At 40.5% G+C, this 72,089-nt stretch overlaps 1 protein-coding gene across 1 annotated transcript; it reads right to left on the reverse strand.

Annotated features, from left to right (window-relative positions):
* Positions 1-18,007: 18,007 nt before the first annotated feature.
* On the reverse strand, positions 18,008-29,280 carry LOC127193799 (zinc finger protein 728-like). Its single transcript, XM_051151033.1, has 4 exons — positions 29,172-29,280; positions 22,805-22,931; positions 20,958-21,053; positions 18,008-20,194 (listed from the first exon to the last, which is right to left on the reverse strand). The coding sequence occupies exons 1-4, from the start codon at positions 29,175-29,177 to the stop codon at positions 18,165-18,167; spliced, it is 2,259 nt and encodes a 752-aa protein (XP_051006990.1). The 5' UTR covers positions 29,178-29,280; the 3' UTR covers positions 18,008-18,164.
* Positions 29,281-72,089: the final 42,809 nt, after the last annotated feature.

A 72,089-nucleotide genomic window follows, 5' to 3' on the forward strand; every position in this document is an offset into this window, starting at 1 on the left:
AATGGCTCCTGTGCTAACTTACAGTCTCTCTTAACTTTTTATTGATTCACTGTGACTTTTGCATCTAGTATCTCCCAGTCCCACTCATCTCCCAGTCCCCTCATATCCACCCTTTGTCCTGGCAACCATGCCCACCAAATAAAACACACACACAAACAAACAGCAACAAGAGAAACAAAAGCATACAAAACATCTCATTGTGGAAACTGTAGAATGTCACGGTGTGTCCCACAGTATATCCTTCTGTCCAGACACGTTCACTTGCAAATGTCCATTGCGATGAGTCATTGGTCTGGTTTGGGGTCTCTGCCTTCTGTCACACCATCAATACTGGATCCTCACTGGGACTCCTTCCAGTTATCCTCTTGTTGCCCTGTGTCATGGAGATCCTGCAGCTTTGGATCTGCGGGACTGGCCCTTTCACACATCCCAATATTTCACAAATTATATAGATTTCGGAGGGTAGCCTGATTCAGAGCTCTGGATCTGGGCCTGGGTTCCATCTGAGCTAGCCAGCCTGCCAGCTCTCCCTTAACTGCACCACAGGCATTGGCAGGAGGCAGGGCCAGTTCTGCTACTCTCATGACCTTAGGACCAGCCCATCCACTCCCATGCCTCTAGAGCTAGTTCACTGTGCTGCCTAGTCAAGGTGTGGGGCTGGGTCACCCATGGTTTTGCCATCGGCGCCAGCTTCACTGTCTTGCACAGGCAACATACAGGGCCCACTCTCCTCTGCTACAGCCAGTAAGGGGGCACGGTTATCTCTCCTACTTTCCTGGCCCTCAGAGCCAGCTCTCCAGCTACTCCTGGTGGTGGTGGTGGTAGTGCTATCACCCCCTGCACTCATGCTACCTCACACCAGATGAGTGGCAAGGACAGCTCTCTTATCCAGGTTATGATGTGGCTAGTGGGGCCCCTGGGTGACATTCTCCAGCCATGACACACAATGTGGCAACAAACTGGTGTCTATGGCCCACCTGGGCCTTGCACTGAAGGGCAGTTCTGTGGGTGACATGGCAGTCCACAGGTCTCGGTCTGTCTTCCTTCTCTTGCACTGCATTGCCTGGATTAAACTAAATTTGATTTTTTTAAAATCAGTTTTAGGCATATGATAGCTTTAGCCAACAAGCCAGCCACCAAGATAGGATAGACAAAGAATTGCCCTCTGCTCTGCTTCTGACTAAGAACACCACCACCAACAAGGTGTCTCTTTGCCCATTGCCATGGGTGATGGGTTTTTATTCTTGAGTGAATCTTCTACCAACCATTTTATGTTTCTATTTTACTTAGTAATAATCAAAGCCCGCTAGTTTTCTCTGTGTAGTAGGGTGGCCCAAACCTTCACTCTTCAAGAGTTCTATTTGAATGCCTGTATTTCTCTATTTACCTGTTAATATTAGATGTGGGAGTCCCAAATATCAGCACTGAGAGATGCTCAGACATTAGACATAGTCTGTCTTGCCCTTTGTTGTGTAGAAGCAATGAGAGTTTTCCTCGGTCATTAGGGTCATTCCCTCCAGGCAGCCCAGTTGCTTCATCCTCTGTCTTGGTTCAGAGACATAAGGAAAAAAACATCCCAATGAAATCTCATTTTAAAGTTTGACAAATCATTCCTGTATGTCTGTAACACCATTGGTTCTTGGGAAAGAGGGTCCCTGATCTGAGAGTTCAATTCTCCAGGCCTGAAAGCAAAGTATCTGTCAGTTAGCTGGCAGGAAAAACCTGAGGATGAGATATGTGTACTACACACACACACACACACACACACACACACACACACATACACACACACACACACACACACACATACACACACATACACACACACACACACACACACGGTTTCTAGATTCATTCTGGTTGTAAGGGAGAAGGCATGATGTAGTAGTCTCTGAAAACCACTCACATATATGCACACATGAGCGTGTATACATACACACATGTACACATGCACAAATATGATATCCCTCTACTGCATCCTCTTAAACACCATGTTCTTTGGGAACTGTGTTTCATTGCTGCTGTAAATGGGACTGTCCCTCCTCTGGCTGGGCTTTGGCTTCCACGTGGTAGGATACGATGATGCTGAGTAGCCATGCGAGACCCAATGCTTTGCTGGTGGCTGTGAAGGGTGGTCCTGAACCAATGCGTTGTTGTGCAGAATACAGGACCGCAGATAGAGACTCTGAGTCCATGAGTGGAGATGGCATGGCAAGTTGACATCCAGAGAATGTCTATTCTGACAATGGTGATTGCATCACTAGGTGTATGTACCTGCTTTTATAAATACAGAGCTGAGTATCTTATTTTTAATCTTTTAGTAGTATGTATGTGTGGTGAATGTGAAAGGCTCTTAGCTATTCTTCATTTTTTACTGGCTCTGTAGTTTATAACCTGGCAATGAACAGTTTTCTAAAGTCATGATAGCACTTAGATGAGAAATATAAAGAATATTCTGCAGTCTAAAAAAATAACAGACAATATCAAGGTCAATTTATAAAAATGAGTTAATGTAGCCTATACAAAACCAGCCTTTTTCATTGAAACTAATTATCTAAATAAACCCAGTAATGAGGTAGAAAAATATTAGAGTTATTTCATTAATCTATGTCCATGTAAAATTGGAACATTACATATATTGAGTAGAGGGTTCATTAAGTTTGAAGCCTATTAACTGCTAATCTAGGGATGAAAGGAAACACATACCTCACCAGTGAAATGGGTTCTTTCTTGATGCTTCCAGTGAGCTCTGAGAGCACAGTGAGCTGGGGACGTGGGAAGGAGGGCTGAGTTTACACCAGAGGGCAAGGATAAACCAAAGAACCACTTGAAAATCAATCAAAAGTGCGCGTTTGTCTTAGTTCATGGATTCTTGAGGCAGAACATACTTTGGACCACAAGTTAGAAAATACTGGACTAACAACAATTTTGGAAGGAAGCAATGTGACTCTAGTTGAAACTGCAGTAGAAGGGGAAAGAAGACAGTGGGAGTAGAGACAAAATGAAAAACAAAAGATACTCTCAGCATGGAGACCTATTTTTTGGAATTTTAAATTAAAACATAATTACATTATTTTTTCTTTTTATTCCTTCCTCCAACCCCTCCCATGTACCCCCTTGCCCTCCACAAATTTCTTCTCTCTCTCTCTCTCTCTCTCTCTCTCTCTCTCTCTCTCTCTCTCTCTCTCTCTCTCTCGCATACACACACACACACACACACACACACACACACACACACACCACTTGTGTGCATGCATGCATAAACACACACATGTATATATATATGTATGTATCATGACTTATTTTTATAGGATTAAAGTGACTTGACCAAGTCATTCTATAATGCAAGGCTATCCAGCGGTGGCAGATTTTTGGTATCCCTTGGAGTCTGTGGAGAAACTCCAGATTTGTATATAAGGAATTCCCAACACTGAGAAGCATTATCTTCTTCTGGAAGTGAAACTTGGCTACCTTTCCAAGGAATAGGCCTTGTGACATTTGATTTCTTTGCCCTCCTTGTGGTTGGCCTGTAAACTACATCTCTAAGAGTCATGCCACTCTTTCGCTTGGCAGGTCAGGATGCACATGACCCCTTGACACAGGCATATGCACGTGTGGACATACAGGGCATGGAAGTGTGAGGGGCGGGACACTAGGAAAAGGCAATGAGTTTCAGAAGGGAGACAAGAGAGGCTAAGAATGTGAGTACGACCACAATACATCAAATACATTATTAAAACACAAAAAATAAAGAGTAATCATGATTAGAAGCCGAAGAAAGGAAGTGCATCTCCACACTGCACACTGGCTGGGTGCTTGGAACTGTAGGTAGCCTCAGACGACTTTAACACTGACGAACCCTTGAATCTGTGGCACACTGTCTAAATTTTCCTTCAGTCTTGGTCAGAAAACACATGGCTTCTCTGAGGTAATAATTTAACTGACCATCACTGTTTTGCTTTTTTTAAAAAACCTGATGTTTAATGTGGTATTCATGGTGTTTTTCTTCATCTTGGGGTAAGAAGGTATCGAAAGCACTGAAGTTCAGAAAATTGTACTTCAGGCGGCTGCTATCAATGCTGTTGTTTTGTTCCTGGCTGAACTACCACATTTTACAAGCAATTAGCTTGACTCAGACCCTCAAATTCAAACCCTGTGCCTGTGCTCTTAACATGTCACTCATCTCCTTCCCTGGCTGAAGGTAATTTGTGTACTAAAGTTTCAATCAAGGCCCATTAATTCGAAGTTCACGGTACGCAGGCACGCTGTGCCAAACACCTCCCTTCTACAGCCTCTGTAAGACAACGAGGCTTTTGGAAAGCACTGCTGCACGTAAGGAGAAAGTCGTCCAAGTTAAAATAACATCATGATTGCTTTCACTTCAATAGTGTGTCTAACCCCACCATGAAAGGGAAGCAGAAATAAGATGGCAAGTGCACAAGAGGGATAAAAGTGGGCATCTGTGAAGAAAATATATTTTAAGAACTATATCAGGCCCTGAGAATATGCCTGTCAACATCCTCCCTGGGTGCCATAAGAACACCTCATAGTCAGGACAGATAGCACACACCACAAACAGCAATATATTATCACAACCTGGCATTGGCAGTCCAGTGCTAAGGTGCTTATATGGTATGTTCCTGGTGAGGGCTCTTTTTCTGTTCTTACAGACTCAGTGTGCTGACTGTATTTTTCCACATAATAGGAAGAGTGGTTTCTGGTGTCTCTCTCTCTCTCTTTTTTTTTTTTTTTTTTTGCCTAAGGGTAACTAACAATCTTATTAAGATTTAATCTTTGTAACCTTTTATAATCTGAATTATTTCCCAATGGCTTTGCTCCAAACACCATCACTCTGCAGACTAGGGCATCAATATATGGATTTTGGAAGGACACAGTTCAGTCTGTGGTATCTGAGCTTTCTTATTAGAAGAATCACACACTGCTCTGCAAGATTGGCCTGAAGTGTGCCAAGCACACAACACTCTGGATGTGAAGTCTGAGGCTGAACACCTGGTGACGTGTTCAGGAAATAGGAAAGTACAGCAGGTCACAAAATGGGGTCAGTGGTTTTTAAGGGAGACATCATGATGAGATTCTAGAAAAGTATCAAGAAATATGTGAAAAGATGATGTTGAGTGTGCTGTGTAGAACGGTCCTACACTCGCTGACAGGAAGGGGAAAAATGCGATTTATGAAAGACTTTCGCCCGGATCATTTTTGCAGGGTTAAGATAACACACAAACTCATACACCAGTTATCGGGCCACAGTCTGCAAAGGAAGCTGGGAATTAGAAAACAGAAATTCTATTTTTCAATTCTCCACCTCAGGACTCTAATTTTGGTATCTACGAAATAAACTTAAGTGCCACTAGGAGAGTCTAGGCTGAGGCAGATATGTTAGAATACAACGCCAAGCGGAAACTGTACAGGAAAACCTTGCAGAGAAAAAGATGCTATGCACAAATTTCCGGATCCTAATAGTTTAAAAACAAATAATAGGGTGAAATGTCTAGCTTGGGTCACAGTTCATGTACCAGCTCAGACAGATAAGTTGAGTTTTCACCCCTCACCAAAGAAACTTCTTTCTGAAGAAGATAGACAGACTCTACTATAGATTTCTACAAGTGGTCAAAATGCAGAGACTAGCTCCCAACAGTGCCTCTATAGCATAACCCTTACAGATAAGGCTCAGGGAGCATCTCTAAAGAGAGCCGGAACGTCTGCTCTGAGGTGGCATCTTCTAGACAGGACAAGGAAGTGATGGCATTCTACACCCACGAAATCCAAACGAGACTGAATGCCATTTGATGGTCCCTTTGCCTTGATCAGGCCATTGTTCTTATGGCTGTAAACATCACTGAAATGAGCCCTTATGATTTGTGCAAAGTTTCTATATCACATTCAGTAAAGGGGCTACGTCATGAAAAATACATTAAATACTTCACTCACAGACTTAATCAGAAGTTAATGATAATGATTCCTAGTTAATAAGCATTGACATTCACTGCATCTTCTCCACAGTCACATGCAGGCACACACGTGCGTGCACACACACACACACACACACACACACACACGAACATTTTGCTTTTCCCTCTTCCTTTTATTTAATGTGAGGATACTTTTATTCCAAAGGTATAAACTTTGTAAAAGTTGAAGCTGACTTTTGGATAACCAAAGTTAACTATTTTGGCTATTTTGATTTTCTGACTGGACTTCTAAATGCAGTGTACTGCTTTAGTAATCTTACGCGTCATCTCCAAATTGGAATCAGGTATCTATAGCGCAGAGAGCTCTTAAGCCCTCAAAGATCCCTGCATACTTTCCCTGTTTCCAAAAGTACTATTCTGATGCCTACATTTTTGTATATGCAATTACATAGTCGACTTTGATCCAACTGGATAGAGAATACTTACATTTGTGCACCTTTCAGACCTGATCTTAAAAGCCCAGAAAGACGCTCTACTGTGTTCCCTCTTGGGAGATCTTCAGAATGAAGTGACTTCAAGAGCGAGGATTTTTCTTGACCATGAGTCCTTAGTGCAATGGGCCAACACAACAATACCTTCCTGCTGCTTTGTCACAAGATCCCAGGTTCTGCTTTCCCATGGCCACTATGCTCACCCTCCTTGTTTACAATCTTGATTCTTTCCTTGTTGAAGAGCTTCACAGTACATACAGACAGGATACCATGTACCAACTAAGCAATCTGTTTTCAAAGTAGTCATTACATGTTACAAGAACACTAGGATCTGCCCGTTATCTTGCTGTAGAGAACAAAGAAACTGATCTGCACAGAGCCAGGTATGGGTTCAGGTTTCAGACTCCCTTAATTTGCTGGTGTTTTGCACCATGCCTTTGAATGTAGCATCGCCCAAAGGTGAGAGATAGATAGACAGCAGTTTCCAGAAAGGGAACCAGCCTTCAAGTGGTTCCATGATCCATAGTGGGCCTGTCAATTAGAAATGTGTCAGAACACACAGCCTCTTTATGGGAAGCCTGTGCTACGTGATGCCTTCTGCCATGAGATGGTGTGTAGCTGACACAAAGGAAGAAGGACACAGCATGCTCCAGGGCATGCTGCTAGAAAGTTCAGTAGGAGGTCACTCTGCCTTTCAAACTCCAGAGTTCTGGGCCTGAGGCTGGGGATTTTCACTGATGGGAAATACCTTTATTCCTTTCTCATTAAACTGGCTTCTGCATGACCCCTCAACTTTTTCTGTAGTTAAACAAAGTTGGCTTGCTACTTACCTCTATTGGTTTAACATCTATTTAAAGAAGTATTTTAAAGAAGAAACAATATAGTATTTTCAAAGCCAATAGTGCCTTTGCTCTCTGTCAGTGTGCTTAACAAAATAACTCCTCCCATACTTTGTCTCCTTGTCTTTTACTGAAGGAAGCTCGCAGAGGGAGCCCACTACTATTTTATGTTGAAAAGTTTTTCTTAAGCTGTGTTGTTTTCTAAAAGAGTTGGACTTACAAATTACCCTGTTCTCACTGCATTTCCTGGCCATGCAGTGCAAGACTTTCAGATACCGCATTATGACATAAAGGTGGTCCAGTAGTTGTGTGAGATATAGGATTCACATGGGTAATAAAATCATTCGAGTATGGGTTAGCTGTAAGGGTGGAATAAGAAATGTGATTGCTCAATTTTTCCATATCCATTCCTTCCCTTGAAAAATTAATTGAACGATCCTGTGCTTCATGAACTGATTGCCACACCTTATGGGCATTGGGATTACTCCTTCCTTGAATGTAGTGATTTCACCTGAGCTCCATATGGAAGGCAGCAATTATCAAAACAAATATAAAGAGGACATCCACAGGATGACAGTGTACCATGTTGAGGATGTGCTTGTCTCTAATGTGATGCTTTTCCGAGGAAACACTGCGGAATCAAAGGCAGTTTGATCTGTTCCTTTACCTATGCATGAAAGCTTTAACCTCCGTGTGATGATGATGATACAAGGTGGGGGTGGGCTCACAATGCCAGCACTGGACATTAGGCTAAAGATGACTTGCAGGCCATACTCACTTAAGAAAGGTCAAATATGAAGTGTGTTTCCTTTTTTTCCTATACATCCAAATTCATAGACCCTGAAAACTCAGGGTTTTCTCATTGTTCTTTCATCTGTGTATGTAAGAAGATGCCTTTAGTGCCAGACACCGACAAATGACTCACAGGGAGGTGTCAGTTCTGCCAACTCAGGGACATGGTGAAAAGTAGTCTACATCATTGTATAAGTCAGTTTTCTGTTGTTCTGATTAGATACCACCACAAAACACAACGTTAGGAAGGAAGCGTTCATTTTGGTATACTATTGCAGATGTAGAATCCATCACGTCAGGGAAAGCGTGGTGTTGTGGCAGGAGCAATGAGTTAACAGAGCACATTGCCATCCATATACATGGAGCAGGGAGAGAATGGAGTACGAAGGCCAGGCTGTAAATCCTCAAGCCCACCCCCAGTGACATACTTTTACCACCAAGCTTCTGCCTCCCAAATGTTCTGTAGCTTCCTCAAACTAACAGGGAACAAGTGTTCAAATACCTGAGTCTATGGGGGACATTTTTTGGGTGGTGACATTTTTTTATTCAAGCCACTACAGTTATGGAACACAACAACGGAAAAGGTAATTAGAGGAATGAGCCAGGAAAGTATATAGCCCCAGAAATTTATCTATGTGTGCTACTTCCTCTAAGGATCCCACTTCCTATTTGGGCCAATTTCCAGTAGCTTCATGATTACTATGAGTACATGATAGGATTTATTCATTCATTAAGTCACAGGCCCTCCTGATGTATTTAACTATTACACACACACCCAGAGGTATATTGTTCTTATCTCAAGGCAATCAAGTTGACGCCATAGACGAGCCTTCACACTGCCTTTGTATGAGTATGCCATACATTAAAAAAAAAATGAGGGAACACCTGTTTTACCAACTTAATATCTCAATAACTTGTATTTTCCCTATACCAATAAAGCCAATGGCTCATTTTAAGCTGAATATAATGTTTTTATGCTTGCAAGGAAGTTATTTTGATAATGTTAGTGATTGAAGTCATGGTCTTGTGCACACTAAGCAAGCACTCTACCACTCAACTACATCCCCAAACATTGAGAATTTTTTTAAAAAAGTTAATTAGGATTTTAAAAAGATCCCTGCTTGAGTCTAGTTGGTGGCCTTAGACTCATTGCCACAGAACTGTATGCAACAACCTGGCCAGCAGAGTCTCTCTAGACTGAAAAGAAGAAAATGCACCAGAGCCAGGCAGTCCTCAATGATGGACAAATCTGGTCCAGTGCTGCCAGAGATCGTGAGCACAGGGAACTAGCATGGTCTGTGAAGGAATGCCAGGGGAATGGCCAGCAGTCATGAGTCAACCTGGGATGAAACTCCTATGATAAGCCCAGAATCTGTTACCCAACTGTACACTCATATGGAGAGGAGACACTGTCTCTAATTTGAAGGTTTCCAGAGGCAAAACACTAACTAGGTGCTTCAAGTTCCTAGAGGCCAAGAAAAGAATGCAAAGAGTGGAAGTTGGACCCAGCAAGCACACACTCAGACCTTTCCCTTTCACTCTTGGTCTATAGTTATTGTTCATCTCTTTTTTTATCTTTTGATTTCCTGGTCATCTTTTACTTAATATGCAATGTAAATTTGACATGCCAGCTCTACAATGCTCTGTCCCAAATTCTCTGTCTTTTATTTTGTTTCACCCTTTGTTGTGTCTTTTTTTTTCTTTCTTTCTTCCTTTCTCACTTTCCTTTTGGTTGATTTCTCCCACAGAATGCAGGCTGGCCTGCTTTGGGGCTTTTCCATGTCCCATCCTGCTGAGAGCTGGGTTCATTTGTAGGTTACCTGGCTGTATTTCTTTCATGCTGCTGTTAACCAGGGTCTCCTTTTCTCCTTCCTTATTCCTATTCTCCCCTGTTTTAGGTACTCCCCCCCCCCTTTTTTTCACTTGCATCCAAATACTGACCACCCCTAGATCTACTCTCTTCCTTTCCACTCACCCGACAGGGACTAAGAATATCTTAGTTCACAGTGTACTGAGTGCTCCATTTCTTCCTGAAATGGTGAGAGTTTGAGAGGTGACTTTATTTGACTGTTAACTGTATTTTCACATATTTTAGTAAAGATTCTTTCAGTAAACAGCATTTTACTCTCAGGATAGTAGGGAGGGGTTGAGTTTTGTGCTGTGAGTAGGTAGGCCAAGAATCTAATGGCTTAGATGCCCAGTCTAGTAGAGAAAATGAGACCTCAGCCCCACCACGGCACAATCTCTCTTGATTCCCTACAGTGTCAAAGAGAGCTCTTCTCTGAGTATGTGTATTTGTGGTCATAAATGCCACTTACGTTTGAGTGACTGCTTCTTTCTCTAGGTTTGGAGAATTTTCTGCGGTAGTTTTACTGAACACAAACACACACACACACACACACACACACAACTCACATGCATGCATACATTCACACACCCATGCACAATACACACATGCACACACACATAAAACCACACACACACACACACATACACACAAATCCACAAGATTCTACTAAATGAAGACATTGCTGAAAAAAAAAGCACAGAAATATCCTATAGTGTCTATCTTACTCAACTACTTTTCTTTCAGATGCTGGAGCTAGATTTAGACTTCCAGGTGTGAGTTTCCCCTAGTACCTTATATCACTCCCCATATTGTGCTCCTTGGCCTCTCTCCAGTGACTGGGGATGGTTATATAAAGTCAAAGTGAGACAACTGACAGTAAGCCCACAAGTTTTGAAGAAAACAAAGGACATCTGACAGAAACATCAGAGAGGACAGGAAACATCTGACAGAAAGCCACAAAGGAGAAGTCTGTAGGGGGTTATCTTCAAAGGAAGCATCAGCTCTTTGAGTTTGGTTGGATGCCCAGACTCAGGAGACTCCAAAACAGCCATGTTTGAAAGTGATTTTTAATTGAAGGGCAAAGTGACAAATCAGAGAAAGATTTAACAGAATGAATCAGAGATAGGATACACCCAACTCACAGGAGAAAGGACAGAAAAGAGAGGCTTCTTAAAAACAGCACAGAGTGAGTCAGTGGTGGAGTGTAGTTCCATTTGGTGCAGCCAGTTGAGTCCAGTGTGGTGGCATTGAGTCAGTTTGGTGCAATTCAGAGTGGAGTACAGCTGAGTTCTGTTCAGTCAGTGCAGTGGAGCTGAGTTCATTTGTGAGTTTGTACATTTTGGTGCAGGTCAATGTCAGAGGGTGGGCTGATGTATTTGATGCTAATTACTGCTTGCTGTCTTTGCCCCACCTGTACTTTGCCTAAAAGCCTAACCTATTTGAGCAATAAAAGGCCACCACACCTGGGCAGGGCAAATGGGATAGGTGTGGCTAAGGTTCCAGGACTGGGGGAGACAGAGGGAATCTTGGGAGGAAGAGAGACTGGAGGGGAGGAGAGAAGCAGGTGGCTGTGCCATGGGTTAGGCGAAGGAGAAGCACATGGCCGGTGTGGATGGAGGATTTGGCACAGAGGAAGAACCTTAGCAAGTATTTGGGATTATGGATGGGAAGTAGCTTGATAGAAATTACTAGAACCAGATGGCATGGACCTGCCCCACTATGGGAAGTAGTTTAAGGGATTGATATCAGCCCTGCCCCAAGTTAACTAAGGGCTATTTTAAAATATAACAAGTGTCTGTGTCTTGATGACTAGTGGGTTAGAAAATACTGCCTTAATAATAATTATAGGCCTAATAATAAACAGTATTAGGCCATTTTGATACATTAACTGCAACAGGTTAGAGGAGACAATTTTACTGGGACAGTTTTGCAGAGATAGGTTGCAGTCGAAGACAGAACAAGGAACAGAAGAAGGATCCAGGAAATTAGAACAGATTGCCAGAGTTAGTTTAAAGCCAAGAGGGCTGGAGAGATGGCTCAACCATTAAAAGCTAGGCTCACAATCAAAAATATAAGTTTGAGCCCAAGAAAAGCAATTCACTCAGAAGCTAAGAGAAGCCAGTTTTACAGGTACAGAGCTAAACAGAAAATATGCACAAAAAATAAGTGCCAAATGGCAGAGAAACACAGAACTGTTTAATTTCCTAAGCCATCATGAAAATGCAATCAAAACTACTTTGAGATTTCCACCTAACATCTATCACAGTGGTTAAGATGAATAACACAAGTTATGCTGGCAAGGCATGTGGGATAAGTGGACACTCCTCCATTGCTGGTGGGAGTGTCAACTTGTATAGCCACTATAGAAATCAACATGGAGGTTCTTCAGGAAATTGGGAATTTATCTACATCAAGACTCAGCAATACCACTCTTGGGCATATATCCAAAAGACATTCCATTCTACCACAAGTACACTTTCTTAACTATGTTCAGAGCCCCTTTATTCATAATATCCAGAAACTGTATAAAAACTAGATGTCCCTCAACTGAAGAATAGTTAAAGGTGTGGTGCATGCATACATGGAACTAGAAAAAAAATCCTGTGTAATGTAACTCAGACCCAGAAAGACAAACATAGTATGTACTCTCCTAAGTGGATATTAGCTGAGGGTGGGGTCTTGGTCTTATTTTATCTTGTTGTGCAGTATTAGGTTGATATCCCTGAAGGGGTACGTGGGGAGGGATGGGTCTCAGTGAGAGGGGAGGTGGGGGAAAGTGGGAGGAGTAGCTGTGGCTGGGAAGTATTATTTGAGAGAAGGAGAAATAAAAACTCTAAAAGCCAAAATACAATAAGCCACTGCAGAAATATTTCCTTAAAGGACATTAAAAAAATTTAAAGATCTCAACTAAATTCCCACTTAGACCATATAACCAATCTGTTCTCATCACCATGACAAAAGGTTGGCTCAACTTGTGCAAACCTTGAGTATAATATACCATCTTGATAGAAAAAAAAAAAAATTCACATAGTTGTCTCAATAGCTGCAGACAAGGCAATTGTGAAATGTCAAAATACTTGTATAATAAATCCCTAGGAAAACGGAAATGGATGGACAACTTTCCAACATCATGATGGCTTTGTGTGACAAGCCCATAGACCATCCTCAAAGGAGGAAACACTGAAAACATGTCTCTAAAATTTCACATGAGATAAGGGTTTCCCTATATATTTGTAACATAAGAATAGGCTCAAATACTTCATTAAAGAAATAAGAATAGAGAATAGCAAAAGAGTAAAAATGGAAAGGGAGGAAGTTAAACTATCCATTTGAAGATAATATTAATCCTGTAATTAAAAAATTCCACACTCCATAGCAAAAACTTATTTCAGTAATACAGCAGTTCAAAACAATTTATAAAAATCAGTAGCCTTCATACTACACCAGCAACTGATGGGCTAAGAAAGTCATCAAAGGGAAAAAGATGAGCATTTACAATAGCTCCATAAAGAGCAAAAATTATGGAAACAACCTGAACAAAAGAGGTGAAAGACTTTATGTCTAAACATTAAAAATAAAAAAATAAATTATCCAAAGAAGACATTACAGAAGAGAAGGATATTACATCTTCCTGGATTTGCAAACCTCAAGTTGTAAAAATGGCCACATTAATATTCACATAAAAATAAGAATGTAGGCCAATGTACTTTAAGGCTAACAACCAAAGATAAAGCATTAAGGCAATGGATGTGGGATTTTTAACCAAGACATCAAAACCACAATCTGAAATAGACAGCCTTTTCAACAAATGGTACTGGCAAAACTAGATATCCAATTGTGGAAAAATAAAATGTCGCTTACCTTGCAGAAAAATCAATTTGAAATAGAGTCATTTATTTAACATTGATGATACAAAAAAGTGATATATTAACAAACATAAATGCACACAGAAATCACATAAATGGAATCCAGTTTTCAAAAAAGAAACATTCACAATAGAAAAGGCTCTATTGATATATCTTTTTTTTTCCATCTAGCTGCATATGTGAGGGTATACGTGAAGAGAAGGAGGAACACTTTTTGCAAAGAAGGGGGCAAAAGGGAGGACAATGAAGGGAAAATGGAGGAAATACATGACTCATATATATTAAAGGTCACACTGAAACTTTCATTTGGCATGAAGATTTGGTAACCATTTCTATTGCAGTGATAAAATAAGGACACAAAAGCAACTTTAAAAGGGTTTTAATTTGGACCAACGTTCAAGGTCACTGCATACCTTGGTGTCTTACTCAGTGTTCCATTACTGTGAAGAGACACCATGACCAGAACAACACTATAGAAGAAAGCATTTAATCGGAAGTTTGTTTACGGTTTCAGAAGTTGTGTTCATTATCATGATTGTGGGGAGCACAGTGATGCCGAGACATGGTGCTGGAGTAGCTGAGAATTCTACACAAGATCCATCATCAGCATGAACAAGACACTGGGTCTGAGCTTTGGAGACCATGACGCCCATCCCCAGTGACACTCCAATGATGCAACAGTCTCAATCCTTTCCACTAGTGCCCCTATCTGATGACTACCCATTCAACTCTTTGAGCCCTTGGGAGCAAATCTTATTCTCCCATCACACATGGTGAGAAAGTGAAGACTACAGGAGGTTAAAGCAGCTGCTCATGTTCCATCCACTGTCAGAAAGCAGGAGGAGATGAATGGTCATTCTCGGGGTATTTTCTTCTTATTTCATCCAGCACCACAGTCACACAGATGCTTCCAACCACAGTCAACAGGTCTCCTAACTTCAATTAAACTAATCAAAATAAGCCCTGCAAATGAAAACCCAGAGACTTGCCTCTCACTTGATTCTAAATTTCATTGTGTTAACAACTGAGATTTAAATATTACTTCTTGGACTTTGTTTACATAAAACACAAACACAATTTAAAAACATAACTTAAGTTTATTTTGGCAGTGTATGGGTGTGTGTGTGTGTGTGTGTGTGTGTGTGTGTCCATGCATGGAGGTCAGAGCACAACCTTCAGAGGTAATTCCTTTTTTCTATGTTGTCAATATTTGGAATACTAATAAAATTAACTGTAGGTGGCAATCAAGTCTGTCCTCAAAGCCATCATGCTAGCTCCAGCTACAAAGCTTTAAGCTATAACATTCTTTCTCTTTTCTCCAATATTATACCCATCTTATAAGTAAAATATGACCCAACTTGAGAAGTCCACAAAGTACTGAACAGTTTCAAGAGTATGAAAGATTCCCAGGCCACATCTCATGTGAGACTCAAGGCAATCTCTTAACTGTGAGTGCCTACAACATAAAAACAAGTGAGTACTTCTAGCTTACATTGGTACAGGACATTCTGACCCTAAAGCAGAAGAAACACAAGACAGCAAGGAAGGATCAGCCTCAAATCCAGGACAAATGCACAATCTGACAGCTCCACTTTTGATATCTGGGACTTTGGCTGTCCTGGGATTGACTCCAAAGTATTTATGTGGCTCCACCCTGCCAGTTTCACCTGAAAGACACAGCCTCTCTCCTAAGCATGCTCCACTCACTGCTTACGGCTTGTCTTAGTAGATTCTCTACTTCCCTCTTTCATACAACTGGCATCTCTACTATCTTGGGACCATGTAATAATTTGGTATTGTAACAAATTGATACCTTCAGTCTTGAGTGATCTACTTAATTCTAGAATCTATGACTTGTTTCTCTGCAGCACATCAAACAATGTCACATTAATTCCAAGCATTACCTCAATTTCCAACACCTCACATTCATAAGATTTATCTACATTAATTCCCTTCTAGTCCTCACTATTATAGGAAGGATGAAAGATGTATTATATTCCTCACCTATACACAATGCTTTCTACTATAATAACTTGCTCTTATGATATGTACATGTTAGACAAAATTACTGCCAGAGTCATACCTTCTACATAATATGAATTCATTCAAGGTTAATCAGAATGGAGTTTAAATAAAAAATTTTCCACATTATTTGTATCTGTAGAGTTTTTCAATAAAACGAATTTCTTGATATGAAGTTGTGTCAAATAACATATCATTGGAGTTTGTAGTAGATTCTCTTAAATATTACTTTCTCACATTCCATGTGTTTAGATTTGAGTTTTCTTTGTTTTTATGGGATTCCTCTCCACTTTGACCTTTGTGGTGTTGAAATACTGATAAAAAAAAAAAACCCAATAATATCTTAATGTTACTCTTTGTAACCACAGGGCTCTTTTACAGTGTGAATGTTCTAGTGAGGACTTAAAGCTTATGGGTGGCAAGATTTCAAAGCCTTGTGACACTGTCTCAACTACAGAGGTTCTGATGACAACTAAGGTATAAAGAATAGAAAGATTTCCCACATTGTTTACTTAGTTTGACTTCTGTTGATGTGATTAAGACCATGATGAAAAATACTTAGGGGAGAAAATGGTTTACTTCAGTTCACTGAGTGCATGTCAACATCCATGGAAGCCAAAGTATAACACAGCTGAAATCTAGAGGCAATAGGTGAAGTAAAAACCATGGAAGCACAATGCTTTCTGTCTTCACTCTGGCTTGGGTTTATGCAGCATTCTTACACACGCAGGACCCCCTGGCCAAGTGTGGCACATGCAAGGCACACTTCCATCATCCCGTGGTCTAGATTCTCCTACATGAATTGAATGAAAATGACTCCCAGACATGACCAATGGCCAATCAGATTCAGTCATCTACCCAACTGAGACTCTCACATATTGCTTCTCTGTGTGAAGTTGAGAGAAGAAGCAACAGAGGCCTCATCAGGATTTGCAGGACATCTCATTAGTTAAGATTCTTTGGTGTTGATGAAGACTAAAAATATTTTAAAAGGCTTGTCCACATCATTTGGGTGTGTATACTTCTGTGATGATGATTAATGATACACTGAAGGCTTTTGCACATTATTTGGGTGTGTAGAGATTCTACTAGTATAAAATCTCAGAGGATATGAAAGCCATGTAAAGGCTTTGCCATAATCATAGCATTTGTAGTGCACTTTACCAGTATGAACTCTATGATGTGGATACAGACATGAACAAACCACTAAATGTCTAGCCATACTCTACATCTATAGAAACTTGTGTGAGAATTCCTTGATGTAAAATAGGGGATGAATGATAACAAAACAAAACTAAACTAAACAAAAACCAAAAAAACTCAACACTTTTGTATTTGTATGATTGTTGCTAAGTATGAGCATTTTCCTTTTGTTTAAGGGATAAAGAGCTCTGAAGGGCATTGTTACATCTTTCGGAGTTGTAGTGTTTCTGTGTAGGATAAATTCTATGGATGTCAGAAATGTTGAGTGAATGGTAAATAACTTAATACATTCTTCACATGGGTATGGCTGCCCTCCACTAATGATTGTCTTGTGCTGTATAAGGTCTTTACCACATTCCCTACCCTTATAGGTTTTCTATTCTGAATGAATATATATATACACACACACACACACACACACACACACACACACACACACACACACACATATATATATATATGTCTGAGGAAACATTTTATGAACATTTTGACACACTATTTCACTTCAATTTGAACCACTTTGTGTTGACAAATACAAGAAAGCTTATAAAACAGTTTGCAACATTTTTCTCACTTGTGTCATTTCAGTCTAGTATGAATTATGAGGTGTTTCAAAAGTTCTTAGTAAATTTAAAAGACCTTGGCACATTCTTCACATTTGTGTGGTTTTTCTCACAAATGAAATCTTTGATGTTGCTTAAGATCAGAAGACTAATAATAGATTTTTGCCACAATCTTCAACTCATAACATTTCTCTCCGGTCAGAATTATATGATATTTAGAACACACTGTGGAACTTCTCAAGTCTTTGGCATACTCTTTACATTTTTAGGGTTCCTCTTCAGAATCAATTATTTGATGATCCCTAAAGTTTTTTGTATTGTTGAGCACTTTGCCACATTCTTTACATTTTAAAGGGTTCTCCACATTGTGAGTTAATATGTGCTGACATAGGTATGATTTTGTAGAGATGCCTTTTTCACATCCCTCACAGAACGTAAGGCCTTTTCTTTCTCTCCAGAATAGGTTATCAAGGGAGTAGAAAAAATTTGGAAAGTTCTAAAGGCCTTGCCACATACTTCACGATTGTAGGGTTTCTCAACTATATCAATTTCCTTGTATTCAGAAATTAATGATGGGCAATGGAAGGCCAGGTCACATATTTTACAATTTTAACCTTTCTCTCCTGTATGAATACTTTTGTGTTTAGAAAGTAAGGATGGAATACAGAAGGCCTTGTCACATATTTCACACTTGTATGGTTTCTCTCCTGTATGAATTTTCTTATGTTTAGAAAGTCTTGATAGATAATGGAAGGCCTTGCCACACACTTCACACTCATGTGATATCTCTTCTGTATGAATTTTCTTATGTTTAGAAAGTCGTGATGGATATTGGAAAACCTTGCCACAAACTTCACATTTGTGGGGTTTCTCTCCTGTATGAAGTCTCTTGTGTAAAGAAAGTAGTGATGGATAATAGGAGGCCTTGCCACACACTTCACATTTGTAGGGTTTTTCTCCAGTATGAATTCTCTTATGTTTAGAAAGTAATGAAGGAACATGGAAGGCCTTGCCACACACTTCACACTTATAGGGTTTCTCTGAAGTATGGATTCTCTTGTGTACAGAAAGTACTGATGGAGCTTGGAAGTTCTTACCACACACTCCACACTTGTAGGGTTTCTCTCCTGTATGAATTTTCTGATGTGTAGAAAGTCTTGAAGGATAATGGAACGCCTTGCCACACACTTCACACTTGTAGGGTTTTTCTCCTGTATGAATTTTCTTATGCGCAGAAAGTCTTGAAGGATAATGGAAGGCCTTGCCACACACTTCACACTTGTAAGGCTTCTCTCCTGTATGAAGTTTCTTGTGAAAAGAAAGTAATGACGGATAATGGAAGGCCTTGCCACATACGTCACATTTGTACGGTTTCTCTCCTGTATGAAATCTCTTGTGCAAAGAAAGTAGTGATGGAGAATGGAAGGCTTTGCTACATATTTCACATGTATATGGTTTCTCTCCTGTATGAAGTCTCTTGTGTAAAGAAAGTAATGATGGGACACGGGAGGCCTTGCCACACACTTCACACTTGTAGGGCTTCTCTGAAGTATGATTTTTCTTGTGTTTAGAAAGTACTGATGGAGCATGGAAGAGCTTGCCACATATTTCACATTTGTGTAGTTTCTCTGCTGTATGAATTTTCTGATGTGTAGAAAGTCTTGAAGGATAATGGAAGGCCTTGCCACACACTTCACATATATAAGATTTCTCTTTGGTATGAAGTCTCTTGTGTAAAGAAAGTAGTGCTGGAGCATGGAAGGCCTTGCCACAAATTTCACATTTGTGGGGTTTCTCTCCTGTATGAAGTCTCTTGTGTTCAGAAAGTAATGATGGATAATGGAAGGCCTTGTCACACACTTCACACTTGCAGGGTTTCTCTCCAGTATGAATTCTCTTGTGTTTAGAGAGCACTGATGGACAATTAAAGGCCTTGCCACACACTTCACACTTGTAGGGTTTCTCTCCTGTATGGATTTTCATATGTGTAGAAAGTCTTGATGGATAATGGAAGGCCTTGCCACACACTTCGCACTTGTAGGGTTTTTCTCCTGTATGAAATATCATGTGTTTAGAAAGTACTGATGGAGTATGGAAGTCCTTGCCACACACTCCACACTTGTATGGTTTCTCTCCTGTATGAATTTTCTGATGTGTAGAAAGTCTTGATGGATAATGGAAGGCCTTACCACACACTTCACACTTGTAGGGTTTTTCTCCTGTATGAATTTTCTTATGTGTAGAAAGTCTTGAAGGATAATGGAAGGCCTTGCCACACACTTCACATACATAGGGTTTCTCTCCTGTATGAAGTCTCTTGTGTAAAGAAAGTAGTGCTGGAGTATGGAAGGCCTTGCCACAATCTTCACATTTGTGGAGCTTTTCTTCTGTATGAATTTTCTTGTGTACACAAAGTAATGACGAAGCATGGAAGGCCTTGTTACATACTTCACACTTGTATGGTTTCTCTCCTGTATGAATTCTTTTGTGTTCAGAAAGTAATGATGGAACATGGAAGACCTTGTCACACTCTTCACACTTGTAGGGCTTCACTCTTAAATGAATTCTCTGGTGGTTACTAAATTTTGATTTCCAATGAAAGGCTTTGCCACATTCTTTGCATGTATAGTATTTGTCTCCTGGTGAGTAAAGGTTGAGAAGTGAATGAAACCAGAGCAATATATCTACAATGCTTATTCTTTTAAAAAAATGAACATTTACTCATATTTGAATTTGTCTATATAAGTGATAAGCTATATTTTCTGTATTCCATGAAGCCTAACTTAAAATACATAATAGGTGAGAATTGTGTAACCTTCCACTGAAGTAAGAAGACCATGACATAGAATACGGAAACCAAGGAACATTAATCAACATCAAACATATAAGGAACAATCAAGAAAACCCCTAGTAGCATTATGCAAATAGTTATTTCCTTAAGTAGATACAGAAATATTATCACTAGATAAAAACAAAGTATAAATATAGTCTAACTTAGAAAATACCTATATACACAATTTATATATATCCTAGGTACAGAGTTTTAGTTTTTGAAGTTATGAAAGTTAGGCTGCAGAAGAAGATTGTCCGTAATAATATTCAAGACAATACGTTTTAGGCACATCTTATGAGGAAAATAAATACCCAAGTTAAAGTTCACTTAGAAACAACAGAGCTTTGGCTGTCACCGTAAATACAAGTTAACCTCATGGTAGAAAGAATCAAACTTCTTAGACTCAAAACATTCTAAATGTCAGATAGATGTCTTCCAATGACAGCAGCAAAAGACAGAAAATGAGATCTTTAAAAGATGATTTCCACCAGAGCATTGTGTCTCGATGGCTTTCTGTTGGATCTTTGAACTCTCCCACTCTGTCCTCTGACCCATTCATTCTGATATACCTGGGTACATGGTGATGGCTGCTTGTCTCTTCTCTTCTGCAGACTCTTGTATTTGCTCCAGAAATGTAACCAGATATGGCTTAGAGGAAGCAAGACCTGTTTGTGGGAAAAGAGAACAACATTGTTATATGTTTTCCTGAGAAATAACATGTCCTTTCTGGGATTTTGTGTATAAGGGCGATGAGGATACAATATAAGAGTGCACAGGATTAGCTCTTTTTGTGTTTTCTGATGGGTACATCAGAATGCTTAGGAGGAATTTAGGATTTTCAGGTACTGAGCCTCATGTCCCTCAGTAACTAGGAAAACTTGTAAAACTGAAGGGTGTGGCAGTCTCTTTAAGGTATACCACTCCTTCTCATACTTAGTTTATAACATAAAGCATACATTTACATGGGGGATGCATCATGAACACAAGAGATAGTTCTAAGGTATATTGTCACAGACATGAGGACAAGTTGTAGAGGCTTTGCTTGACAAAGTTCTAGAGACTTCTGATTGTCCAGCATGATCTCTAGACATCCAGAACAGCTGTTGAGGCTTTGCTCAACAAAGTTACAAAGATCTCTGGCGGATCACCACTGCCCTTTAATATTATGTATGGTCCAGGTGTAATTTTGTCAAAAAAAAATTTACCTTTTCTCCTAAAACTATCTTTTTCTCTTTATTTCTGAGCCCTAAGGAAATTCATAGAGGGAACATTTTTTTCCCTCAGAAAATGTAGAAAGAAAGCATCTGGCCAAAGGCTTGAGACAATGTAAGAGTTTTTTTCCTCTGATGGTGAGCACCCAAGCAGAAACTGCATGAAAGAAAGTTAGGACCTTGACATAACAGTACCTAGCTAGATACTGTTAGCTATAGAAAAGTTTCTTTAGAATCTGCTTTGAGAGCAATAGAAGATGTACTTGGAATTTCATGCTTTACAGATATTTTACAATAAAAGAACCCTTGGCAGTTAGCCTAGGCTTGGATAGCACACCTGTTGGTTTGGGACTGGGAGTAAAGTAAGTCAAGTTTTTTCTTTATTGGAGAATATTTAGCTCAAGCTATGTTGCTATAACAACAGGTAAACACAGTGGCTTCAGCTGGAGGAATTTATGATTAAACTTTCCTAAGTATTGTTTAAGAAATAATAATCAGGTTATGCTGACGATTGCTTGGAAATTGACTGATTTTTTTTTTCTGTATGCTTTATTGTAGACTATACAGAACTGTTTGTGTTTCCTTATTAGACTGTTATCTTGTTGTTGTTTAATGTTCTATTGATTGTAAAAGATGAGAAAAATCATGATGTAATCTAAAATGAAAAAAAAATTTAACTTCACTTTAAATAAAATACTAGGGCTAGTCCAAGGAGAATAGCAAGCAGGTGACAGACACAGAAAAGAGTAACAGCAAGAAGGAACAGACAGGAAGCAAGTCAGAGGCAGAGACAGATAGCTAGTAAGGATGTGAGACAGAAAATAAAGTTCTCCTGGGCTATAAAACCTTCAGTTTGTACCACATATACCTTGGTTTCCTGAATTTCTTTTTCCTCCATTCCTCAACCTCTCCTCAACAACTAGTTCCTCAAGCTAGTTGTTCAACCAATGCCTGGTTTCCTTTAACCAGCTGCTCACCACCTGCTCAATTCTCCCCACCATGGATTCACCAAGACTTTCTCTTCTCTCCTCTTCACTGTTCTTGGAGCTGGTCTGAGGGAGCAGCAGTATATGACTAATTGTAATTTTCCTTAAGGTTTCCCTATGAACCTCATTGGTGGAAGCACAAGCTCCCATGAGATACTGCACAGAGGGAGCAAAGCTTCATGCTGACAGTTGAGGATTCATCACGGACGTGATCCTCACCCAGGAACACAAGGTTGCTGTAGTTCTCCAACATCATATCTCGGTACAGTTTCCACTGCGCAGGGCCCAGGCATTCACACTCCTCCGCAGAAAAATAAATGGCCACATCCGAGAATGACAGAATATCCTGAAATAAAGGAAAAAGAGTGACTGCCACATATTATGCTAATTATAACCATCAACAATCACATAAACACCAATAGGCATTATTTACTTCTCCAAACCAATCTAAAGGTCACCCAGAGTGAGAGGAGACCTGGAAGTTCTTCTGACATAGGTAAGTAATTTCCCTAAAATACCTGTGATGTGGTTCTGGGATGTTACAGAGGACTGATCTTTAAGGAAAGTAAATAGCAGAGGATCCTAGAAACTCCTATGGACATTGTACTTTTAAAAACCATTAAGTTGGAGAATGAATGCATCTCAAAACAGTATACTGGGGCTGGAGAGATGGCTGGGCACTTAGGAGCACTTGCTGCTCTTCCCAAAGACCTAGAGCTGATTTCTAGAAGACACGTGGCTGCTCACAACTAAGTGTCTAGCAGCAGTTAGAGAGGATCAGACAACCATCTAAACATGCATGCATGAACAGAGTGATGCAAATGACAGTGCACCAAGGGACATGGATTTGAGAAGCCAATGGGGTAGATCAATAAATGGAATCAAAGTGAATTAACAAAGGTATAATTGAGACATTTAGCAATAAGTTAAGTTGCTGTGGAGACCTTTACTGACTCAAGACTTTCTCAGAGGCTCCCATGAAAGGACAAAGGAAACTTTAGTTCTCCGTCCCTGTCTAGTAGTGGACTTGGCCAGGCAAGTCTGACACAGGATCCAGTGTCATGAACGAGTCAATTTTGCAGCTACTGGGAGATCTAACTCTTCTCCTGAGACTGAGGTTATCAGCCCTAAGGCAGCTGCATCTGAGGGATCCTGTTCTCATTGCCAACATGGTGTGACTTAGGTTTCTGGTGACCATGGCCACTTTCCATCTGCTAATACCACATAGCATGCTGTATTTCTTAATACATGTGTCTGCCTTTGTGTCATCAGTTTATATAAGACCTCCTGGTCCCAGCTATTGCTTTTGTCTTCTTTATGTGTTTTTCTTTATTTCTCATCTTGCATCTCCCCCACACCGTCCCCACCACTCTACATCTAGCCACTTGCCAACATTATTCCTGTGAGTTCAGGACCCCAAGATTCCTTCATCTTCTCTAAATGAAGAAGAATATTCATTAATCAATGTTTCTCCAGGCTTCGTCTTGCCAATATTACTGGCCAGTGGGATAAAAACTATATCTCTCACTTGATTTAAAATCATTTAGATTCGATACCTGACTAATTCTGAGGCAGCATAAAGAGCCAAAGAACAGAAAAAAGACAGGAGTCTGACCTTCAACAGACAGGACAGTATTTATTAGCTCCCACATTGGAAGATACACTCATTCCCATGAGAAATTGAGGAGTCTAACAGGGGGTATAGAAGGCCACAACCCTTTGCAGGAGCAGAGTGAGGGGCTTGGAAATGAGGAAACTGTTGCAGCACACAGTCCTCCTTTCTCTCCTGAAGTCTCTCCTTCATCAAACTGTGAGAGTAGAGACAGGTTGACCCACCAGAGATTCATCTCTTAAAAGAGTGAGAAGGCTGGTGGTGTCATCTGTAATCTCATAGCAATCCTGCTTTACCACTAGGCAAAGTGTATCAGTTCCAGTGATCTCAGCTAGAAGTGCTTATGTCATAGCTAAGTCAGTCTACTAGCTTTATTTTTATGGTTTAGTTAAAATCCATGCAAATTAAAGAAATTCATTTCCAACTTCATTAAGCTGACTTCAATATCACAGAAAATGGGAATATAAAGAAAAATAAATTATTTGTATTAAAAGAATATTGAGCTGACTTATAACTGAATAGAATAAAGGAAACTATTAAGAAGTCAGACATACAAACATGATAAAAGAGTACTTAAGTTTGCTACAGGTAGACTGATAACTAGATAATACTAGCAATTTTTGCTACATACTCTATGCCAAGTTTTCATAAAACAAAACAAAACAATATGAAGGGTCACACTGGAATCTCCTCTCAAAAGAAAAGCATGGTCACACATCATGTGGGACTTGGCTTTTTATGTCTGAACCAATAACGTTCCGTCTTATCTGATACAGTCTTGCTTGTAAAAACAGGATTCCTATGTGATTATGGCTGACCTTCCTCAACCTTATTGGTCAGCTACAACCCAGAGAGCAATGATTTGGGGACAGCCAGTTTTCTCACCTTGTAGAGAGGCAGGTGAGGGGCTTGGGAATGAGGAAGGTAATGCTGCTGTTGGGCTCCCTGCAGGTCTGCAGTCTCTGTTTTCTGGTATTGTCTATTTAGGTAAGACAGATTATCTTAGGAGGGAGGCTGTCCCCAAAACATTTCTCTCTGTGAGTACTAATAGATAGTCTCTCGTCTGTTGTTGTCAACCTCTTCCCTGCCTTTCTTCTCTATACTTTGTGCCCACAAATCTAACACCATCAATATTGTCACAAATGATATTTCATTCTTTAATGTTGCTGAATACTATCCAAAATTAAACATGTGTACCAGGGTGCCCTGATTGCTTTATTTTTATGGTTTAGTTAAAATTCATGCAAATTAAAGACATTCATTTCCAACTTCATTAAGCTGACTTCAATATCACAGAAAATGGGAATATAAAGAAAAATAAATTATTTGTGTTAAAAGAATATTGAGCTGACTTATAACTGAATAGAATAAAGGAAACTATTAAGAAGTCAGACATACAAACATGATAAAACAGTACTTAAGTTTGCTACAGGTAGACTGATAACTAGATACTAGCATTTTTTGCTACATACTCTATGCCAAGTTTTCATAAAACAAAACAAAACAATATGAAGAGTCACACTGGAATCTCCTCTCAAAAGAAAAACTTAAAATAGAATAAACCAGGAGAAGATAGTATATGCAGGCTTACAGATAAAGCAGATTATCTAGATAAAATGAGCCAATAATATGAAATGAAAGAAGAAAATACCTGCAGAAAGAAAACATATTGGAAATGTGAGACATTGGGAAAAGACCAAACCTTAAAATTATAGTCATAGACGAGGGAGAAATATCCTGAAGCAATGGCATAGACCAGATATTCAACAAGATCATTAATAAATGCTCCCTAAACTAAGGGATGACACACCCATAAAAATATATAAGAAGCACACAGGACACTAATTGGACAAGACAAAAAAAAATTCTCATGGCATTCTGAAATCTGCAAGGGAAAGAATGCAGTTATTACAAGACCCAAGTTTTCAGTGGAGCCAACGAAAGCCAGAAGAGCCTGGAGAAATGCATTCCAAGCTCTAAAAGACCAGGACATCCAACCTAGGCTACTACACACAGCTCACCTATCTGCAGGAGCTGAAGGAGAAAGAACAACCATCCACAACATAAACATACAACCTACAGCCTGGACATACAGAAAATACAGGAAACAATATTTTAGGCCAAAGAGAGGGATGGCATGGTCAAGAGACTGTGGGAATGAATAGAAAGTCAAATTACTAAAACACAAAGGGCCCTGAGAGTACCAACACAAAAAAATGAGCAGCACGTCGACAACTGACACTCACACATCAGAACAAGTATTCCCTCTGTTCTCCACTCAAAGCACACAGGCTGGGAGAATGGACCAAGAAACAAAATCCATCTTTTTGTTGTCTACAAGAAATACATCTAACAGACTTCTTTAATGGAAAAGGACAGGTTTCAAGTTATTCCCTTATGATATTCCCTTTAGCAGCTTGCTTTACTGCCTGGATGGCTGTTGATATCACATGTGAAGGACAGTGCAGGTGTGGTGGTCAGTCTCCATTTGTAGAGCCTGAACTCTGTTCTGGAGAAATTCAGGTAAAGTCTGAAGAAAGCTCCATGAGGTCATGGCAGAAATTAACAGAGAAGAGTGTGCAAAGATAAGGAACATTCCCTGCAAATAGAGAGGAACTGTCAAGCCAGGCAGAGAGGAGAATCTTTCCCCACACAGTGACTGCAAATGTGTTTCTCTAAACATCAACATGTGACGTCATTAACACAAGGATGCTAGAGAAAAATTGGAAATTACATTTCAAACACAGTCAATAGAACTTCTCTAAGCACATGTGTAAGTATTGATAATTAGTAAGATGCCAATTGGACAGATTTCTATCAGGTCGCTGGAGCTCAGAAGTGATGGGAATCAGAAGTATTTACTACACCCAGCAAACATTTTTTTAAAGAATCTTTTACTAACATAGTGTCTCCTGTAGCTTAAGCTCACCTTATGCCTGTGAAGCACAGGATGACTTTGAGCTCCGAGACTCCTGACTCCTCCCAGAAAAGCAGAGAAGACAGGGATGAACCACAGAACAGGCTTAAGCTCACCTTCCAATCGCAGGGCTGTTTAATTCCATATATATGTAAATATTTGGTGCCTGTAAGTGACACATGAGCATGCTGCTGTATCTATCTCTACACTGCAGGGAAGCTGTCGGCTGGACAAGGCCGTGTGCTCTCTGCACTTCACACAATGTCATTATTTTTCCTACAGATTAGCAGCACTGACTAGGGAGTGTCTATCTCAGATGTGGTTGGAAATGCACTGAAAGTTCCAGTAGAGAGGGCAAGGAGGTCTGCAGGCCACGCTTCCTAAGAGTAGATTTCAATGTCATAAGCCAGTCTCCAGCTCACACACACTTGAGTTGACGGAAGAGTGACAGTACATGCAAGGTCACCCGAGATAGGGGGAGGGGCTGCGGAGGAGAAATCCTGAAAAGCCTGTGTCTGCTGTGAGTGAAGAACTCTTGAGAGGAGGCTGTGGCTGCGGAGACTGATGGCCCATGAGGACGTTCAGTGCTGCGCACAGACTGGAGTTTTACAGTTTGGGGTAACTGCCTTACCTTGGGCTGGCTTCACCCTTCAGGAACACTCAGTCCTTGTCTCACTCTGGAGTGGACCAAACAGTTTGTGACAACAGATAAAAACCTCTTAGAATCCACTGACAAGACAGAACAGGAGCGTCTATCAGCCCACATGCTGAGAATGTCATCAGATAGTATCCCAGGCGCATAGAATAACTCTCCCTTCTCATAGGACCTGTCTCTGGGACACCCACCCATGTATTTCATACTTCCTTTGATTGATGACATTCTGTGTTCTGTAAAGCCATGAAACTGCTTCCTTGTTGAAGCATGGAATTCAGGGTAACCTAAATCTGTATTCCCAGGTCATGGGTACTTAATGTCTCCAGACTAAACTATTTCTTAGCCCTTTTTTGAATCATCAGGAACCTATTATTGTGCAAATCACAAGACCCTCAGTTTGCCACAACTTTTCAAATTCATCTTATAGTCTCTCACAGTATAAAAACTTGGGCAAATCTTTCTAGAACTATACAGGGAGCATCAGTGAACCTGGATGCCACATTCAGTGGCAGAGTGCATTGAAGGGAGCTGAGACATTGTTGATAATGTGAACAGATACGAGAAAAGCATGTGATGGAAGAACAATGCACAGAGCCGGCCAGATTAGCAGTGCCATTTCTCCCCTCTCTTTCAGAGACACGCCAGCCCCTCCCAGCGATCATGAGCTCCATCCAGTTCTCCCAGCACACCAAGTCATCTCTCACATCTGAAAAGGAGTCCAATTTGCAGACATTAAACAGTCTCAGAATTGATGAGGTATTACTGTCTAGTGAATGTTACTCAAGTGTAAAATCCATAATTATGTGGATTGCGCACAGATAGGTTCATACCAATTACAAGATTATTCCGTGGCTACACAGCGATGTATTGAGGTGACTCAGGTCACGGGTGTACATTAGGGGTTACTGTCCAACGCCAAGCATCCATAAATCCTACAATTCCTTCCAAAGGGAACGGCACTAACATCCTCACAAGATTCTGTCCTTGGAAACTGAGAACTTTAGGAACCTCTGTGAGCTCAAAGCAGGAGTAGTAGGCCAGACATAAAGTATAGGAGGGGCTCGATCGCTACATATTCTAGGAGTCCTGAGAAATCTGACTACAGCCACGGGATCCTGGGTCAGCTAGGTAGAGCACGCTTCCCCAGCAAAGATGACTGAGTTCTCTCAGCTCCTCAGGCACAGTCAGTCAGCTGACTCAGCCTGTCCTTGAAATCCTGTTGTTTCCAACCTTCTCCCGTCAAACCTGCACCCAAGGGCAGTGGCCCAGCCCAAGTCAGCACGGCACATCCATGACAGCTTCCCGGGTCTCCCTTCCAGCCCAAGTGAGCTCCCTCCTCGCCGGACCCGCCACCCTACACAGTCCCTCCTATCTGCAGGACGCCGCTGCTCCCTGCACCAACCTCCATGTCAGAGATCCAAGCCCAGCGCTGAGCAGGACACTCGCCTAACTTGGGGAAGAAGCCAAGTTTGAATACGGAACACGGAAGTTCAATACCCACAACCCTTTCTTGTGACGTCATAATGGTAGGAACTACATTTCCCAGAAATCAGTGCGAAGGACTTCCAGAAACTCACTGAAGAGGGTTGGTACAGTTCTCTGGTTCCTCCCTAACTGTGAATAGGTGTAGTAGGAAGGAAACAGGCTTCAAGACCCGCACAGCCAAAGGGGATTCAAGCTGTTTTAAAGCCCTCTGTTTGCAGCACCCAATCTTAGCCTGTGAGTTGAGCCTTTCACAGTAATGTTTATCACGTTTCCTAGTTATTTCTGCTAAAATAATGTGATTTTAAAGCTCCAGTCTACTTATAGACTCTTACTACCACATGGAAAAATTAGATTGATCCATTTTACTTAAATAATGGCAGCAGAGGAGGGAGGGAGTTGGGATGAGGCTGTAAAGTGAATTAATAAGTAAAAAATAACTTAAAAATAAAAATACAGATACTGAAATAAAATGGAAATAGGAAGCTAATGTAGACCTGAGCATTATCTCTTTAAGATGCTTATTGAATCCATCCTTGGTGACCCTGCTTCTCATCCATCCAGCTTCTCAAGAGCTTAAGAGAGAAGATTTGGAAATCAAGGATAGTTACCAGGTGTTTTTTCATGATGTTTTCCTCCTCTACACATCTCTCCTGGGATCATGTTGCTGTGTCCCTTGTGCATTATAGGATAGTTCCCTCTGCTCCAGGTTGTTGAGAAATGGTCTGATATATTTTGCTGCTAATCACTGCTTGCTGTCTCTGAACAACCTTTTTCTTTATAAAAAGCCATCCCACCTGGGCAGGACAAGAGATAGGTGAGGCTAAGAAAGAGAAGAATTTGGGGGAAAAAGAGAGACTGCCACGAGGAAAAAGGAGAGAGACCTAAAGGGAAGAGAGAAAGGCCACTGTGGGTTAGATGGAGGAGAAGCACATGGCCTGCGTGGATGGAGAATCCGGCCCAAATAAAAAACATGAGCAAATATATAGGATTATAGATGGGAGGTAGCTTAATAGAAGTTATTAGAAACCGATGACACGGGATTGAGACAGGGATACCATGCCGGAGGCCCTACTATGGAAAGTAGTTTAGAGAATTGATATCTGCCCTGCCCCAGGTTAACTAAGACTATTTTAAAATATAACAAGTGTCTGTGTCTTGATTGATTACTAGCTGGGTCTAGAGATAATACATGTAATTTAAAAAACAATACCAGGTTTCATGTTTCTTATTGAATTTCCTGTCTCTCCTCTGATCCTGTCAGGGTTCACATTTGACATTATTTGAACATCAAATGTATCTACCTTGAACTTCCCTCAATTCTTCTGAGCAGAACACTGAGATGATTCCTCCTTGAATACGAAGGTAGCAGAAATATGCTCACAGGACTGTCAAATGAGCTCATGGTAGTAGCACGGCTCCATCGGAATCGAGGAGTACTGAGAATGCCCACATGGTCTGAGGAATGAGGATTCCTGTGCAACTCAGGCCTGAGACAGAGATACAAACCCCATCACAGGAAGCTTTTGTGCTGTCATGATGCATACTCATTCGCAGGGAAGCTGATTCTGAGGGGAGAAGGTTCGAAGTTCCTATTCAGCTCTTCTAGTCCAAGCAGTGTGTCAACTCAGTGACAGGGAACAGCTTCCTCGACTTAGAGAAACTGGAGTCAAGAAGCAATACAGCAAGCTGGGCCCTTGATTGGCAAGGCTGCTTAGAATGAGGTCATGACTGGTCAGTCCTCCTCCTGAATGCTGCAGTGAAGGGCATTGTTAAGGGCTTAGCATTTCTGAGCATGGCTAGGCTTTCAGTGTGTGTGTGTGTGTGTGTGTGTGTGTGTGTGTGTGTGTGTGTGTGTTATGGAACACTAATGAGGAAGGTGCTCATTCATATGAGAAGTGCTGAGCCTTGAGGATGCAGCGTTCATTCACAACTCTTCTGCAATCCCCAGTTCTTCCTAGTGGGACTGTTTAACTCAGGAAGAGGAGGAGCTCAAACTGAACATGCAGGATCTAGGAGGGAGCCCCATTCAGCAAGGAATTAGGGACCCAAGCATACTTATAGATCCAGAGCTGGCTCCTCGGGTCTAATATATTTGTCTAAACCATGTTGTCAGTTTTAACTTTATTGCCTATAATAACATTTATAGACATAGTACAGGTCCCTTCATACTGCATCCGTCTCAGTGAGGCACAGGAGCTTTATAGATAGTTCCATATGCTCTCTAAAGACATGCTGAGCTCGGTCAGGAGGCCATATAGCAAACAGTGACTCTATAGAATGTTTTACACTGAACTTTATTATATGACTTTATAATATACCCACATACTTTCCTCATTCCTGTCCACAAAAGTAAAGTTGTACTATCCATTTGTACATATGGTAAAGTTTTATTCTTACCTTACTGTAGAGGAATTTTAATTTAGAACTTGGGTACTCTGTCAAGAGATCACATGCAAAGACCTACTAGGTCTGTGTGATCCTGCTGGAATACAAACACAGCTTTAATCCAGGAGACCAAGGCAAACAGATCTGAGTTCAATCCCAGCCTCCTATAGAGCAAATTTCAGGAAAAGAAAAGCTTAGTTTCAGGTGTGGTGGTACATGCCTTTAATCTCAAACAAGAAGGTAAAGTTAGTTTGTAGAAGGAAAGATTCATGTTTGAAAGTGATGTTTAATTGAGTGGTAGAAAAAGTGACCAAGCAAGGAAAGATTTGACTGAATAGGATACGTCCAACTCTCATGAGAAGAGAGAGAGAAGGGCCAATACTTAAGGCGCAACACAAGAAGAGGGGGGCAGTTTTACTGGAACAATAATGGAGAGACAAGTTGCAGAGAGAGAGAGAACTCAAGTGAAGACTGAATAAGCCATAGAATATGAAGAAGCCAGAAGATTAGGAAAGATTGCCAGAGTTAGTGTGAGGTCAAGCAGCACGATTCAGAGGTGGAGAAAAAAAAAAAAAAAAAAAAAAAAAAAAAAAAAAAAAAACAGATTAAATCGGTCTGCTTGGAGAGAAGTTTGAGTGAGAACAGAGGAGGCAGCCAAACCAGAGCTCAGTAAGAACAATAAAGGGTAAGCTTATTCAGTGGTAAGTCTGATGCTGAAAATATTCTAGGCCTAGGTTATATTGTGCAGAGGTTAGAAGCTTTCATGACTAGGCCTAGGTTAGCAGAAAGAGGCAGTACTCCCCCAAGACAGCAAATGAAACAAGATAAAATGAAAGTTCAATTTCCACCTTACTGATCATATATTCTCATGTCTATCCTCATACCTCTGTGGCTATTCTTATCTTGCCTTGACCTGATCTACCTATGTATCCCATGCAAATATCCTTCGGCCACTCCCAAGAACAGAGTTACATGGGTGCTCATGAACATGGGATTCTGTGAACATTCTAGATAAAAAAAAATCGAACACCCCTCTCAGCTTTGTAGGTTGACAAATGTTGGTGCATAATAGGCACATTCTGTTGTAATCAGGCTTATGTTTCTTATAGAATGTAAGTACTTTGGAACGTAGCTATTTGGGAAATAAAGACATGTTCCTTTTCACTTCATGACTCTGTTACTTGTTTTCCCTCTTGTTCTGGTAGAGCTCTCAGACCAGTTGCCACATGGGGGAGGAAATGCTTTAAGTGGTATGCATGTCACAGACCATCATGAAAAGAGGTCAGAGCAGCCCATCAAGTATTAAACTGGAGGCAACAACAGCAGCAGAGACCATGGAAGAATCTTTCAGGCTATGCCCCCTCCCCACTTTCCCAGTGGCTATCTCAGTTTCCTTCTTACACAACCAAGGACAGTTTTCCCAGGGATGGAAATGCCACCAGTTGTTAGAGTCCTCCAAAAGCAATCATTCATCAGGGAACTACGTCATAGACCAGTTTCCAGGCTAATCTAATTGAGGTAATTCAGATTACCTACCCACATTACCATAGCTTCTTTCAAGCCAACCAATCCTTACCTGCATACTCTCAATTTGGCAATCCACCTTGTTAATTGTACATTACACTAAGGGAGTTTTCAGATGCTGGAGCTGGGAAGATATACCTGTTTGGGGATGGGGAGAGGGGCTTTGGCAAACCTGGGTTTTGAATAAAGAAAATTATAAATAATTTCTTTAGTAGCTGGTGAAAAATGAAACATCAGCAAAAGCACACACACACACACACACACACACACACAGAGAGAGAGAGAGAGAGAGAGAGAGAGAGAGAGAGAGAGAGAGAGAGAGAGAGAAGGAGGGGGAGAGAGCTAAAACCAACTTTGTGTGGATGATAGAGCCACAAATTAAAATATCATATCTTGGAATAACTCTAACAGAGCAAATGAAAACCTTGTGTGACCAAATCATCATGGCCTTTGCAGATGACGCCGCCGCAGCAGACATGCAGAAGATATCAGAAGATGAAAAGATTTCCTATACTTATGGGTAGGCAGGATTAACATAGTAAAATCTGCATCCTATAAAAAGCAATCTATAGACTCAAGACAATCTCTATCAAAATTCCAACACAATTCTTTACAGACCTTGAAGGAGCAATGCCTAACTTTATATGGAAACATAGAAAACTCGAAGATAACTAGAACTGTCCTGTAAACAAACAAACAAATAAAAATACTTCAAGAGTTATCACTGTCTCTTATTTTAAGGTTCTATAAGGCAAAGGACACTTTCAATAGGAAAAATGGCATCCAATAGAATGGGAAAAGATTATCAACAACCAAAATCTGACATAGGGCTATGTACAAAATAAATAAATAAATAAATCAAGAAAAAAAGCTGGCAGAGAGCTAAATACAAAAAATATTAGGAAATCAAGAAATTAAGCATCAAAACATCAAATAATCCATTTAGAAAGTGGGGTACATGTAAGGGGATTTTAATCCAGTAACATGGCTCCTCTGACAAGTGATCACATCTAAAAAACTTCTAGGTCTGTGTGATTTGGCTGGAATGATACACTTTTAATCCATCTATCTAAACACACCCTTATGCACTTTTATTCTCTAACAATGAAGGTAAAGTCAGTTTTGTAGAAGGAAGCTGTAGAAGGAACCTCTTGTGTCTGTATGGATGAAGCATCCATGTTTGAAAGTGATGTTTAATTGAGAGGCAGACAAAGTGACAAATCAGAAAAAGATTTGACAGTATGAGTCAGAGATAGGACATTCCCAACTCGCACAAGAACAGCACAGGAAGAGAAGCTACTTGAGAGCAGTGCAGGGAGGAAAAGGGTGATGTGCATGGCAGTTTTAGTTGGACAGTTTTACAAAAACAGGTTGCAGAAAGAACAAGTTAGACTCAGGTGAAGACAGAATGAGCCGGAGACTGAGAAGGAGAGAGAAGATTAGAACATATTGCCCATGTTAATATGAGGCCAAGCAGAGCAATTCAGTGAAAGCCTGAGCAACAGCATCAGATTACCTCTGTGTAAGGTTCTGAAGTGCCTGGTCTAGGAACTGGGCATCCTCCCTGGCATTGGCTCTCTCTATTCATTTGATTAATGTCCTCTCTTGACTTCACCATCTTACATCCTGCTGATTCCATCCTCAGAACATCTGTAATGGCACATCTCCATGTTTTATGCTTTGCAGGATCCTAAGAAAAGGGTTCCTGAGAATATCCACAAAACTTTCTCCTTCAATCTTACCAAACGTTTCTATGAAACAAGCACATAGCCAGACTTTTGGCTACCTTATAGGTTCCTATCTACCACCATTCCACACCCTTATTCCACCCTTCCAATCTCTTAACACTAGGTAGGAGAGCAAGAAGGTTAGAAGGGGAAGGGGATATTGTTACAATCATTTGTTTCTGTGTGGCCTAGGATGCTGATAACTGACACAAAGAGACTAAAACATAACTCAAAGTTGCAAGCACTCTGCTGGGCAGAATCTAAACTTCTACTAATGTAACAATAAACTAAAATAAACTACTCTAACCCTCATAACCTACATATATCTCAAGCATTTGCCAATCTGGTACTTCTCTGGTGGCCTCTCTCCTCCCTCTAAATGTCAACTGTCAACTGTTCACTGTAACTGTCAACTCCTGGCTCCTCCCCCTCTCCAGGAAGTTCCAACTTCCACTTCCTGTCCTTCTTCCCAGCTGATTGACTAAACACTCCTTTATTGACACTTGTTATATCCACTCAAGACATTCCTACACAATTCCCCTTTTTAGTCTAATAATAATATAAAACCTTTTACCTATACATTTATATTATTATACCAATATACAATAAACACACACAAGAACCACAAAGCAATCATTATATTCATGTTATCCTCAATGTTTTTCTGTCTTCAGCCTCATCAAAGACTTGAGAAGGAATAAAATTAATTACCTGAGTAAACTGGAAGTGCAGGCTAACAGCTTCAAAAATAAAAAAATGTCAGGGATACTTTGCTGCCTGAACAGTAACTTAAAACTCTCCATCACATTGAAGTATCATCTTCAGCCTTCTGGTCCAGTATATCTGACAGACATATTTGTGAAGCAGGGACTATTTAGGCCTTGCCTACTCTGTCTTGGCAGAGTTTGGCTGTCAACTCCACCTGCATCCAAGCTTGTCCATTTTGGGCAGAATTCTGTCTGTGACAGCAATCAAGGACATTTTTGCCTAGTACCTGGTTTGCAACATCTGAAGCCATCTCCGTAAGGAGGTTCCTCAAGGCACATTACCTTCTTTGAGGCAGGCTGGGTGTTGCTAGGAGTCAACCTGTCTCATTTTCAAAGAATCTTCAAAACAAAAAAAAAAAAAAACCAACCAAACAAACAAACAAAAAAAAAACTTTAAATGCCATGTTCTGTAGGTCTCTGAGGTTTTGAAGACCTTATCTAAATATTTTAACTTGTGTATCTATTTAACCTAGGATGTATATTCTTGTGAGAAAATTGAATAGTACAATGAATTAAAAATAAACTTATTTTACATAAGTATATAATATTCTATACCAATGAATTAAAAATAGCCTTGTAACAATTAAGGCCTTAAGTTGAAGATTCAATAATCTACCTTTTGTCCTATCATCCCTATATATTTCTATATTCTCAGAGAAAAATCCATGAGTCCAATATCATTCTGTCTCTGAATAAGACCAATAATAATATAACCAATACTCAAACCAATAAACATCCATAGCCCAAAACCTTACCCAACCCCGTCCCCCTTAAGGGAAAGCCTTTTTTTTCAAGGCTTCTTTTTGGCTGTTTTGGAGCAAATAATACCTATCTAGAGGCCCAGATAAAAATGAGAAAATGGTTAAACAAGCTAGCAATAGCATCTGTGGTCCAGTCTCTAAATATTGAAAAATTCCAGGCTTAATCAGGAGCTTTCTTCAAAGCTGTCCTGGGAGCTGTTCTGTTCTGTTGGCAAACAGCAACCGAAGCGCTTGTGGCTGGAACACGAGGAAAGCAGGGTGTCAGATCTGATGCAGCATCAGTGTCCGGTTCTTTTGTTCTGAAAACATATATAATTTCTCATGAGCATTATACAGTTCTAAAACTATAAATGCATGAGGTGTGCAGGATGCATAGAACAATCAAGGCTGGTTCTTGTACATACAGATTTACTTAAGTTAGCAGTCTCTCTCTCCTTCAGATCTGCTTTATTTTGACCTCTTTCAAAGAGGAAGTATAATATTACTATTACCAAAGAATATACAATCATTATTTAATTGAAATCAAAACAAGATTGTATAGTTCTAAATGTTCTTCTCTAGGTTCTATGGTGCCTGATGTGTAGGCGAGGCCACTACCTGTTTCCCAGGAAAATGTTTTAGAGACAAGCCGGTTGCTCTGAGCAAAAGAAAAGGCATTTAAAGCCTTAAATAAACTTATGCATACCTTAGTCCTCACGCACCTGGGTTTTTATCTTTATTGAAGGTGTTTTTCTGTCACTCCTTCTCTCCATTGGGGATTGACGCTTCCACCTTTTAAACTTTATATAAACTCTCATTTTAGAGTTTTTGCATACCGTAGGCATCTTGTATCTGGGTTTTCACAGTTATATAAACTCCCATTTTAGAGTTTATACATACCCTAGGCATCTTGTACCTGGGTTTTCACAGTTATATAAACTCCCATTTTAGAGTTTATACATACCCTAGGCATCTGGTACCTGGGTTTTTTACTTTTGTTGTGGGTATTTTTATCTCACCCCTTCTCTCCATAGGGGGTAGACACTTCCACCTTTTAAACTAAATATCCTTCTCTAGGCTCTGTGGCACCTGATGTATAGGCTAGGCCGCTACCTGTTTCCCAAGAAAATGTTTCTCATTTTAGAAACAAGCTGGTTGCCCTGAGCAAAAGAAAAGGCACTAAGCTTACCCTTTTGTGTATATGAATGGTAGCCTTTGAGTTTTGAGGGCCTAATTAAACTGACATGTACTTTGTCACCTGTAAGTCCTCTGTGGTTTGTTGTTGTTGTTGGGTTTTTTGGTTTTTATTTTTTTTTTCCATCTAATGTGACCACCACCTGTTCCCCATGAAAGTAGCTCACATTTAGAGGGATAAGACAGCTGCCAGAGCAGTGACACCTCAACTCAAGATATAAAGGATTTTTTATGTGGGAGGCATGCAGCTTGCATGTTTGTCTCCCCGCCCAACCTTGGTCCTTAGATAGACTAACAGAACATCTCTAGGCCAATTACCCTTTGGCAGCAGTTCTATCAATGGAAGCTCCACTTTTAAGGAGATTGGCTGGCCTTTTTAGAGCAGTGACATTTTTTCTTACATAAATCTAAAATTGATGTGTACCCATCTTTTAGATCAGTAAGGACATATAATGTATTAATAAGAAAAAAGAACATACATAGTAAATTTAAGGAAAAATTTGTCATTTTAAATTCTAGGTTGTCTCTACAATTAACTTATCAGCAGGGGGTCAAGCCTAGAACTCACAGATACTAGCCTATCTTTTCTCCTTTGTGTTAAGATTAAGGGTTTGTGCCACCACCACCCTGCACAAATATTTTATCTCAATTCTAGTCGAAATCTACAGAAATCTCAAGTAATATTCAAGAGTTAACAAAAAAAATTCTAAGTCTTGTGTTAGTTGCACCAATTTAGGCTTCAGTAAGTGAAGCCCTATCCACTACTCCTTTGAATTTAATTATTACTAATTGACATACGTGGACCCTTTCCAGAGAGAGCTGACAAACACCTTGTAGCTATAAAGTTCTGAATTTCAGCTGCTATCAACTCTCTCAGCTTTCTGCCTTTCTCCCTGAACAACAAAAGCAAATAAATAAATACATAAATACATAAATAAATAAGCAAAAACAGATCCAGGAGACTTCTACCATAGGGACTTGGAGAGGAACCATAACAGTTTCTATTTTATTATTTGGGTTAACTCTGAAGGAGCTAGTCCCGCCACCAAACTATTACAAAGTATGTTTTTTCAAGAGTGTGGATACTCTAAATTTGTTGGGTGCCAATTTGTTACAATAACTTGTTTCTGTTTGGCCAAGGATGCCGATAACTGATACAAAAAGACTGGAATGTAACTCAAAGCTGCAAGCACTAGACTGGGCAGAGTCTAAGCTGCTACTAATCTAACAATAAACTAAAATAAAGCACTCTAATTCTCATAACCTACATATATCCTAAGCACTTGCTAATCTGGTACTTCTTGGGTGGCTTCTCTCCTCCCTCTCTCAGTCAACTGTAACTGTAACTGTAACTGTCAACTCCTGGCTCCTCCTCCTCTTCAGGAAGTCCTGCCTTCCACTTCCTGTCCTTCTTCCCAGCTGATTGGCTAAACATTGCTTTATTGACAGTTGTTCGATCCACTCAAGACATCCCTCTACAGGATGTTCATATTGTCAGATCACTACCTGCTCATTAAGTGCATCCTTGGGGAGAGTTGGACCTTTGCCTTCAGGATGCTCAGTTTCTCCTACTCATCTCTTTGCTCATGACTACTTGACAAAGCATAACAAACCACAGCAACAGTAACCACCACCAACAGTCACACTAAGAGGAGCAGCAGCAGCTCTTCCTGGGGCTCAGGCATTTATATACCTTTTCAAAGAGTCTGCAGAACTCCAAACATCATATACTTGCAGTAACTATCTGCAGTTGGCAAAATCATACCTCTGCTAGAGCATGAGGCAAATCAGTTACTGTGGACCATCTAAAGCATGTATCCCATACCTAGGACTAAAACAAAAACATATTCCTATAATATTTGTTTTTTAAGAAACCAAAATTGTAATGTACAAATACACATGGTCCAATGTTATATATATAAAAGTGTGCCTTTGGTTGGCAAAAGAGCAACATGCCTGGCTTTGATTCCAGGAAGTCCCAGAAGATCAGCTCCTTAGCAGAACAAAGCAAGCAAAGACAGGTCTGTGTTGGTGTTACTCTGGTTATCACAGTGTTGTTGCTGATTTCTCTGTGTCCTTGTCCCTTTAATGCTGTCTGTTACCATATATTACCTGGGAATTTATAGGGGATAGAGGTTGGTTTCTTGTAGATAGTCCAAGTTGAGGAGCCCATGCCTCTCTCAAGGGCCTTCTTGCTGTGTCTCACTGTGGTGAGAGGTCGTGATGGTTTAAAATGAGAATGACCCCCATAGCCTCATATGTTTGAGGGAGTGGCACTGTTTGAGAAGAATCAGGAGGATTAAGAGGTGTGACCTTGTTAGAGGAAGTGTGTCACTGGGAGTGAGTTTTGAGGTTTCAAAAGCCCATGTCAGGTTCTCTCCTCTCTTCTCCTCTCCTCTCCTTACCACTTCTCTTCTCCTCTCCTCTCTCCTCTTCTCCTCTCTTCCTCTCTTCTCCTCTCCTCTCTTCTCTTCTCTTCTCCTCTCCTCCCTTCCTTTCCCATACCTTTCCTTCCCTCTCCTCTTCATCTTCTCTTTTTCCTTCTCCTTTTTCTCCTTCTCCTTCTCCTCCTCCTCCTCCTCCTCCTCCTCCTCCTCCTTCTTCTTCTTCTTCTTCTTTCTCTCTCTCTCTCTCTCTCTCTGGATCAAGATGTATAGCTCTGCCATAATGATAATGATCTAAGCCTCTGAAACAGTAAGCAACATGTCCTCTCCCCAGTTAAAATTTTTTAATGAGTTGCCTAGGTCATGGTGCCTCTTCACAGCAAAAGAAAAGTGACTAAGACATACATACTACATGGATAGAACTATGAGTGAGAAAGTAGAAATGGTATTTCTTTCCTAAAAACCATCCTCTCAGAATAACTAATCCACTTCTTCACAGTGTTCTACTCATAAAAGAGAAGCCGTCCCATTCCAACTGCCGCTTAAAGATATGACCTCTCAACAATGTGTCACTGATTAGGGTTTTAGTCTATGGATGTTCTAAATTCAAACAGCAAATTACTCTACTTTGGAATACATGGAGCAAAGATACAAGAATTTTATTTTCAGATGATAGACATATTGGATAGGCATTTTTCAAAAGTTAAACATTACTATTCTCCACAGTAACTACTATAATCAAACAACCAGCACACATATATTCAGTATATAGTGCTTTCCTTTCTGCACCCAGATCTTCTGCAGCTATAGGCATTACTGTTATGGATTATCCAAGGAGCATAAGATCATCTCTCTGACCACAAAGTGACTTAGTATCAGGCTCAGAACTATGGGTCCTTAATTGCAAATACATATATGACATATGCTACATACATACATATATACATACGTACATACATACATACTCCCCTTCTAGCATACCAGGAGGAACAGGTATGACAAGGGGTAGACTTGTGGTTAATATCATTAATTAACAGGGTATAGAATCACCTAAAAGAGATGCCTCTGGGTATAAGTGTGTGGGAGTTTCAACTGAGTGAATTGAAGCAAAAGATCTAGCATCATTCTATGTGCCAGAGTCATGGTTTGGAAAAAACCCAGGGTGAGCTGAGTACTAATATTTACTGCTGTCTGCTTCCTTGGTGTAGATACAATGTGAACAGCCATCCTTTGCTTTCCCACTATGACTGAATTAAATGCTTGCTTCCCTATATGGCTTTTGTCAGGCATTTTATAATGGCAACAAGAAAAGCAACTAATACAATAGTATTCATGTATAGAAACAAAATAACTAAGACAACATTAAAGGTATTCAAGCAAAGACATATAATAAAACTCAGAAATGGAATACAAATTGAATGTAAATGAAAAAAATTATATATCTAAGCCAATAAAATAAATTACTAGTTAATTACAAGTAAAAGAATGAAGATTTAAATAAAGTCAGTCATTGAATGGCTTAAAATAGAGAGCTGTGAACTCCACTATTCTACTTATATTGAAATTCCTGATGAATTATCTAAGTCTGACAATATTCTTCATATTCACCTCAAAAAGTGGAAAATTTAAAAATGGCAGCTATCATAACACAGTTCTGGAAATTGCCAAATACTTAATTCCAAATTGCTATACTGATATTTTGTTTTGAAACAGATGTAGTAGTGATAAACTGTTATCTCTGCCATGTAAGTCAGAGATCCAAGAACGCATCACTTGGGAAAAAGCTTAGGAATAAAGGAGAACCTGGAGGTGAAGGAACAGCTGAAGTAGGATTCTATATGAATGAAATCCCCTTCATTCAATCTGTGGACTGGGCATTATTTTTTTAAGAGTGTCTGACAGTCCTAGGAAAGGGCTGACCATTGGTCTTGGTTCAGATCATAAGACTTTGCTTTGAAAACAAAAGGCCACAGGGCTTTGGATTTTTGTGAAGCTGTTGAGACAGGCCCATCTGTAAGTAGGCATCTTTTCTCTGTAGTTGCCGAGCATGGGGCTGGTTGAGTTTGGTTTTGGAATAGAGCTGCCTTCCCTTGATGTTTTGGAGACAGTGTCCTTCCAGATGTGTCCTAACACTGTCCTCAACAGACCTTGAGTATGACACAGCCTTGATTGTCTACTGATAGCATTCTGAGAGGTGAAGAGGTGATTGGATCATGAAGCCTCTTCATTAATAGATTACTGACTTGACACATTTTTCTCTTAATGGGATATTATCATAGCTTTGTTTGAAGAAGTACATCACAGGGAGATGGGGATGAACATTTGCAGGTATATTGTGTCCTTAACCCGTTTTTGTTTATCTGCTTTCTGGCTGCCATGAGACAACATGATCTTCTCCATCACAAGATCCTACCACACCCATTACCATCCTCAGACCTACAGTGATGGAGGCAGTCAACCCTGGGCTGAAACCTGAGATCATAAACAAAAGTGATTCACCTCCTCTTACCCAAAGCATTTTGTCACAGTGATATCCAGTTGACGAAGACAAGGGCCTAGAATAACATAACTCCAGAGCTTACAGCTATTGGAAACCAAAGAGTGGAACTACTGTCACAATCATCAGCTCCTGGTAAATTGAAGTTCAGCCTTCAAGTCCATCCAAGAAGGGGAAGAGTCTTCTTTGGAGATAACTTTACTACTGACTTCCTACAGATAAATTTGGATTCAAAATCTCAGCAGTTTTTACTCATCTCAATTTTGCTGTAGAAACACCAAGCTAAATTGTGTTTGGAAATGCAAATGACCTTTACTTACAAAGAATGCCTGATCTAAATCTTAGCTTTAAGATAAAGCTATATTGAATGCTTAATGAACTTTAACATTATTCATAAGAAATAAATCTTATTAAATAAAATGAAAATTCCACTGCCTGGTAAAGGCTGGTTAATAGACACATAGTAAATGTCATGCTTTTAAAAGATACAGTTTGAGAGATTGGTATGGAGGTTCTTCCAAAATATTTAAAAGAAACTCATATTTCTACCCATATTACCATCATAATTCATTCAGTGAAACAAAGGATAAAGTCAGGAACATCACTGCCATTTAACATCCTGATACTTGACAGATATGCATATTTAATGAAATGTTACTCCCAATGCACAGAGATATAAGAGTAAGTGGTATGGAAACTGCAAAAGAAGAAATTATAATTGTTCTTTTTTCCCTATAAGTTTAATGTCTACTTAGAAACTCAGTTAACATCTGTAAGTAAGCACATTGTTGGTATTGAAAACTTCTGCATACAAAGAGACTCATGCAAGCAGCCTTTTCCTATAATTGGACATTAAAGGAATTGAGTAATTATTTTATTGCATCACACAGTGATACTGGTAATAACACAACCACATTCACAACAATAAAATTATCATAAGATACAGTGTTGATATGATCAGCCTAAATCATGCTACAGAAACACTCTCCTTCTGCCTGAGTCACTGTTATAAGTCTGATTGTGTCTTCAGATCAACTGTACTTCATGTCAACGTTCAAAAATGCAGGCAGGAAACAGCACTTTCTGGGAGCATCTGCAAAGACAATGGTCACTGGCTGCCATGAGATGTTTAGTACTTCAGTCTCCGCAAGCCCCTCTAGGCCCTGGCTAGTTGGCTTTGTTGGTCTTCTTGTAGAGCTCCTGTCATCTCCAGATCCTTCTATTCCACCCCCCCCCAGCACTTTTCTACAAGCTTCCCTAGGCTTCACTCAATGTTTGCCTGTGAGTCTCCTCATCTGGTTGGATCTGTTGCTAGGTGTAGCCTCTCAGAGGACAGCTGTGCTAGGTTCCTGTCTGCAAGCATAGTAGAGTATTGATAAGAGTGTCAGGGGTTGGTTCTTTCCCATGGGTTGGGTCTCAGGTTGGGCCAGGCGCTGATGGGAGTTCTCTTAATCTTTGCTCTATCTTTCTCCCTACCCTACCCATCTTGTAGGCAGCGTAAATTCTGGGTTGAAGTTTTTGTGGGTAGGTTGGTGTTCCCCTCTCTCTACCAAGAGTCCTGTCTGGTTAGAGGCTGCCTCATCAGTCTCCATGCCTGACGTTAGTAGTAGTCTCAGGTATAGTCAACCCTATATTCTTCCAGGAGCCTGCCTTGTCATAAGTCTCCAGTCTGCCTCAGAGATGCCCCAGGTCACAGTTTCTCTTCTCTCTGCAAGGCCTCTCTCCTCCTGACTGATCCCAACTCTCTCCACAATAGATCCCCACCCTCATTTTCCTCAGCACTTCCTCTCCAATCCTGTTCCCTCTGTTTAAGCACGTCCTCTGTCTATTCTATTTCCCCTTATGAGTGAGATTTAATCATTCCTTTCTTGGGTCCTCCTTGTTACTTACCTTCTTTGGGTCTGTGAATTATAGTACATTTATCTTATACTATATGGCTAAAATCTGTTTATAAGTGAGTCCATACCATGTGTATATTTCTAGGTCTGTGTTACCTCACTCAGGATGCTCTTTTCTAGTTCCATCCATTTGCTTGAAAATGTCATGATTTCCTTGTTTTTAATACCTGAGTATTATTCCATTGTGTAAATGGACCACAATTACTTTATCCACTCTTTGGTTGAGGGACATCTAGGTTGTTTCTAGATTGTGGCTAATATGTATAAAGCTGCTATGACTATAGTTGAGCAACTGTCCTTGTGGTATGGTGGAGCATCTTTTGGGTATATGCTCAGGAGTGGTATAGCTGGGTCTTGGGGTAGAGCTGTTCCCAGTTTTCTGAGAAAGTGCCTGATTGATTTGCATGGTGGTTGTACAAGTTTGCATTTCCACTAGAAATGGAGGAGTGTTTCCTTTTCTTCATATCCTAGCCAGCATTTGCTTTTATTTGAGTTTCTGATATTAGCTATTATGGTGGGTGTAAGATGGACTCTCAAAGTCATTTTGACTTCCATTTTCCTAATGACTAAGAATGCTAAGAATTTGTTTAAGTGCTTCTTGGACATTCAAGATTCTTCTGTTGAGAATTCTCTGTTTAGCACTATACCTCATTTTAAAATTCAATTATTTTGTTTGTTTATATTTAATTTTTTTGAGTTCCTTGTATATTTTAGATATTAGCTTTTTGTCAGATGTAGGGTAGGTGAATATCTTTTCCCAGTCTGTATGGTGTTGTTTGTTTTATTAACAGTTTCATTTGTCTTACAGAAGCTTATAAGTTTCAAGAGTTCCCATTTATTAATTGTTGATCTTAGAGCCTGAGCTATTGGTGTTCTGTTTAGGAAGTTGTCTCCTGTGCCAATGCACTCAAGGCTCTTCCCTACTTTCTCTTCTAATAGATTTAGTGTATCTGGTTTTATGCTGAAGTCTTTGATCCACTTGGACTTGAGTTTTGTGCAAAAATCTATTTGCATTTTTCTACATGAAGACATCCAGTTAGACTAGCATCGTTTGATGAAGAGGCTTTCTTTTTTCCATTGTATAGGTATTGTTTCTTTGCCTTCTTTTGGTTTTGCTGTTCTGAAATTATTTATATCCTGTATTTTCTTGGGTGTCATTGAACTCCTTGGGTTGGAGTTTTCCTTCTAGCATCTTCTGTAGGGCTGGGTTTGTGTGTAGTTATTACATAAATTTAGCATTGTCATGGAATATCTTGTTTTCTTTATCTATGATGATTGAAAGCTTTGCTGCATATAGTAGTCTGGGCTGATATCTGTGGTCTCTTAGGGTCTGCATGACATCTGCCCAGGCCCTTCTGGCTTTCATAGTTGCTGGTGAGAAGTCATGTGTGATTTGAATAGGTCTGCCTTTATGTGTTATATTTCCTTTTCTCCTTGTGGGTTTTAATATTTTTCTTTGTTCTGTGCTTTTCATGTTTTGTTTATTATATTTGTGATAGGAGGAATTTCTTTTCTCATCTAATCTGTTTGGTGTTCAGTAAACCTCTTGGATATTTAAAGGCATCTGTTTCTTTAGTTTGAAGACATTTTATTCTTTGACTCTCTTGAAAATATTTTCTGGTCCTTGAAACTGGGAATCTTCTCTTTCTTCTATCCTATTATGGTATCCTTGATTTCTTGGATGTTTGTGTCAGGATTTTTTTTATTTTATATTTCCTTTGACAGATGTATTTCTTTCTTCAGTTCTACATGCTATGCCTGAGATTCTCTCCTCCATCTCTTTTATTCAGTTGGTGATGCTTACCTCTGTGGTTCCTGTTCTCTTTTCTAAGTTTTTCATCTCTAGGATTTCCTTGTTTTGTGTTTTCTTTATTGATTCTATTTTCATTTTCAAGTCTTGAACCATTTTATTTATTTATTTCATCTGTTTGATTTTTTTCCTGTTTTTCTTCAAGTGAATTATTTCATTCTTCCCCAAATGACTTTATTTGTGTGATTTTATTTTACTGTATTCTTTAAGTAATTTATTTGTTTCCTCTTTAAAGACCTCTATTTGTTTGCTTGTATTTTCCTGTATTTTTAAGGGATTTTTTTTCATTTCCTCTTTAAAGGCTTTTACCATCTTCATAAGCATTGTTGTAAGGTTGATTTTCTGTATTTGAGCTGTGTTAGGACATCCAGAGCTTGCTGCCATATTGCCCTGGTTTTTGTTGATTGTGTTCTTATCCTGGCCTTTAGCTATCTGTTTTTCCCTGGCATTGGCTTGTTGTTCCTGGAACCTTCTGAGTTTCTTGGGCATGTTGGGGGCAAGGCTTTAGGTCATGGGCTGGGGACTGAATCCCCTCCTGTAGCCTACAGCTCTGCTCTGCTGGTTGTGTCCAAATGGACCTATAGGCAGAGAATTAGGATGTGGGTTTCTAACCTTTGCGATCCAGTGAGGTTCTGCAGATCTCCTCAAGACAACTAGTAGAGCTATTAACTGAAGGCTGGATCTGCATGTATCTGGAATCCAGAGTCATCTTCAGGATGGTGGGAGTAGCTGGGAAGTTTGAGAGTGGTATCTTGAGTGTATGGCTGCCAGGATACTTTACTCTCTCTCTCTCTCTCTCTCTCTCTCTCTCTGTCTCTCTCTCTCTCTCTCTCTCTCTGGGGGAATATGAAAAACCTTTGGCTGTTTGAAGTCCACAGCATGGAGGGTGGCTGGCCCTGTAGACACTATGTTCCTACTATTCAGACTCTGATAAGCCCTGCCATCTTGGACAAGGGACCCTGCACACTCCTATTGTTTAGTCAGTCTCCACATGGGGACCAGCAGAACCTTGAACCAGAGGCTAGGACCCTGTCCCTGTTATCCAGGAATTGTTCTCTGGGAGATGGGAGGAGTCGGGATCTGGATGCTACAGCCATGCATTTCTGGAGTTGTGTTTGAGTAGGCAGAAGGTACTTGGGGTCAGTGAGACTATGACCATGTGTGACTCTTGGACTTAGGAATTGTCTATGGTGGGGTGGGGGATGGGGGGCCAGCAGTGGGGGGGGGGGGCTGGAACTGTGTATCCTTAGCTCCTGGGATGCCTCCTATTGTCCAGGAAACACAGATGTTGGCATTTTAGAGTCAGCAGCCAAGTCACTCACTTGGTCCTCAAAGAAGGAATAGTCATACTTAACTATTAAAATGCTATAATATATCATAAACATTTATGAGCTGAGGGGCTGGCTCAGTAAAAAGCATTAGGACACTTCCACTCATGCATGCAAATATCTTTATTATATTCCCCTCTATTATTTTGTCTTATACTCCTGTCCCCATTTTATCATCTCACCATCTTATCTATTCCCTTTTTAGTCTTAGGTTGTTCTATTTTTCTGTCTAACTTGTAGTGCTTATCTTTGTGAGTCTATTTTACTTAACATGATGATCTTTAATTTCACTCACTTTATTGCATACCATACAATTTCATTCTTCTTTATGGCTGAGACTTGGTATACAGATTCTTTTTTAAAATGGAATAGCTGTGCATAGTGGTGCACACCTTTAATCCTAACCCTTGGGAGGCAGAGGCAGGTAGATTTTTGTGAGTTCAATTCCAGCCTGATCTACAGTATGAGTTCCAGAGATACCTGTTTTAACTTATAAAACAGTAAAATATACAAACCTATACTTAAATGCATTCATGTGCTTTATTTACATGTTTTTTTGGCGACTGATTTCTAAGGGGTTAGAATAGCTATAGGAATTGAGGTGTTTTACTTTTTTTTGTTTGGTTGTTTTTAAGACAGAGTTTCTCTGTGTACACTTGGCTATCCTGGACTCACTTTGTAGACCAGTCTGGTCTCAAATCACAGCAATCTGTCTGCTGTGAAAAGGAAAGAAAATAGTCTTGAGAAAAGAAAATAGTCATATTACCACTTCTGGGTATATATCCCCCAAATTCAGTTTACCATAAAAATGCTTGAGCACTCATATTTACATGCACTACCCACAGTATCCAAATATTAGAGTCAAACCAGATACCAATCAACAGATGAATAATAAAATTTAAAATCTAAATTCACACTAATAGTATAATGACACAAAATTTATGTGTTGCTAAAACTAAAAAAACAAACATTTAAACAAAATTAGACTATGAAACACAGACTTCATATAACATCATAAATAAAAGTTTACAATGATGAAGACATACTATATTTCTCAGGTACACGTACACTTATGAAGTTACTTAGATATATTACTATGTTATACTGCTGAAAAGGGATTAAAAGATGGCATAGAAATTCGACATCCCCTTTCTTTAAAATAGATTTTAATACATCTGGCTCTAAAAGTGATCAAGTGCCAGCCTTGCTGGTGAGCTTCCAGTGGCCACATGGGTCAGGCTAGCATCCCACTATTGTGTCCTGTGTCATGGTGTGATGACCTCTTATATGTTCATGGCTTTTCACCAGTGATCAGGACACTGGAGACATAGCTGAGGGAGAGCTTGAAGAACAATTAATCATGCTACTGTACCAAATTAGCTGTATTAATTGTGTTAACTTTTATAGAACAAATCTAGGCTCAGTGGTGCATATCTGTAATCCCAGCACTCTGGAAGGTAGAGGCAGACAGATTGCTGTGGGTTTGAGGCCAGACTAATCTACAAAGTGAGTCCAGGACAGCCAATTTCTCTGTACACAGAGAAAATCTATCTTAAAAACAAACAAACAAACAAAAAGCAAAACCCCTCAATTCCTATAGCTATTCTAACCCCTTAGAAATCAGTGGCCAAAAAAACATGTAAATAAAGCACATGAATGCATTTAAAGTATAGGTTTGTATGTTTTACTGTTTTATAAGTTAAAATATATGGTTTAAATCTTATTTACCATTTTGGAGAGATATTTTCCAACACATATATGAATATACATAAAAATATACACATGCATATAAACACATACACGCAGGTGCATATAATATACACACATGCATACATGTTATCTGTCTGCCTGTCTGTCTGTTTCTGTCACTACCTATGTGCTGAGGATAAATTTCAGTATGAGTAAAATTGCATTAATATTACAGGGTACATAACACTGCCAGAGGGAGAGTAAATCCACAGAATCTTTCTAATATATTATTTGAAAATGATGGAAGTTCAAGATCATCATTAACTTTAATTTAGTATTCCTGCTCCATACAATTATAATGAGGGATAATTAAAAGTCATGGCAAATATTTGTGTAAAATATTTTCATTACTCTGCTATTAATAGATTAAAGACAGAAATAATTACATACTGTTCATTAGGAAAAGGTTGCAATAAATTATCCTGTAACAGAAATGAAAATGCCCTTGGATGGCCTGATGGAAGATTTACATAAATGCAAAGACACACTGTGCTCCCGGAGAAGATTCATCAACATAGACTTGTCTATTATTTTGAATAATTCTATGAGCTAATAAACTCCTCCTCAACCCCCAGTAAAATATCTTGCAATGCAATGAGGTGTCTGGAAACTGATGACTATACCCCCACATGTGAGCCAAAGTGTCCATACGAATGAGATGGCTTTCAGTCTAGAACAAGTGACCATCACACCCTAAAACAGAGCTCATGTACACTCCCCCTCGGGGTCATCATTTATCTTTGCATTCTTCTTGTTTTCAGGCCACAGCTCTCATGGTGGCGCTTCTTTCTCTGGGATGTTGGTGAACAGAGGGAAAGCAGAGCACAGAGAAGGGTCTATTGGCTCAGCCAGAAAAGCCTGTAAGTGCCAAGGGCCACTTTTCTTCCATGATATGGACCAGAGGAAGCTGCAGTGTATAGGACAGGAAGGGCACTTCTACAGAAGGATGCTGATACCTACTGCAAAGATGCATCTGTAAAAGGAGAATGGGAAAACTACGCCTCCTCGATATTAAAGCTCAGTGGATTTCTGCTGTTTAATGAAAAGACAGCATCCTATCAATATATACATGCACATAGCCCCACAACCATGCATATACTTAAGGAGGTAATGTATACTAATCTGCTTACATACATTTTGAATTATGCACTGAGAAGGGCCCTGTTCTCATCTCAAACAGATGGTCCCAGTTTACCACACACTATTTTCTCGAGTCAGTGGTTTCTCAGCTGCACCCTTCTGCACCCTTTACTCTTTCCCTGGTCAGGCTGTATAACGCCCAAATCTTTGCAGTCCTTTCCTTCTGTTCTGGAATCTGAATGTGAATATGACTAAAGTTCCCAAAGATGCCTCCTTACCCATGAAAAGAGCTACATTTGTCTGGCCTCTGTAAGGGTTACCTGATGACCTTCCAGCATTCCTGGGAGCACCTGTGGTTCTCCAATCATGGAGGACAGTACTACCACAACAGTGCAGGTGAGAGAGGCAGACAACATCCAATAGAGGAAGCCAGAAAACCGAAAGAGTCCAGTTTTGTTTTCTTAGGACCTTTCCTTGGGAACTAAGCAGAACACACACACACACACACACACACACACAGAGAGAGAGAGAGAGAGAGAGAGAGAGGAAAGAGGAGAGAGAAGCGAGAGAGGAGAGAGAGAGAGAGAGAGAGAGAGACAGAGACAGAGAGAGAGAGAGAGAGAAAGAGAGAGAGAAAGAGAGAGAGACATACACACACACAAAAACCACTTCAACTCTCTCAAAGCACAGTACCAGTGACCTCAGCTCTTATTTCCACCTTCACTTCCTGATAAACTGTTGAGAGACACTATTCCTGGAAAGACATGAAACAATTTCTACTCGCCCCAGAAAGGAAGCTAACCACAGCCCAAAAGTAAGGATACCACCAAAGTCCAACTTGGTGAACTGATGAGTTTTATAGGGTTAATTAATATAGGATGGATGAGGAGTCACTTACAGGAGCAGAAATGACTCAGGCAGCTGTATTAACAAGAAAGCGGAAACCTGGAGCACACTTCCTAGCCAGAAGGCAGCTTGACAGGTTGAAGACTCTCTCCCAGGCATCTCAGACTGCTGAACCTCTTCTAGGTAGCTTGGTGGCTGTCTGCCTCTTCTCAATCTCAGCATGTCTGGGTGTGTTTCTCAGCAGTCCTTGCAGCTTACATATGCTTGGGACAAAGGGCCCTGGTGAATCTGATCGCTTTCGGGGGGCTTTAGAAGCTACTGCTAAACAAACTCCCTTGAAGGCTGCAATGGTGCACCACCCCCACAGCTTAGAACATTCTCCTGCACACACACACACACACACACACACACACACACACACACACACACACACACACAAACACACACACACACACATACACCGCCCCCCTTAAGGCACAGGAAACTGTGGGAAATCCATATTGCCAGTTTTGTGCCCAAGAAAATTGCCACACAACATTGTTACTTGGAGGACCAAGCTGCTATCCCAGGAACTTCTACAGAAGAAAAAAACAAATAAGGTTCAAACCACTACAAATACTCACTATATAATATGACAAAACCAGTGTGCCTTCATGCTAACTTCTGAGGCCATTTGTTAGCAGCAGATCAGCAGTACAGATGTTGACGGCAGTTCTCAGACTAAAGGGAAACAAAGCCAGTTGTAAGCCTGTGAGAACACAGGAGGAGATAGTGCATGGCACACACGGTAAATGAGTGATTAGTTTGTTCATCTTCTAGTTCCTTCAAAGCAAAACTTAAGATAAAATGATAAGGAACAATACCATTCAGTAAAATTCTAGATGCGATTAGAACTTAAATTATGATAACAGCAAAGGCAGCAATCCTATAACACAACTACTTTTTACATCTCAGTCTTACAGGAAAGCCAAACAAAATGAAACAAAGCAAAACCAGGGGGCCTCTGTGGTAGAACAGCTTAGCTCTGATCACGTTCCCAGTAAGTAGTGTGGGGGGCCTGGATCTCATATACCACATGCTGTCTTTTTCACTACTCTTGCAATACTCTACTAACAGTGCTCTATAGTGTTGGAGTGATAAAATCCTCACATTATTCTCAAACAGCTAAGGTGGAACTGTTAGAATACGACCTGTGCCTAAAGATATTTAGGCATCTACTTCGGCTGCATCTAACTCTGCGCTGTCTGCCTATGGAGAGAAGTGATGTGTTTCCGGGGTTTCATTGAGTGTTTTCAGTTCTTCAGCACTCTTCCATACTCACAGAGATTTCACAGTATTGTCTGTTGCAGGGTGGACTTTGTTTTCAGACCCACCACTAAGCAGTGAAGATCCATAAGCCATGGAAGCTCTGGCCTTTATTGCCTATGCTTTGTAAGTATTGGCTGTGACTTCACACTAGGACAGTCAGTGCTTGGGGCAAAACCATCTGCAGAGTGAGCAGCTGTTCTGCAGGTGAAAAATCAGCATATTTGTGGTGCTTGGTAAGCAAATTCTATTACAAGGGACCTAAAGAATTACCTTTTACTTTGCAATATCTGTATCCACAGCACTTAGTTATATATGAATCCAAACTCATAAGGAAATAGTTTCTGGATTATAACCTACTTTTCAAAACAATATATTCTTAGACTTCAGGACTGATCAAGAAGCCAGCACACTATTTTCCCATGAGTGGCATTAGTGTGATGTGCATGCTGTTATTAGCAAATATTGGCACATTATTGCAATTCCAAACTTTATTCCAATCTCATTTTAACTCTGGGTCCTAGCTTCTTTTCTGTTGCTATGGTAAAAACATTCTAACCAAAAGCAACTTTGGGAGAAATATATTTATTTGGCTTACACTTTCAAATCATAATCCACAATAGAAGGAACTCAGGGTAGGAACTCAAGGCAGGAACCCAAGCAGAAACCTTGGAAGAATGCAGGTGGCTTGCTCCCCTTATGCTGGCCCACTCTCTGGCTTTCTCATAAGTTCATGCATTGTTAGCTTTCTTATACAGTTAAGGCCCACCTGCCTGGTGATGGTAGTGCCCTCAGTGGGCTTGGTCCTCCTACATAAATCAGTAGTCAGAACCATGTCCCACTTATATCAGCAAGCCAACCTGATACAGGAAGCTCTTCAACTGTGGCTTCTTCAGGTTGACAGTCAGAGATAGCTACTCCAGCCCAGGGTACCATGTTACACTTAGCAGCTGGGCTTCCTCTTGTTCCTGTTGTTCCTTACATTTCTTCAGTCTTTCCTTGTTTTGGGACTATCTTGGCAGTTTGGGGAGTTACTGGATTTCAGAATGCTCTTCCTGAAATATGTGTGCCTTTCTCTGATTTTTCTGCTCTGGTGTTAGGCATGTTGACTTCCTTCTATCCACATTCTGTCATCGTCATGTGATGGTTCTGTGTCTCTTGTGGATACCTTCCTGTAAGTTCTTATGCCTGGGAGAGCCCAGGAAGATACAAGAGCTTGTGGGAGTTTTCTCTATCTTGTTCCACCTTTTGGTACTATTCTATACCTCTGAGCATGATTTAATAGATTCCTTGCATCCTCCCAGCATCCCCATACATTTGTGATAGAGGCTGTGAGACATCCTGTACCTCTGCTATAGGTGGACAGAGTTCACTATCTTCCCTTCTTCTTACAAGATCTTGTGTTCCTGAGGCTGTCCTTGAGCTCTACACAGTTGAGGATGACCCTCAACTTCTGATTCCTCCGCTTCTTCCTCTGAGGTGCGTGAGTGTAGACACGTACCACCATAACTGGCTTATGCATTGCTTGGGATGAAAATTAGGGCTTGCTCTCTTTTACTCATCTTTTCTACTTAAGCTTCCATCCCTCCCTGATGGCCTGCCTACTTTTGTAAAGGTGTTGTACTTGTTCATGCTGCATCCATTGGATGGTGGAATTCCTCTCTGGGCACATTTTAAACTCATTCCTCTATCATTTTTCTTCATAAGAATGTACTCGTCTTCTTGGCACACATGATCTAAACTCAATACAACCTTCCCTTGGTACTTTTATTGGGCTTATTAGACATTTTCCAGTCGAGAGCTAAGTTTCTATATTAAGACATTTCACAGCCTCTCTCAGAAGTGGTTTTGTCCAAGCGCTAATCATCAATGAGTGTCAGATCTAGCAAACTGGATGCAAGTCAGAAGAGAGAGAGAGCAGAAAAATCATATGTGGAAACAAATGAATAACCCAGTGAAAGAAGACAAAGCTATTGATCTGGTCTGTCACAGCCAGCTAGACAGCTAAGCACTATGTTTGGCAAGGAGTCAGAGGCAGGCAGATGAGACAGGCTTACTCCACAAAGGCCTGATGTGAAGCTGCTGGTATAAGGCTGTGGACATGCAAGCAACACAAAGAGGTGCCCTATGGGTTGTTTAGAGGCATGTATCAACCTCTCTCCTATTGATCCTAATTGGAAGGAGGACTGAAAACTAAGGAATCTTTTGGTTATTTGTCAAGTTCTGGCTCTTTCTGCTTAGTTGCTACAGGTCTGACACCCCAAATGTAGCCTGAAGTCAGTGGTCTGGTTTTTAACTTCCCAGGAGCACCTAACTTCTAGACTTTCCACTGAAGATATGTCGGTTTCCAGGCTGAGTAGTCCAGATTGTAGGTCAGATGTCTGGTTCTGTCTATGGCCTTATCACTATCCACTCCGAAGTTCAATGTCTTAAGAATTGGTTTCTAAAAGTGTCCTTGTGCTCTCTGCTTTTCAATTAAGTCAGAGATGTGGGTCATGAGGATTTTTCTGGCTCTCCGGTGTCCCCTGATGTAGAGGTGATTCACAGAACATCAGTCACAGCCTGTGGGTCTTTAAAGCTTGCTTCATGCTGCAGCATTTCATGAAAATGTGGGTTTTCAGCTTAGACTGCAGTTAATTTTAAATTAAATGAGGTAGCATGTTTGGTGTCACACAGATAAATCTATGGAATGTCAAACTTAAATGTATTTCTGCTCTGGGAAATATTCAATAACTTGGAGAGAAAAGTATGAGTCAGTTGATTTAAAAATAGGTTTTGCTCTGTGGAAGCTCTAGTATTTTGCAGGGAATACATTTATTTCCTGTATGATAAATGAAATTAACACAGAAACATAGACTTGGGTCCCCCACCAGCTGTGGGAATACAAAGTTTGCATGGTGAGCAGCAAGCAAGTTTGGGAGAGTCAGGCAGAAGATATGGAAAAAATGGAACTGTAGTCACAGTAGTCATACAGAAGATGGCATTTATTTGAAATCACATCACTACATCTCTGAAAAGAAATGACTTATGTCATCTTTCTCTCTCTGTTGTCACTAATACACCCAGAGTGGAGAACCTCCTGGGAGGGTACCAGTAAATGAAAATATTTGTTCTTTTCTGCAATTGAATCCAAACCCTTCAGAGGCAGAAGCAAGTTCTGCTGCTTGTGGTTTTTATATCAACTGTCCCTGTGTGACCCTCACCCTAAAGAGAAAAATTGTTTCTGATTTGTGGAGGATTCTAGTAAATGTTTACTACATAAATGAAGGCAGCCGTGGAGAGATGAGTGATTGAGTGGCTTCATTCCTTTACACAGTTTTTCAAAGTGTTAAATAAAACATTTTCTATTCCAAAGCTATTTTATTCTCAATGTGTTTAGAATACAATTGTACTTAATTTGCTCGATATCTTCCTCATATGAAATTCAAAGAATGGTATTGCTGAAATACATGCTGAAAAATGAGGAGTTTCTCACGAGGACATGGAAGCATTGGGACATAAATAATTTATCAAAGTATATCCAAACAAGAAAAGAAAAACGTTTTGTGTGTTTTAAAACAGTTTTAAACCAAGCAATTTTCAACAGTGTTATTTACATATAAGCACTCGTAGGGCCACAGCACGAAGCTTCTGTCCCTTGAACTGAGGATCAAAGGTGACAAGCAGCCCTCAGTGGCAGGGACAATCACAGAGTTCCACCTGCTGCTTAACTCCACCCAAGAGTAAGATTTCTGTGTTTCTTGTTTTCTTTCCAGATCTTCTATTTCCTGCTCAAGCTTCCTTCCAGTTACAATGTCCCAAGGCACAACTGTGAAATGCAAGGGGCAGCCCTGTGATGGAGAAAATGGCTGCCAAAGAATGAGGGGTGGCATGTAGATCAATTGGCTCAGCCTAGGCAGAGAGGGGTCTGGCTAGGTAGACAGGAACCCAGGCATCTTCTGGATGCTAAGATACTAAGTATCATGAGGAACCCCACTGGGTAGAGTTTGCTAGACCATCTGATAGTCAAGAAGATTAAGTCCAACCAACACCTTTCTAACAAGTTCAGAAACCTGAAACACTCTTCATGGGTCTAATTTCAAGCCACGTTTATATTTTCTTGTTTTCACCCCCAAGATATTACCCCTGTGAATTCAGTTGTCTCTATGCTCTTTCTGGAGGGTCTTAACTCACCCCTGTGGTATCATTCCAGACCCAAGATACCACCTGATTCATTCCCCTTTATAATGCAAGAAGCTCATCAACCAGCAGTACTCAGCTTGCTTTGCTCAACACATGATGCTGCACAGTGACAGTCTTTTCTATCCACCCACACACTGATGATCAGCCTGTACTCTAGCTCCCCATTTTACAATGGTCTTCTCTTCCCCAGTCAGACACTATTTGTTTCCTTTCTTCTGGAATGTATCCAGGTTCCCAGGATCCTGTTGTCAAAAATTCACTAAGCCTACTTTTTGTAGATAGTAATCTAAAATCAGCACTCACCTCAGGAGTTTTAACAAATCAGAAAATACTATCATTACAAGGCTCTATAACAGTAGAAATATTCACTATTTAGCAACTAGTTATTAATAATTTTGTTTCCATAAACAATTTAGAAGAGTCATTATTGCTAGATAATAAAATAAAGTTTTAGCGACTTAAATAATTTTAAGATATTAGTATGAAAATGATCTGTATGAGTTTACAATGAATTGATTTCTTTCTTTTTTTTTAAAAAAGAAAGAAAATGTTCTTTATGAGTTAGGAAGTGGGGACTAAAATTCAGAACAAAGTCAGTTTTTGAAGAAAGGAAGGATTGGACATTGTTAGTGGAACCAAAAGAGGTGGAAGCAGATGAGCAGAAGTAGAAGACTAAGAAGAACTTGGTCTCACATCAGACTTCAGAGTGAAACTAGATAATCAGAGTCAATAGAGGAGGAAGGCCAGGTGTAAAAGATGGAGGACGAGCTTTCAGCAAGAGGCCAAGGAAGACAGCGGGTCTTGCCAAAGGCCAAACAAAGCCCTTCTATGACCATTCTCACAAGCTATTAGAAACTGTAATCTTGAGTAGGAAAAGTCCTATTAATAAACCGTCAGCCACAGTTGACCTTGGCAAATGGAATTTCAAGAAAGTGACCAAATCAAAAATGACTTCAAAGGAAGTAATGAAAGGTACCACTTGCTTGGTGAATGGGAGGGAAAATGAGTGGAGACGCGGTTCTTTGTAGAAGCTTGATTACAGCAATTTGAAGCAAAGGGAAGCGTAGCAATCATTCAACTGTGTGAGAAAGAGAAAACTGGGCATGGACGGCTTCACACACAGGGAAAGATCAGGAGCCCTGAGAAGAAGAAGAAGCCACAGTTAGAGAAGTGAGGCTTGGTAAAGTCAGAAGACAGAAGAGCCATCAGGATGCAGAGTAGTTTCTTTTCCTGGGCTTTGAGATGCATGAAAGTTCAATTTCCATTATATGTTTTTTTTTTCCCTATTTCTACAAGGATCTGCAGGAAACTGGAAGGAAATGCAAACAAGGCAACTGGTCGATTGATTAATTTCGGTTTTGATTCGGGATTCTCTAGAATCCTTTGATTCAGTCTTGCCTAGACTGTACATTATTTGTGAAGATGTGATTATGAATAGAGCAGTGAAAACACTGAATGAAAACCACCTGCGTCTAGCACTTTCTCTGGGGTGCCGCACTCCCTCGGGAACCCCATCTTTCTCCAAGTAATGAAGAGCCCAGGACTCACAGACTGGGACACTCAAAGGAACAAGAACATTGGAATTGAGACATCAGCATGTCTTCATCACTCTTGACAGAGCAGGGTTAAGCCTTGCCTGCTCCCTCTGGCTGCTCTAAATTCTGATCTGTCCTCTAGTGCTCTCTCTCAATGACCACTTTGTGCACATGTTACCAAATTCTTCTGAGAAGAGGATAAATCCCACAGAGCCTAGCCAGTGAGACTGGGATAGATTTAGAGATGTCGTCCTTGAGGCTCTCACTTCAGGAACCCTCAGCCTCTGATTTCTCCCCACGCCTCTCCTTCCCTCTCCCATAATGCCATCCATAGGCTGTTTCTACTGAGGAAATGGAATCACATGTTGAGCTCACTGTCCTGAATCTCCACTTTCTTTCTTTGATGATGGAAGCTTCCTGGTGGCACTGAGGATTCCACACATGTAAGAGTTCAACAGACAAACGGCACGAAGACCTTTACTACTGTCCAGGGGATTTAAAGCATTTAAGAAGAAATTTGCTTGCAATGGTGTTGTAACAAAGCAGGCGGGGTATGGAGAAGTGATTCTGCTCAGGGTAACCAGCACAAGAACATATGCCAGTTCTGGTAGAAAGTGGATTACTCTTAGTGACCAGCTGAATGTCTGAGGAGTTTTAGTGCTTATGGCTCCTCAAAATTTAAATGAAGACTTCTCTGCAATGAGTAGAATTCTTCTGTCCCTTGTCATAAGTTTTGAAGCCATCTATGGTCTGCTTTTTACTTGGATAGAGTAACTCATTCATACAATAAAATACATTTTAGTTAATGATATAAAAATCTAAAAGCCAGAAGATACCAAGTTCATTTGCTAAAATCTCAAGAATTATTTATATATATACCTGAAAAAATATATATATAAAATGAAGTTTTGCCACTTGGTCTGAAAATACTACCCACAAGAACCATAGATTAAGAACTCCCCAGGACCAAGCATGAAGAAAACGTAGCCTCCTTTTGAATGGTTGGTCAGGGCACTCCAAATGACTCCATACACAACATAAGCTATTGCTTTCTATCTTAAAAAGCCTCTCAGAGGTTAAAAGGTAAGTTCTTATTACTGAAGAAATAGTACAGTTAGGACCTGGGAAATAAAAGACTCAGATTATTTGAGCTGATTCTAACCTGAATGACTCCATCCTGCATTGTAGTTTGCGTATTTCCAGAAACTATTATTCAAGACACCAAGGAATGGAAGCAATTGATAGTGCTAGCCAGCTGTAGTGTCTATGAACCACCACAGTGGCAATATATACATAAAGATTCCATAATGTCACACCTATGCACATGCCCATGGTCATCAACAGCCACTTGACTGGACTTAAGGCCCACTCAGCTGGAAGAAGTCATACTGGCACTAGAAACCCAGCCGATTACCCCGGGCTTAGTGAGGGCATGCATCTTAGAAGAGCACTTACTGTTACTTTGTTATACCATCATATCTTAAACACCCTTCTAAATCTTACCCTTATCCCTACAGGTAAGTGTAGCAGCCACCCTTCATGCAAGAATCTCTTCGTACTAATTGGATCTATCGCTGAAAACCACAATTAAACACAATCCACAGATCAATGGATTGTGCGTAGCCCAGCCCCAATGGATACATCTGCATCACAGCTCCTGTATCTAAGGCATAGGAACCATCTTTTGGTAGTGGCTGCATAAACATGACCCAACCAATGATGATATAAATGGGCATGCTAACATGGAAGGAGAAAAAAAAAATCTCATAGCGCCCAACCCATAGACAAAAAACTACAGGCTAATAGGACTGGTGAGAGGAATGACTACTCTCCCACAGGAGTTAGCCTCTGATCAGTTATCCAATACAATGTGGTCAGCTTGGAAACCTTAGACACAAGCAAAATGAACTCAGTGGCTTATACACACGTATAACAGCAATGATCAAAGAAAAACAAGCTCTTAATTTGAGAGTGGTGGAGGCAGAGGAAGAATTTAAGGGAGGGAACCTGGAAGGGTATGGAGAAAAGAAAGGGAAGGGTTCAAAGGTGATGTGATTATATTTTAATTAACACTGTAATATATGTATGTACATATAGCAATTTTAAGACGGCCCAAATAACAGTCAAAGTTGACTGGGACACAAATCAAAGGGATGGCTTGACAAGTCTGCCATACAGAGGAGGAAGCACAAAAACAGAACCTAAAGAAGAAAAAAAATCACCAGGGAAGAAATCTCAAGAGGAAAGATCCAGAGGAATTTACTCAGTGGATTCTATAAGTTAAATCTTAATATTGACAGCTCTACTCAGGGTACCATCGTGATTCACACTCATGTCCTGACTGCAGACAGCCAATCATCCTTGCTCATGACACTTAGATTCCATCGGAGTAAGCACAGATGGAGAGAATGTGGTAGGAGTGTGGTAAGGACCATAACCAGTGGGTGTTTGCATGTTCAGAACTAATAGCCACGGCTGCCTAGATGTGCGTTTCTTTCAGAGACATACTTTCTGTACTAGTGTCTACTGGCTCAGCATTTATTAAATACTTTACATCGATTGTATCTTTTTATTAATTTCCCTGTCTCAATATATTCTCAACGTTTTATGAGGAGATAGGATCTACGGGTATCAAGCATTGCACTTTCAATGGATATAGATCTAGAGTCAAGCAGGTGAACCCAGCCCTAAAGCAAACGTGCGTGGGGATCATTTGGGCACCCTGATTCTTTCACCCCTAGATTTAAGAGTCAGTAGAGAAATATCTGGCTCCTCTACCCCTCTTAATCATGAAGGCTGTGTGAGAACTCTGGAAGAACAGGTACGGTGTGCTCAGCTGTATCTTGTCCCTATCAGGAGAAAATGCCAGTCAGAGCTTGAATGCATGTAGGACACGCCCTTGCCCCAGGTGAGAGTGGCCAGTGGTCCCTGAGTGCACTTCCCTCTCATTCCAGCCTGGCCTCCAATTAGTCCTCGTCAAAAATTTGGATGGTGCTCCAGAGGGCATCTGCCCATTTCCCCCTGAGCTCACACAGAGCTTCCAGTGAATCAATGTGTCAAATATCAGAGAGACCTAAAGACTTGGCCTCTCCCTCACCCAAACTGCCTGCTCTGAAGTGGGAGGACGTTCTCTGCCACATTGGCTGGTAACTGTGCATCTTCTTCCTTAGCCCAGATGAAGCTACTAATGTAGAATCACAGCACCTTGAACTTCTTGCACTTAGGTGAACACAAAAAGGCATATGGGCTCAGGACAGACAGACAGGACCCATCAGGACAGTGGTGGTGCCAGACTCAAAGGCAGCAGCCTCCACTAGTGTCTGTTCTTCTCGTTTACCTGTGTCCTCAACATTCTTTTAGAACATTAAAGGCACTTTGTAGAACATTTTCATTATTTAACATTGGAAACGCTCCGACACCAAGATATCAATGTACAATATTTACTCACAGCAGATTTTCATCTATTTGATTTCTATCGTCTTCCTTTTTGTGTAACCTTTAGCATTGTAATTTTCTTTTACTAAATTCTTTATCGCTGCGCAATGTGTAAAAGGAAATTGAATTCAATTTGTTTTATTCTGCATTTATCTTGCATCAGAAAGTTGGTGTTAAAGATCAACATTTATTTTTAATAGAAACTCCAAGGTGTACTGGGAATAATGGATTAGTTTAAAAGAAAAAATCCGTAACACAGCTGGTGTTGATAGCATTGGGACCTGGTTCTCTCTGTTTCCTTTAGAAAATACGACTGGCATGTTAACTGTGATGAATTACTAGAACAATGGCAGTTGTTTATTCTTTTGTAGTTTATGTATTTTCTCTGTGTTCTGATGACTGGATTGGTGTGAAGATGTCTTAAGCATGGAGGATTGAGATCTGACCTTGGATTTAGCAGCTAACTGTGTACAAAAGTATACACCCTTATGAAGCAGATCACAGTAGCCAAAGTCTTTTAAAAGCCATTATCATTTGAGTTTTCCTTTTAATTTAAAGTGTATTTTAGTTGCAATAAAATAACACAAAATATTGCATTTCATAACAGCCCTATGTAGCCCACTCTATCTTAGGGGAAAATATAGATAAGAGAGAAAAGCCTGCTTTATATTTCTTTAGCAGTTATTTGTTAGCAGTTTTGCTAATAATTTAGTAATGAATGTTAATCACAAAGTAGAAAACAAAACCACAGACATCAACTATCAGAGAGTAAAAAAAAGCCAGGATTCATTAAAACTGTGAATTTTGGTATTAATTATTTAGTGATCATATTTTTAATATGCACATTTGCATGTATTTACTTTATATTATTTCATTTATAACACGGATATTCAGAGTATGAGTAGATAAGGCTGCAAGGGAGTAGAACCGGTATACACACTGTATCTGATTGGCTTTTCTGAGGGCGGGCAAGGTGTGCTGTTCTGCCAGCTCAGCTCCTCATTTCAGAATATACACAACATGAAATTACCTGAAGCGATATGTCTTTTGAGAAGAAGATGACATGGGGAAATGTGGCATGTGCCCTTAGTCCTTAGCTTCAGTTCTTGAACACAGCTCTGATCAGACAGGGCTTACTCACGATTCAGTTAGTTTTAACTGGCAGTTTTGTCTTCCTGCCATGAGTCACCTGTCACCATCCTGCCTGATAGCATAAATGTGACTTTGTGGTTTTCCCCCAACATGGTGACTAACAATAGTGCAATCCTCACATTCATGATGTACTCCAGCAACAAAGTGTCCTGACCATACATGAACATGCAAACACAATTAAAACCTTAGCTCTAGATTTTCCTTAAAGCACGCGGCTTCCTCTATTGCATCAAAACGGAGCATATACCATCTTGGGGGCTTTCATGCTTCTTTATACAGCATTTAGGTGTGGTTTTAATCACCTACTCAGAGCCAACAGTTGGTTTTCTAATAAACTTTAAAAAATGAAAACTGCTTAAACCAAACACTTCTTGGTGTAGCTGAAGGAGATTACTTCTCACTGTACATAAAATATAATGAGGAGCTATAGGAATTTGAATGTAGTTGACCAATGAAAAATACTCTTGTTACCAATGTAAGGTTTTTCATTTTTTTCTCCTTCTATCCTTCTCAATCTGGGGACTTTAAAGCCATCAAGCAAAGGTCATGGGAGAAAGCTCTGCTGCAAATGAAATGAAAACATCCTGGCTCCTAAGGTGCTGGGGCAACACTGAATGCCTTTATAGTTTTATTGGGTATTTCCTCTCTGCTCTGGCTTGAATCTGAAACTATGAAGATCACAAAAATGAAAATTCAATTAAGAAACAAATCATGAATAATATGTTGTCATAGGTTCTGCTATATGAGAAAACCATTATTTGCATTTTTCTTTAAATGAAAAGCAGCTGGTGCCACATCATACCAGAGATGAGGTCCCTGGATCAGCTCCAGTTCACTCCGTCATAGGTCAGAGAGGACGAGAGCCATCCCTGTGCAGCAGAAAGGATCAAGCCTGCAGCCAGGTCAGGGAATGGAATGTTCTCCTGATGGTGCTTAGGGCTGCAGGGCAGTATCATGCTCCTGAAAACTGACATAGGTGGAAGTGCCTGTGGCCAGCGGGCTTTCCAGAGCTGAATTGTGATGGTTGTGAATAAGGGTTGATCAAAAATGAGAACTGAATGGTTCCCTTTGGGGATATGAAATTTCAAAGTTTGAACGTTTTTCCGTGAAAACCTGAAGATGAAGCTTCAAGTCTTCACTGAGGCCCTTATCTGTGGAATGTTCCAGTTTTTCTTCCTGTTCATGCATGTAGCCTTATCTCTAAATGAAGGCTATTTGCATTTCTATGACAAGTCCAGGACTGAGGGAGGACTCTTGGGGCATTATGCACATTGCACTCTGTCTCCTCCAAGAACTTTGGCTGCCCTTCCAATGATACACAGGAGGTCCCCAAAGCCATGCAAGAAAGATCTGTTTCCTTGGAAAGTATTTTACCCACTCCTCTTAGTCAACCTTCCGAACTCCCAGGGCCCAGTTATGGCCAGTTTCTGCAGAAGAGAGCAGAAACATCACACTCCTCTATGCTGATGCATTGCTCTGGATGCCTGAAGAGGCTTATGGAAGCAGGATATAAAAATAACCAACAGACTCGTCTGTCATCCCCTTTATAGCTATGTATTATAACTCAGTGCTCAGCATCACAGTTCTGAGAGTGCAGAGGTCCTGGGAGGGCAGACTAAGAAGTAAGGAAGTAAAAGGTGAAAGGTTTATACGATCTGAAGAGAAGGACCCAGTGAGGTCAAGAGTCCCACAGGGAGACCATCAAGAGCCTGCACAAACTGATGCACCAACCAAGGACAACGCATACAGAGAACCTAGCCCTCTGTTCAGATGGTGGGGAGGGGGTGCAAGGACTGCCTCTGACATGAACTCTGGTGCCCACTCTTTGATCACTTTCTCTTGGAGGGGAGGCCCTGTGGGCACATAGAGGAAGGGAGATGTAGGCTACCTTGATGAGACCTGATAGGCTGTGGTCAGATGGTGGGGAAGGAGCCCCTCCATCCCCAATCCTCCAACAGAGGTCTAGGGGAGGGGAATAGGACAGAAGAGGGAGGGAGGGTGGGAATGGGAAGATATGGGAGAGAAGATAACCATGGGGATGTAATGTGAATAAAATATAATGAATAAAAAATGAAAAAAAAAAGTAAATAGCACACAAAGTGTCTGGGATTGTTAGAGCGAAAGTTCTTCCACAGACAAGGCAGCCCTAGACAGGGAACACAGAGCACGTGTACAGACACCGAAGGACTCCATTTTGCCAGGCTCCCTCGGGGGCAGGAGGGGGGGGGGGTGAGGGGGGCAGGGAGAGGGAGAATGAAATCCCAGCAAGAAACACGCCTATGAAGTCAGCCAAATCCCAGGAAAGTGCTGAGGGGGGCTTGCTCCATTCCCTCTCCATCCAGCTGTACCTCAACCTGAAGCACATACCAACATCTCCATTGCACATGCCTTACGGCCATGCCCTCACTTTTACAAACTGGAAGTCGCATCTACTGAGTCGCTAGGGTGTGCCGTCATAGATGCACTGCCCCCAACACCTGCACAATCACATATGCACCCTTCCTTCCATGCCTATCCACTCACACCCATCACACACATACATAGACACACACACACTGACAGACACACAACAGATATGCACACACATACACACATATTGACACACACACTAACACACACACATACACACAGATATACAAACACACAGACACATACACACACAGTCACACATTTCAAATATTCTACACCCCCTTGCTCCTGGGAAGAGGTACATACATGTCCCCTGATCTTCTCTGCCATCAGTCTCGAGTCTCAGCCCCAATGGATGCAGAACCTGCACTGTCAGAATAAAACAGAGACAAGCCAAGATTTCATCACCATAAACCCCCACAGTTAGCTTCCTTCCTTGTATCGTGCACGTGTGCAACTTCTCACACCAAGTGCAGGGGCTGTGTTTGTTGGGACCCTGGGGACTTACTTGTCTTGGGCGATTCAGTCTGCTGTCAGGTTCTAGCTTTGAGTGGTCTGTCCTTGAAAGAAGTTCTGAGTACAAAACAGAGAACAACCTTTTTTCCAAGACCTCTGAAAGGCCCCTGCCAACACCACCAGTCTTGGGTAAATATTTACATCCTGAACTTAGGGAAAGTGAAGCAGGCACTAGGAGCCAGGGACTCAGAGAGATTCACAGCTATGCCTGCAGGACCCCACTCTGCTCCCAGCTGGCTACTCCCAGACACAGTCTGGTTTCCTGCCCACCCCCTCATTGCGCTCAGTTGATGAGGAGGCTTTAGAGTCCTGCCCAGGATTCAACATCTATGACACTTAGTCCCTCCAACTACGCACGGGGAAACTCAGGCGGGTGAAAGTTTCTCTCTGCTGTGAGTATTTATATGTTAATTGCGTTCTGGGCTTCTCAAACCTGACCTTGTGGACCTGACCATTGCTCAGTATATGGACCACCAGGAAACAGAGAGCTTATCACAAGAAGCTGCTTGGCAGCGAGTGACCATCAAGCGGGGCCCACCACACACTCTGCCTAACGTACATCTGTGTAGCGTTATCACCTAAATGGAGGCCACCCCTGGGTTCTTACCATTCTTTTTTTTTTTTTTTTTTACTCAAAATTGGACCAGGCTTTCAGTCTAAAGGGCCAGAATATGGCATTCATTGATACCTTTGTAAAGGTGTCTCAGAGTAAAGGATTAGCCTCAGTTTCAATGTACCCGAAACAGGTGGTGACAGGCCCCAAGTGGACCTGTGCAGGGGAGGCATCAGCTTGCAGATCTATGATAAGTAATGAATCACTCTCGTCCTCTTAGCTAAGATTACCAGACATCCCTTAATGAGAGAACTTGTGTCTGAGGATTAAGCAAGTCACTTTGAACTTGGTCCTGTGAGGCGCCATGAACCTCCCATACTTTTAGGAAACGTTCTTGTGTAAATGCTTAGACTTTGTAAAGCTAAGGTTTTGGCTTTTAACTTTTTAGAACTCAGGGCCAGACAGTCCCCATAACTGCCACATAAATGTCCTTAAAGTCCCACCATTCTGCAAAACCTTCAAGGCAGGACACTAACATCCCACTGGCTATAGACACTAGTTTTGAATTTGTTCACAGTGGTGCCTTTTATTTTCTGATTTCTTAAGAATCCAAACTTGACGCCAGCAAGGTGGCAATGTGGGTAAAAGTTCTTGCCTCGCAAGCCTAACACCGGGCCAGAACCAACATAGGTGGAAGAAGACGACTCTCAAAGTTGTCCTCTGACCTCGTGAGAGCCATAACACATGCCTTTCTCCAGTAATAATAGAAAACAAAGTTAAAACAAAACTAACAACTCCAAACTTTGCTTTGCATCTTTGAAAAAAAAAAAAAAACACTCCCTAAAGTGTTTTCACAGACTATCTCTGGTCAACATCATGTGACTCGTATGAAAATGCAGCACCTTAGAGTCCTGGTGCTGTGCTACAGGCATGCATAAGGAGTGTAGCCTAATAGCACAGGACTCAGTGTCTGCACTGTGTAAAGTATATACATTATTTAGGTCCTTGGAGCTATTTAGCGATATACTTCCCTCAACACAAATTTCTGATGCTGTTTCTGTGTTTGCAGCATATAACAATCATAGCCCTTAACATATGTGTAAGACTAATTTGTGATCGCATACTATATACAATACTCATAACTTAGTATTCCAGCTCTATAGTCTAATGGGAAAACACCTATATAATACCATAATGACAGATGCATAGATGTTGAGGGATAAGATAATGTTTAACCCTAGAGTTATAAATAAGCACCTAAATAATTATCCAAAGCAAACGGATTGCTAGGGGATGGTTCAGTGATTAAAGGCGCTAGTCAAGACTGACCACCTGCATTCTGTCCCTGGGAGCAACAATGACGGAAGGAGACACCTGCAAGTTATCATTTTATTTTTACAACGTGCTGTAGCATGCACAGGCACAAGCCACTAAATTAACAAACGTGAAAAAAAAAAAAAAGCAGAAGGAAAAGTTCAGGCTAGCACATCAAATTTGACTTAATATAAATTATATTTTCCAGAGTAAATAATAGAATATGAATGAAAAAATAAAGTATCAAATTGACAAGAAATTATTTAAAAGATATATTTCCAATTACAACATTCTAAAAACTGATAAAAAGAAATATTAAATAACTGACAAAGGACATGAAGGTGTTCATAAAAGATACAGAAAAGCCACTGAAGAATGCTAATGTCACAACTCTCACCAGATGTCAGAGAAATAAAAATTAATGAACTGAGGATCGTGTTCCTAAAACAAAATTACTTTGAAAATTCAGTGAGTGGCCATACTGCATGTCCCTTGTCAGGCAACGTGATGTAATGTGGTAAACTTACATAACATTCAACTTCCGAGTGTCTCCAATGGTGGGTATTGTTTAAGGTGGCATACAAGGATTCTAACATGCCTTCGTTTTTTATTTACTTAGCTTTTCATAACATGTGTGGTTATTGTGATTTTCATTACTTCCTGTCACGAGCATAAAACGAACTCTTTAGAAATGGATCACCATCTTCTACTGGGTCATAAACCATGCAGACAGAAGCAGAATTTGGCTCCAGTTGGTCTGTCACCAAAGCACGGCTCCTAATAGTCTGTGCTTCTGTGTGCTTGATCGCTCCACGTCCCCTGTGCTTTGGTGCGTTCATAACTGAGAATCCCCTCATGGCTGTGGTTTGACTGTCTTTGTCCTGGGAGCCTCTGAGACATCCTTTCAACTTATGGATTCCATCTCACTTACCGCTGTAGCTGTGAGAGAGAACCAGGGTTCAAACACACCTGATGTTGGCTCCATTAGTGGACACAGAGATGGTAAGAGAATAGGCAGGAGTGTCTCAGTACATCTCAATTGTTATCCCATCCCTTGTGTCCTCCCATTCTTCGTTCCCTCCCATTTTCCCCTTACTCTCCTCCCCTATGACTGTAACTGAGGGGGACTTCCTCCTCCTGTGTATGCTCATAGGGTATCAAGACACTGGACTTTTAAAAGGTATCAGGGCCTGGGAGAGGCTAAGACCAGCTCTGTGCATGCTCATACCTTTGCTCCACTGTTTCTGCTTCCTTAGAGACAAAAGGCTTTCTCTGATTGTTTATTTTTAAATTTATTTATTTTATTTTTCATTATTTTTTTATTTAAGTAATTTATTCAGATTACATCTCAATTGTTATCCCCTCACTTGTATCTTCCTGTTACCCCTCCCTTCCTCTTTCCCCCTATTCCCATCCCCTAGGTCTATGACAGAAGGGGACCTTTTCCCCCACCATATGATCACAGCCCATCAGGTCTCATCCTGGTAGCCTGCTTACTTTTTCTCTGAGTACCACCAGGCCTCCCCACCAAGGGGAAGTGGTCAAACTGGGGCCACCAGAGTTCATGTCAGAGTCTGTCACCCCTCTCCTGTGGAGAATGTGCTGTCCATTGGCTAGATCTGAATAGGGGGCCTAGGTTTACTGCCTTCATTGTCCTTGGTTGGTACAGTAGTTTGAGCAGACTCCCCTGGGTCCAGAGCCACCAGCCTTGATGATCTTCTTATAGGATTCCAGGACCCTCTAGGTCCTTCCATCTCACCATTTTCCCATACCTCTTCACCTGGAGTCCCAGTAGGAAGTCCCAGCATCTATCCCAATCCCCCTCTAAGTGAAGATTTCCAGGAGACATCCCTGTTGGGCTAATGTCCAATTATAAGTGAGTATATACCATGTGTATCTTTCTGGGTCTGGGTAAACTCACTCAAGATGATCATTTCTAGTTCCATCCATTTGCCTGCAAATGTCAAGATATCCTTGTTTTTAATAGCTGAGTAGTATTCCACAGTGTAAGTGTACCACAGTTTCTTTATCTGTTCTTCGACCAAGGGACATCTAGGTTGTGTCCAGGTTCTGGCTATTAAGAATAAGGTTGCTATGAACATGGTTGAGCATATGTCCTTGTTGTGTGGTGGAGCATCTTTTGGGTATATTCCAAGGAGTGGAATAGTTGAGTCTTGAGGTAGCTCTATTCCCAGTTTTCTCAGAAGGGGCCAGATTGTTTCCAAAGTGGTTGTACAAGTTTACATTCCCACCAGCAATGAAGGAATGTTCCTCCTTCTCCACATCCTCACCAGCATACGCTGTCACTTGAGTTTTTAATCTTAGTCTTTCTGGTAGGTGTAAGATGGAATCTCAGAGTCGTTTTGATTTACATTTCTCTGATGACTAAGGACATTGAACATTTCTTTAAGTGTTTCTCAGCCATTTGATACTCCTCTGTTGAGAATTCTCTGTTTAGTCTGAGCCCCATTTCTTAATTGGGTTATTTGGTTTGGTGATGTTTAATTTCTTGAGCTCTTTATATATTTTGGATATTAGCCCTTTGTCAGATGTAGGGTTGGCGAAGATGTTTTCCCAGTTTGTAGGCTATCACTTTGTTCTGTTGACCATATTTTAATTTTTAATATCTTTATTTTTGTGTATATGGGTGTTCTGCTAAGTGTATGTCTATGTACCACTTGTGTGAGGTACCTGAGGAGGCTAGAAGAGTGGGTCAGACTTTGAACTAGATTTACAGAGGTTTGTAAGCTACCATGTGGATGCTAAGATTTAAATTCTGGTCTTCTGAAAGGGCAGCCAGTGTTCTTAAATGCTGACCCATCCCTTTAGCATTAATTATACAACCCTATTACTGAAGACACTATATACTTGGGTTGTAGGACATATATAAATGAAACTGTATCTAAGCAGGAACACGCTCCCCCACCCCCAATGGCTAGCTTTCATAGTTCCAGGAGGTTCTGTCTGAATTTCTGGGAAGTGTGGGTATCAGCGGTCTTGTTTAGCTTGGGACTCACCAACTATGTGCCTGGCAAGATATGCCCACTGGTCCAATAGTGGAATTACTCTGATTAAAGCTGAGGTATGCTCCACAGGAGTGAGCTCAGGCCTGCTACTACAAACCTGGTTGAGAGTCTGTGACTGGAGAAGTCAGCTCAGGGAAAACCTACTAAACTGAATTTGCCTAAATATGCATGGTGCCAAACTACCTTCTAAATAGCTACGTTTCTATCCATAAATCAACGCCCTTCTCAGCCTTGATCAGAGCAGATCTATCTATCTATCTATCTATCATTCTATCATTACTATTTTTATTAAATTTGCAGTGGGTAGCAGTTAGTGTAAACCAGTCAAAGCTGGGAGTCCAAACTGACTATTGAGTACTCACTGAAATGAAACATCTAGACTGCCTCCTTCAAGGCACAGTGAACACCCAAGAAGAGGAAAGAAGTTAGGGGTCGGAGGTTGAGGAGTGCTGCATAACAGGAGTCCCAACCTCACATGGAGGTTGAGCTTGTTACTGTACAGCAGCTATGGTTACCAACACAAGACTGGACCTGTGAGCATCTCATCATGCAAGGCTTGGGTACTTTATAGTACCTCTGGGCCCTTTCCTTTCCCATATTGATCCTGTGTAGATACCACCCCCAAACCTTCACACCAGTTTTCCCTTGTGATATTTTCTGGAACAAGAAGCCAGCATCTCAGCAGCCTGCCTTCAGCTTCCCTGCTTCTCTTTGTTCCTCTAATCCCCTTCATAGCTAATGTAAAGCCTATAATAATTGTCATTCTACATTGAGATTGAAGGACATGCTGATGTTTGTAATTAAACATTCCTTACACAGAATAAATATGAATGCACAATAAGAAAAATACTGAATTGAAGTCATAAAAAATTTAAATATATGATTTGGGGAAAAATACTGTGGGTAAATGAAAACAAAACAATTGCATAATATGGGAAAATATTTCAGAAGTATTTTCTTAATAACTAATTGGTCATCAACTGCCAATGTGCAAAATAAAATCCCAAAACAGAACTGTGGAAGTGAACTTATAATAGGTATCTCAGGTAAGGAACAAAAGATGCCCAGCATAATTATTCATTAGGGAGATGCAAATTAAAACTGTATTAAATATTACTACATATTCATGAGTAATTAATCCGCCCCCCCATGGCAGAATGGCATGCTGGCAATGATCAGAATGATTGGTTGTCTATACATTTTTGATTCCCTGGACTGCTCTCATTATTCTGCTTCCCTGATCAACAATAACAGCAGCCATACCCCAGGGGAAATGATGTTGGAATTCACCACAGTACAAGTTTACTTCCAGTGAGATTTCCAACCATTTCAACTGGAAACATTTTAAGACATGATTGTGTTCTATCATATATTTTGAGTTGCAGTATGTTCTTTAGTTTGCAATAGTAAATGTTTTGGCATGTAATCATATATTCTCTTGCTTCTTAAGGATTGATTCATCATAGTTAGCTTTGGTTT

Source organism: Acomys russatus, chromosome 9 (genome assembly GCF_903995435.1).
Source record: "Acomys russatus chromosome 9, mAcoRus1.1, whole genome shotgun sequence".
NCBI classification, from domain to species: domain Eukaryota; kingdom Metazoa; phylum Chordata; class Mammalia; order Rodentia; family Muridae; genus Acomys; species Acomys russatus.

What these genes read in the sequence shown, in the direction of transcription:
- LOC127193799 (XM_051151033.1), bottom strand. An exon ending in CAGCAACCTTGTGTTCCTGG is followed by an intron (nt 21,054 to 22,804) that starts GTGAGGATCACG and finishes TCCCACAAACAG; the next exon opens with GTCTTGCTTCCTCTAAGCCA. An exon ending in AGCCATCACCATGTACCCAG is followed by an intron (nt 20,195 to 20,957) that starts GTATATCAGAAT and finishes TTTACTCACCAG; the next exon opens with GAGACAAATACTATACATGC.